The 72,089-nt window shown below is 39.5% G+C and overlaps 3 protein-coding genes across 3 annotated transcripts in view; 1 reads left to right on the top strand and 2 right to left on the bottom strand.

The window, feature by feature from the left end:
* zgc:158432 (uncharacterized protein LOC555281 homolog) overlaps window positions 1–14,522 on the bottom strand; it is a 23,487-nt gene extending 8,965 nt beyond the window's left edge. Inside the window, exons 1-4 of the mRNA XM_048605443.1 lie at window positions 14,309–14,522; window positions 13,094–13,190; window positions 10,449–10,640; window positions 7,293–7,416 (exon numbers count right to left, since the gene is read on the bottom strand). Coding sequence (XP_048461400.1) covers window positions 7,293–7,416; window positions 10,449–10,640; window positions 13,094–13,190; window positions 14,309–14,426 — 531 coding nt within the window. The 5' untranslated portion in view covers window positions 14,427–14,522. The remainder of the gene's footprint in view (window positions 1–7,292; window positions 7,417–10,448; window positions 10,641–13,093; window positions 13,191–14,308) is intronic.
* A 5,333-nt stretch (window positions 14,523–19,855) lies between these two features.
* Window positions 19,856–51,488, bottom strand: LOC109935640 (ADP-ribosylation factor-like protein 13B). Its single transcript, XM_048605391.1, has 9 exons — window positions 51,430–51,488; window positions 49,642–49,712; window positions 38,798–39,047; window positions 35,965–36,070; window positions 30,115–30,317; window positions 29,387–29,507; window positions 25,847–26,108; window positions 21,986–22,093; window positions 19,856–21,198 (listed from the first exon to the last, which is right to left on the bottom strand). The coding sequence occupies exons 1-9, from the start codon at window positions 51,486–51,488 to the stop codon at window positions 21,143–21,145; spliced, it is 1,236 nt and encodes a 411-aa protein (XP_048461348.1). The 3' UTR covers window positions 19,856–21,142.
* Window positions 51,489–67,368: 15,880 nt separating this feature from the next.
* drp2 (dystrophin related protein 2) overlaps window positions 67,369–72,089 on the top strand; it is a 316,071-nt gene continuing 311,350 nt past the window's right edge. Inside the window, exon 1 of the mRNA XM_048605194.1 lies at window positions 67,369–67,491. The gene's annotated coding sequence lies outside the window, so the exon portion shown is untranslated. The remainder of the gene's footprint in view (window positions 67,492–72,089) is intronic.

The raw sequence follows: 72,089 nt of genomic DNA, 5'->3' as shown, positions 1-72,089 counted from the left end.
AAAAAGTGTCTTCATACCCATCCTACCTAGTTCCCTCTTAATCTTATACACCTTTAGCAGGTGTCTTTCAATCTTCACTGCTCCAAGGAAAACAACCCCCATCCTTTCTAATTTTCCTTCATTGTTCAATCCAGCCCTGCCCAGGCAGCATCCTAATAAAACTCTTCTGCACCCTCTCTAGTTCAATCATATCCTTTCTATAATTTAGCAGGCATACTGCATGCAGTATCCTAGCCAGCATTTTATACAGATCTAGAATAAACTCCCTGCTCATGTATTCCATGTCTCTGCAATGCTAATAAAGGCAAATATCCTTCATGCCTTATTAACTACCTTATGTAACTGCCCCACTACCTTCAAGGATCTGTGGATATGCACACCAAGATTCCTCTGATCTCTAGTATTTTCCACAGTGCTACCATTCAAAGTGTAATTCTTTGCCATGTTAGCCACCCTGAATACATTAACCCACACTTTTCCAGGTTGAATTCCATTTCTCACTGCTCTGCCAAGCTGACCAATCCATTAATATACCCCTGCAGTTTTGTCTATCTTCCTCTACAGATGTTAAAATTTTGGACCAGTCTGTAAGCCAAACATTATCAGGAAAAATAGCAGACAAATACAAAAATAGTACTTGAAAGATCTAGTCTGCTGTTGAAACCCTGATCAGAGATAAATTTATTTTAAATCAAATAGAATAGCGACAACTTAATATGAATGCTCAGAATAACATAAGGAACAGCTGACATCAAAACAGCTTGGTAGGAAACAGATAAAATCACAAGCTGAAGGCATGGCCCCCAGTGGTGGAAGAATTAAGATTGGGAATGAGCAAAAGGTTAGAGCATTAGAGGAATGTGCTCAACATAGGTATCCTGAATAGGCAGTAGAGGAAATTACACAGATAGGGAGAGTGGAGGCCTTGGAGGGACTTGAAAAGATTATTTTTCAATAGATATGTGGCTTATAAGCCAATTTAAGTTAATAAGCACAGGGATAGCAGAGTTTCAGATAACCCTGAGTTTGTAGAGGGTGCAACATAAGCTGTTAGCCATCTGTGCATAGGAATGTCCAAGTCTTCTGGTAAAAAGCCATGGATGAAGTTATCAGCAACAGATGAGTCAGTGCAGGACTAGAGTCAGGTGCTATTACAGAGGTAAAAATAAGTCTTCGTGCTAGCATGGATCTGTGAACAGGAACTCATGACCGGGTCAGGTACGATACCACATTTGTGGAAAGTACCGTATGTTTCTGTCTCAAACAAATGGCACCTGTGAGCTTGAGACACAGTTTGTGGCCAGGACTGAAAATGATAGCTTCACTTTACAAAACACTAAACTAGAGGAAATTTCTGCTGTTCCAGTACTGTACAAGCTGTCTGACAACTGTGCAATAGTTGAAGGAAAGATACTGAGGAAGTGGGGCTGAGTACCGTTAGCATAAATGTGGAAATCTTATGCTGTTTTTGGAGGATAATGCTGTGAGGGAGAACATCAGTGAGAATATCTTTAACAATTTTGTACAGGCAAGTGGTTCAGTTCCGGGTTATGATCCTGTACATTGTGTTTAAGATATGCCCTCCAGGATCTTTCAGTCCAAGTCAATTAATTGCAAAAGGAGTTCACCTCATCCTTAGGACTTCCATCAATCAATAGCCAATGTATAGAATGGTCACTATTGTTTTGAAGGTCCAGCAGGATTCCAAAAGACAGAAAATTAGCTAAATAACCAAATAGTCTGGAAATAAATGTTAGCCAGAATAGGAGGAGAGCTCTTTTAATTTCTATTATTTGAACTAGCAGGTAGGGTCATAGGTTAACTCATTCAAAAGATGGCACATCTGAAAAGGCAATACTTCCTCCAGTGTTGCACTATAGCTCCAACTTCGATCATATGCTCGAATCTCGAAGTAGTTCAAAATTACATAAATTATCACTATGCTATTTTTCTTCCGGTGTCCACATTTAAGTTGGAGGTTCCTATTTAAATACAGAACTACTTGCAAATCTTAAAATGGCTTCAAATACTGTGCATGTCATTGGCACTTAGAGAACCAAATGGATTTGCAGTATTCTTACAGACTGATGGACGGTTTAAAATTATTTAATTATCTATTTTTGCTATATCTTCCAACTGAACCTTCACCAAGATAGGTGGAGGAATAGGTAGTGTTGCAGAAGTTGTGGGGGGGAGCTTGTAGTAGGATTTGGAGAGTGGGCAAAACAGTGGCAGATAGAATACAATGTAGGAAAGTGTGAGGTTATGCACTTTGTAGGAAGAAAACAGAGGCACAGACTATTTTCTAAATGGGGGAAGGATTTGGAAATCTGAAACACAAAGGGACTTGGGGGTCCTACTTCAGGATTCTCTTAAGGATAATATTCAGGTTCATTTGGCATGTGGAGAAGGCCAATGCAATGTTAGCATTTATTTCGAGAGGGCTAGAATACAGCAGAGATGTACCGTTGAGTTTTTATAAGGTTCTGGTCATATCATATTTGGAATATTGTGAGCAGTTTTGGGCCCTGTATCTAAGGAAGGGTATGCTGGCCTTGGAGGAGGTCCAGAGGCAGTTCGCAAGAATAATTCCGGGAAAGAAGGGTTTGTCATATGAGGAATGAGTGAAGACTCTGTGTCCGTACTCAATCAAGTTCAAAAGGATGGGGGGTGGAGGATCTCATTGAAACTTACTACGGTGGATGTGGAGAAGACTAGGAACTGAGGGCACAGCCTCAGAGTTAAGGGACAACCTTTTAGAACTGAGATGCAGAGGAATTTCTTCAGCCAATGGGTGGTTAATCTACAGAACTCATTGTCGCAGAAGGCTGTGGAGGTCAAATGATTAAGTGTCATTGAGATAGATAGATGATTAGTAAGGGTTATGGGGAGAAGGCAGGAGAATGGGGTTGAGAAGCATATTGGCTATGATTGAACAGCAGAGCAGACCCTATGAGCTGATTGGCCTAATTCCACTCCTGTGTCTTATGGTCTTAGGGCTCTGCTTCCGTGTGGTCATCTTTGTCACCCCAGATTCAGCTCCATAAATCGTGTTAAGTTTCAAGCTTCCTTTGCCCCTAGAGTTGTTTTTAATAGTATGAGCAGGGACATCTTCTTGATCGTTATCACCAGCCACACCATTCCCTCATAAATCCTACTCACCAAGCATGATTAATATCTGTATACTTGCCCACTCACACCTTTGGACTACGTATACCGAATCATTCATTAACTTTTTAAAAACAGAGCAAACTTGAGAAATAATTATAGCAATGCTAATCTTCTGTTAGCTTCTTATTTTGGCTGTATTATGGCAAGATGTTGGTCTTCATCCAAGAACATTAGAAAAGTATTCGAAGGGGAATATAACAATTAATATTACATTTTACATAAAACAAGATGCTATAGGTTACAACCTTGCCAGTTGAACACACAGACTGTGGACTCTGGTTTGCAAGAAACGTTTGTTCAGAAATTCGTACGTGGGTGCATGAATAATTTGAATATATATGAGTTGTAACATTTATGGTATGCTTGTTGCAACATCTGGATATTTATTTGTTCAACAGCAGATACATGTCAGAGTCCAACCTGCAATGATATTTTGATATGTGTATTGCTTGGATAAGTAATGTATCCAATAAGAGTCCAAAGTGTTTCTCTTAAGGGAAATCCCCTTATTTTCACCCTTTATCAACTCCACTTCTGCTGCCTGAACAGAACCTTACTCAATTCAAACTTTAATTCTGCCAACCCTCCTTCTATCAAAGTCCCTCCACAGCCTTACCCTTTCTGACCTCATCAGTCACTTCAGCTATGCCTTGTCTTATCTCCACTCTTCCAGTTTTTGTCTGCTGTGTCGGTATCCATGCATCGCCTACCCCTATTCTCAGGCCCTGTCTATGCTGTCAAGAGTGACAGAATTTTCAACAACATTGTCAAAGACCATGGAAGTCTATCTGTTAATCATCTTGTTAATGCTTTTTTTCCATCTTCAAAGTTTTCCCTGACATTACTTCCTTAAAACTCATCAACCATATTATCCAGCTCCGTTGTCGTCAGGGCCCTCAATCAGGTCTGGCCCATCTCCCGCACTTCCGCCCTCACCCCCTCTCTTCCCTCCCACAACAGCGATAGGGTTCACCTTGTGCTCACCTACCATCCCACCAGCATCCACATCCAGAAGGTCATCAGACGCCATTTCTGCCACCTCCAGCAAGATGCTACCACCAGACACATATTCCCCTCCCCTCCCTTGTCCACCTTCAGCAGGGACCGTTCCCTCCGGGTCACCCTGGTCCACACTTCCTTCACCCCCAACACCCCCCTACAGCCCTACGGCACTTTTTCCTGCAACTGGCGAAGGTGCAACACCTGCCCATGTACCTCCTCCCTCCCTAGTATCCAAGGGCCCAAACATACCTTCCAGGTGAAGCAACACTTCACCTGCACTTCCCAGAATCTAGTCTACTGCATTCGCTGCTCACTATGTGGTCTCCTCTACATTGGGGAAACGAAGCGTAGACTTGGTGATTGCTTCGCAGAACATCTACGTTCTGCTCGCAAAAAAGACCCTGAACTACCTGTAGCCTGCCACTTTAACGCACCACTCTGTTCCCTGGCCAACATCTCTGTCTCTGGCTTGCTGCAGTGTTCCAATGAAGTTCAATGCAAGCTGGAAGAACAACACTTCATTTTCCACTTGGGGACCCTGCAGCCCTCTGGAATCAATATCAAGTTCAATAATTTTAGGGCCTAAACTCTCCCATGTCCCAGCCCCCTACCCCACACACCAGGTTTTGTTACCACATAGCTTGCCTTTACACACCCCTGTTGTTAGTCACTAATAGTCCCCATTAACAACTATTCACCCTCCCAGCCTGATCATTAGCAACTCCTTTGTCCAACTGTCTTTCTCTCTCTTTAGGCCCTATCCTATCCCTACTCCACCCACCTCCCTATTTTCTGCAACTCAACTGACGTTTTCCCAGCTACCATCAGTTCTGACGAAGGGTCACCGGACCCAAAACGTTAACTCCGTTTTTTTCCTTCACAGATGCTGCCAAACCTGCTGAGTTTTTCTAGCAACTTTGTTTTAGAACCATATTACCTCTCCTTCCTAGCTTTGACATCTAACACTAACGAGGTTTATGTGTGGAGAAGATGCAAGACAAGACTGGGCCATAAGGGCTGATATCACATCTATCAGGTTACTCTACAATTGCACTCCCATTGTACATGATGGGAATTGTACCATTAAAAACATCAAACAGTGTACCAAATGGCAGATAATACATTCTGTTCAAATCATGAAAATCAAAATCTGTTCATTAAAGAGTTTTCAAATAGTTTCAACTTGGCAAAATGTCCCCTGAAACTTCATCACACAATAGTAGTGGTAATTTACCAGGAACCTGGGCTGTGTTATGTTGCAAGTGCAGGCTTTAGAGTTTTATAACCCTGACTTTGCAGTTTTTAAAAATTTAAGATTTTTGTGATCTAAGTATAATGAACAGGAATCTCCTTAGAACAGTCCAGTCTCTACAGCTTAACTCAACTAGTCATATGGTGGTCACTGTGTTCACATGTTGTAAGTAGTACCAACATTTCCTAACAATATAAGATGAAGGAGCAGGAGCAGCTCTGTGGAAGATTGGAATTTAATGCCATCAGACATGAGTTAAGGGCCATTTAAACAGGAGGATTGTGCGTGGGACCACGCTCTGTGCCTTGTTCATAGGCATTTAGTGGCTGATTGAGGGACAAGGCAATGGGAAAAATGGAGGTGAGAGACTGCTGAGAGCTATCCTCCTGTCCCTGCTGCTGTCTTGCCATAGCTTCCACTCTACCATGAACCCTACCCTGTGACCCCACCCTGCTGTAGCTTGGCCTGGGTCCCTCACTGACACTGAGCTGAGGATGGGTACATCACCAGCAAGAGCCTACCTCCTGACTGGCAGTGCTGAGCAGTGCATAGATACCAGATTCTGATTGGCCAGGCATTCTCAAGCGGCTGTGCTAATTGTTTTAAGGCATTCTTTCACAGGAAGGGGCTCAAGTCAGTCAGATGGCTGGCACTCTGTAGTCCCAGCACCGCTAGCCAGGGAGCAGTGGCCTCTGATGCTGCTAGAAACGGTCCCACCATCCTGAAAGGCCCAGATAAGTTTGTGGTTTTCACGAAGTGATTGCAGGGTTGGGGGGTGGGGTCTGAAATCTAGAAACCAGGAGGCAGGGTAAAAGACATGGATATGACCATTTTGGTGGCTGAGAGTGTGGAGAGGGGTGCTGCCTCTGATGGACTCAGCAGGCCTGCAAAGGAAGAGATCCTCCCCCTCCCACCTTACCGAATACCAACCCACATAGCTCCCATACACTTTCACTTCCCAGCCCTGGCTAAAACACCACAAAGTGGCCACCTATCCCTCTCAATAAGCCCAAAAGGTGAGGTGGTTGTTCAATACCTTCCTCCACCAGCAATAACATTGCCGACTGGTCAGAGACGTGGCCTTGGTGGCAGGTTGATATTCTGCTTGATTTTACAGTGTCCTCATTTTCAGGTCTGCCTGCCAACCTTCCTATCCATAAAATTCAAAATAACTGAGGACCTACTGCTCTCTGGAATGGAGAATTCCAAAGATTCATAAGCATTTTGACAAAAAAAAATTCTGCTCAACCCAGTCCTAAATGGCCCATTCTGAAGATGTGACTTTTTCTTCTAGATTCCCGGCTAGAGAACACATTTACTTAACATTTATCCAGTCAGTTAAACCTCTCAACAATATTTTATGATTCAGTTAAACCATCTCTTATTCTACTAATCTCTAGGGGATATAGGCCTAGACTAATATATTTCTCCTTATGGGATCCCCTCATTCCAGCAATCAGTCAGGTAAACTTTCATAATATTTCCCTCCAGGAAATGTTCTTTCTTAGGCAAGGAGACCAAACAGCACATGATGTTTCAGATGTGGCCCCACTTCAATTTCCTTATTATCCATGTTTTGTACATTTGCTGCAAATTATTTTTAAATTCTTTAAGCATTACCTACAGTTTGCCTCCCACATTGTCTTTTCAAGTAGTTTCTCAATCTACTTTAGCAAACTCACCCGCTTTCCTGCATAATTTGCTTTGTGTAGATTTAAGACCCTGCTTTTGAATTTAACTAAATCACTATCAAACTCAATGTAAAATTTGTCGTATTTTGTCCATGGCTCCCAGAGGCTTCATTCTAAGTGGCTCCAAGCACATTTGGAATATGCTTTTACCTGAAGTACTGTTATTGAAGCCTTACCGTATTTTGGTGTTTACTACTCAGGTCTTCGTCGTTGTCTTCATCATTCAGAAAACCTGCATTCTGGTGATCGCTGATTATCACGGGACACGTACGGGTGATTTTCTTTTCAATTAATTCTTTTCTGTAAGTAAAAATTCATTTTCCATTAAAAATGATATTTGATCATTAACATGGACAAAATCTAGTGAACAAAACACAACCAGATTGCACACACCTCCCAGCTATCTGAATTTAATCAAAAGCTTCCAATTTTATTACTGATTGACAAACTTGCTCAATATTTCACATTGACAATCTTTTAAAACAAAAATTGTCATTACAAGACATGATTGCAATCCCATTGGTTTTATTTGGATCACTAGAAGCTTGAGCCTCATCTCTGCAGTTACATTGCTAAATCTTGGACTTCTATTTCAAAGTTGTGTACCACTCACTAATATCCTGGAAAAATCAGAGGTGCATTATTTCTGTAGGTGCTGTGGGAATTCTTTAGGAGAGCAGAAAGTCAATTACTGCCCACCTTTGCCCATGGAACTGTTTGAAACTTGACACACTTTGACCAGTGAAGATCAATGTTGGAAATCAAGGTTCTACAAATATTAGAGGACCCTGATTTCCGTAATGAAAGGTGGATGTTGCCTGAAGCAGATTGGTGCATTGACAGCAGTAGACTCCATTCAAATTACAGCCAGCTGTTGTGCCAGTGTTTATAGTGCTGTAAGACTGTTGACCCGTTTGGAGGTCTCTACAAAAAAAGTTGTTTTCTAACCAACCTGCTCAGTGATATTATTACAGGCGGAACTAGAACCTGGGCCTCCTAGCTTAAAGGTAGAATACTAGCACTGTACCAAAAAAGCCACCTTGACAAAGCAATAAAAATCCATGCCCCCACATGAGATAATCCTTCTGACTGACACAAGCCTAAAATTCCCAATTTGGAATTTGTGTAAACTACAAGAAAAACAATTAAAATTGCATTTGTAAAATTATGAAGTATATATACATGAATAAAGTTCTTCAGCTATTTGTGTTTGTAATGTTTGTTCAATATCCCTAATACTCAGCCTTGCAGGGTATGAGATGGACAACCATTGTTAAAGCAATACATGCATTGCAGAACACAGTCAACAATTTTATTATATAAAAGTTTGTGTCATATTTTGGTTAGAAAATTCCAAGTTAAATATTCTCCAAATGTTTTGCAGCTAAGAGATTACTTTGGAGTGCAGTCATTCAAAAAGTCAGTTTGATCTGTTCCCACTTTTGATGCCTGTTTTCAGATCTTCTCACCAGAGCTGCTGGTGACTTGGGGATCAAGTATTCTTCATGATGTAGAGGGCTTCAGCAGGATGTTGAGCCTGTGCACTGACTCCTCCCCAGCTGGCCCTATACGATGATGAGGAGTCAGTGTACCTCAGAAGTGTTCCACTTTAATCATGAGTTGAAGCTGGATTTTTCCCTTCCCTCACACTTTTACTTTCAGTTGTCTTCAGCTCAATTATGTTTCCCCTGGTTTGATGGCATGAAGATTCATAAAATCCAGACAGTCTCCTGTGTGCGCATTTCTATTCCTACCACAATTGTAAGCACGGTGTCAGCACCAACTGAAGTCCTGAGTGGCACTTAATCCCCACTTAAAAGCATCAACCCACTGCTGCCAGGATTGAACTGGTAGTGGAAGAGGACCAATGCCAAGTTCCAAGCCTGGCACTTTTCCCTGACCAAATGAAGGGTGCCAATTGGAACAGCAGCCCTGCCATCCCTTGCAAGGGATTACCCCTCTAAGATTCCACAGTTGTCATGGTCTGTCAAACCTCAGGCTGAACCCAAATGCTGGGGGCCACTCAACCTGGCACCAGGAAAGACCCCTGACTCACCAGCGGGGCCAGGTCCATCATACCTCCCCTCCTCAAGCCACTGCTCCAGGAGGCCTCTGGCACAATAGAGATATTGGCTATGATTGACGGCACCTCTCTGAGGCAGTGGTTCCTGGCCCAAAATGGTGAAAGTCCCCCCACCAGACTATTAACAGCTTGTTGGAACTATATTATGTTTGCAGGCAGCAGGAGTTCTTCTTTCGGATGCTCATCATCATTGTGGATAATCTGGCACCATAAATAATTCAGCCCCCTGATTTTCCAGGGTAGGTATATCAAAGAACTTTCAAGTGAGAAGTTCTGACGAAAGGCTAAATTAAATCATTGACTTTATTTCACTCTCCACAGATGCTGCCAGACCTGTTGAGTATTTTAAGGATTTCCTGTTTTTGTTTCAAACTTCCTGGTGTGTTTGGTGTTCCTGACTTTGTGTAATTTATGACTTAGATGTAATTCAGTACTTAAAAAAACATAGAAAATAGGAGCAGGAATAAACCAATTGGCTCTTCAAGCCTGCTCTGCCATTCAGTATGATCATGGCTGATTATCTAATTCAGTGCCCTGTTCCCGCTTTCTCCCCATACCCATTGATCCCTTTAGCCCTAAGATCTATAACACCTTCTTAAAAACATTCAATGATTTAGCCTCTACTGCTTACTGTGGCAGAGAATTCCACAGGTTCACCATGCTAGGCGAAGTCATTTGCTCCTCATCTCAGTCCTAAGTGGACTAACCCCCAAAACCTTAGACTGCGACCCCTGGTTCTAGGCTGCCCAGTCTTCAGGAACATCCTAACATCCTTCCTGTCTAGTCCTGTTGGAATTTTATAGGTTTCTATGAGATCCCCCTCATTCTTTTAGACTCCAGTGAACATCATCCTAACTGATCCAATCTTTCCCATCTCAGGAATCAGTCTGGTAAAACTTCGTTACCCTCCATAGCTACAATATCCTCTCTCAGATAAGGAGACCAAAACTACAGTACTCCAGGTATGGGTATTGTACAGTTGGAGCAAGACACCACTTCTCCTGTGCTCGAATCCTCTTGCTGTGCAGGCTGACCACATTTGCCTTCTTTGCCACCTGCTGTAACTTTCAGCAACTGTTGTACACCCATGTTGCACTTCCTCCATCGTGAACATATAGAAGAAAAGGGCTATAGAAGGGAAGCTTCAAACTAAGTCATATGCTACAAACAAATTAAATTTTATTATGTGAGTCATTCCCAGTCAAGATGATACTTGATCTACATGTACCACAAATGATATATGACTCACCTTTTATTGGCTTTCTCAATGTAGTTCAGTTTCTTGCAGCTGCAGACACATTGCACACAGACAGCAAAAATAACGAGAAGACAAACTCCAGGAATTACAGCTATGAGAATCAGGTCTAGGGTATTCCATTGCTGTTCACATTTGGTTCCCAAATTCCAGTAATCCCCCAAGGGACCTTTAAAGTTTGTACACCTAGAAAACATATTTGAATATTCTGTAGTCATATAGCCTTGTTGCAGATTAGCAAAAAAAAGAACTTGCATTCATATAGTTTTTCACAACTAAAGGATGTCCCAAAGCACTTAGCATCAAATGAAGCACATTTTGAGTTTTAGACACTGTTGTAATCTTGGAAATCTAATGACCAATTTACACACAGCAAGGTTTCAGAATCAGTATGTGATAATGGTCGGATAATCTGTTTTAACGTAAATTGAGGACTAGACGAGGTCAGCTGGGCTAGGTATTGAATAGTGTTCATGGAACATGTTAACATTTAATCTCTTAGTTGAGGAAAAGCAGGAGAGTTAAAGCTGGAAGGGGAATTGCCAATTTATCTTTCCGCATTTGAATAAAAGACTAAATGAAAGAGGCTAGTTGTTAATCTGTGGGTTAAAGATTGAAGGGGCCTATCTGGGGACTGTGTAGAGAATTCAGCTTTATGGGTACCAATCAAACAATTAAACAATTAAACATTAAATTTCATAGGTTAGAGTAAGATATGGCAGTCTTGTGGATCAGCAGGATTCAGCTTCTGTGAACTATCCATAAAGTGAGGTCACAACTGATTGAAAGAGATCAGTTTGTGAGTTTTCTTTCTTTTATTCCTGTATGTTGCCATTCACCTACACATCAATGTATTATTTATATCCTTGTGATTTGAAGCAGAGTTCAGTAAAGTTAGTTGAAGAATTTTTATAATCCCATATCTTTGCTAGCACTATTATTTATTCCATTCATGCATAAACACTTGTAGCAGTTCAAGTGTGACAATTAGGGAATCATTTTAAAATGAGTCTATCAGTGCATTTATTCTATCTATAGAGTCTAATTGTTGCTCCAGTTTAAATCTCTTGTTGCTTTATCTGGGAAACCTGTAATGTTCTTATTGCTTAACCATCAGTTTATAAACCGTTTGACCAATTTTAAAACTTTATGACAAGGAATAATTTTCTTCTAGCTATCCCTTTTACTGTTGCTTTCTTTCAACTGGAAATTAGGCTGTGAGATATTATGCCCAGTGCATTTGTATCAAATCTCATTGAAGGAATGCTTATTGTTAGCAGGATCCATGGAGCTTTAATGCAAGATATTTTATATTTTTCGGATGCTTGTTGAACGAAGTATTCTCAGACGATATTAACAATTTCCTTTGGTTTTCCTCATTTTTGTTAAAATTAAAGCCATCTATGAAAAATGCACTCAGACTCTCTACAGCGAATCTGGATTTGATTTTGGACAGGTTGGGAGTTTCAAGTTTGAAATAGGGAGTTTCTGACTCCACATTTCTGTGTCCATTTTTCTGACAGGATCACTTTTTTTTAACTCCATATTCATGTGGCTTTTTTTACTGGTAAGATCAGTGTCCACAAGTCTGACCTGGGCAGAGGTGGTAGTGTCCAAGGAGACTCCAATAACTGGTGCTCCAATGGCAGGGGAAGAAGATAGCTTGGTGAGTTGGGGGAAACACTCCTGTTTCTCCTGCGATGTACAGACATTCATCTTTCACTGAAGCTGTCCGTGCCTCCCTTGAGATGCTGGATTTTTCCAAATACCAGAGAAACTCAGCTGGCCACTTTTAAACCTGTGAGATAGGTTAAACCTGAGACGTGCCATCTTGATATTATATATTAAGAACCAACCTAACTCCTAGGTGCAGGTAGGTTGATCCTTCAAAATTATAATCCTGCTTCTATTGAAGATGGCTGTGAGTTACTTGGACTGTGTTTCAGGTTGTTGAATTTATTGTCTGTTTCATCTGACCCCAATCCATCTGTTTTGGGAAATTAAAATGATCTTCTCTGTTTTTACTTCCCCTCTTTGGTAAAGGTACCAAAATGGCAAGTTTGAGGTGCAACCAGAAAAGAACATTCCAAGTGATGGAAAGTGACGGATCCTTTCTTTTTGAAATTACTACAGTATTATTTTGTGATATACATTTTGCCCCAGGGTTTCTATGATCCTCTTGCACTTGGAGTTGCAGAGCAACTATTAAGAGACAAGTCACAGAACTAAAACCAGGGCTCAATTCAATCTATTTGTCTCCTTGCCGAATGGACTTTAGTGATACTAATTGACTAAAAGTAAAGGTTTTTTTGTTATTTAAGCTGGTGAATTTTGCAGTCATATATTGTTTTCTGAATATATTCTTGAAAAGCAAACATTTGCAGTGCTATGGGGAAGAGTAGTGGAGGATTACTAATTGGATAGTTCATAAGAGAGATATCATTGGTATGTTGGACTGAATGGCCTACTTCAGACAAGGTCCAAAGTATCTCCACAGAAACACTTGGTAAAACAGGTCCATGTGATTTAACTGTTCTGAAGAAGAATCATACCAGACTCAAAACGCTAACTCTGTTTCTCTATTCACAGATGCTGTCAGACCTGCTGAGTTTTATATCTATTTAGAGATATACATTTACCGGCAGTATTCTTTCTCGTCCTTACAATAGCAAGGCATGTACTCTGGACAAGTGTTCTTCAAACATGGCTCATAGTCACGAGTATTTTTGCAATTATCTGGAAGGAAGTTATGAAAAGGTCATCAGAGAAAAATATTAATAGAGAAAATATAGTTTCCTAAAATGTTCCAAAGTATATTCTGTCTCCTACTGTTAATAACTTGAATTCTGAAGGGGAAAATTATACTTTGGTAGGTATGCAAAACTGGATTGTAACAGATTGGCCACCCACTCTTCATTCAGCCCAATCTTCCTCTCCATTATCTTCAAGAGCAGGTAAATTGGTTCTGTGCTATTTTATACTTAAGTTGAAATCAAACTTTATTCCCATTATTCTTAGGCGAGCAAATTCAATCTCTGATCTTTATAATCTCAGAACAATATTTGGCATATTGGCAATAGCGCATGAAATTACAGTGTGCTGTGCCATTGTAGAATTTGGATTGTGTCTGAATTATCCCCACAAAATGAATTTCAAATCTCAAGTTCTGCCACAAGAAAGCTCTTTTGAGGTCTAAATGTGGAATTTTATCACTGTCTGACCAGTGGAAACAAGACAGGATAACATTTAGAAATCAAATGTTTCTGTATACTGCTCCATCTGTCAGTTTAGTTCTGCTAGTTTTGAAACACCATCCCATCTTAGGTGGAAGCCCCATGAACTGTATGCTGATTGGAATCTGATACTATCTGTACGGGTCAGGCAGCATTTTAAATCAAAGCCGAAAGAATGCGGGATGCTGTAAATCAGATTCAGAAACAGAAATTGCTGGAAAAGCTCAGCAGGTCTGGCTGTGTCTGTGAAGAGAAATCAGAGTTAACATTTTGGGTCTGGTGACCTTTCCTCAGAATTGGGCCAGTTTTGAGGAAAGGTCACCGGACCTGAAACTTTAACTTTGATTTCGCTTCACAGACGCTGCCAGACCTGCTGAGCCTTTCTGCCAATTTTTGTTTAACATTTTAAATGATATAGTTAGGTACACCTGCAACAATAAACAATTTTGGGGTAAGTTGGTAGCATGGAATGTATGTTATTCTTAATGTAGAATTTTTTATACACTTCACAATTTGAGACTTGTACACATAACAGAGCTCTTCATACGATAAGAAAATAAACACTTTTCACATTAATGATGATTACTTATCTACCAATATTGCCATTCACACAGATCTCACCTGATGTTGTAGTGTTCTTGATGTCTGGGTGTGAAAGTAGAGTTTCTGAAGTCTGTTCAGTAGATGTACTAGTCAACAGTATCAAAATGACTGGAAAGGTAACACGGAGAAGCAACATAGTTGGAATTTTAGTATTAAGTCTACTCTTTAAGATAAACTTCTACCAATGTTCCAATCATAAGAAAATGATCTCTTTGCACATTGCTGAAGAACAGTTTGAAGTCCACAGAGGTTTCCACACCGTATGATCATAACGGAAGCTAATTTGAGATAAGCTTTGAGAATTATTAAACATTGCTCCACCCAGGTAAAGTCAAAAGTTTATAATATGAATAATGTGAAGTTGGAAGGTTCACCTACTGCAAAACCTTTGCTCAGCCTGTAGATTCTTAAAGGGATAGTTTTCTAGAGGAAAATATGTAGTTCTGTCTTATTTCTAAGTACTTATTTTTGAGGTACAATGGGAGTATAGGTGGTTTATAACCATACTCAACCAGCGGAAACTAGTTAGTTGGGTATTTAAAATGTTCAAAAAGTGGATAATCTGTGAAGGTCTAGCAGACTTTGGTGAACACAGCGTTTGATAATGATGTTTAGAAGATTATTATATTTTAGGATTGTGCCTTTAATTTGAGATAAAAACGAAGGGATGGGGCCATGTCACCTGTTCTGATGTCTGCCTGTCAGCAGGGTGAGGTAGCTTGATTCTTGGCAATTAAACAGGACCCACATTGTTTTGTAAGGAAAGAAGGTACATGTTTACATGTTTACATTAAGTAGCAAAATGCTAAGGGTCACCGTGCATAAATATGGGTGGGAGCTTGCCTTTACATTAGAAAGACCAAATTTAAGGGCCTGCTTAAATGAAGTTGGAAGATTTGTCTAGGTTTGGTTAAAGGGAGAAATCTCAATGCGAATTGTGAAAGGCTGTTCTGGAGTTAAACATTTCCAATTTGAGAGGGGAAAGATTGCAAGTACCCTTTGGGAGCCAATTATCATTTTGGATTGGTTCTAAGAGAATTGAGTGTGTATTTAAAGGACAGTGTATCATATACCTAATAGTGGTTTTATTTCAGTTGTGCTAAAAGTTTTCTTCTGTATTTTAAGTTAAAATTTGCCTACAAAAATAATAATCAATTGTGCTTTTAGTATCTTGAAAAGAATGTTTTAAAATGTGAAATGCCTCATCCATTCACTCTTCGCTGGAAGTTTAAATTTCTTTTTCAAAGTTGCTCAATAAATGCTGTGCTAGTAAGATATGCCTGCACAAAAGTCTGGTTTTGGCCTGCCATTTTAGGACAAATTGCTAATTGCCATCATGTGTACTTGTTAAAGACACACCTGCAAGTTTAGTGCTCAACTGCTGCTTGAAAGCTATCTTCGTGGAGTAATGTACATGTGCTCTATACACACATTCCGGTTAAGGTGTGAAATGTCCCAGCTGACACACAATGCCATGTTTCTGAATGGTGCAGGGGATGAGGGAGATGACACACAGCTTCCTGAATATGATGTTTGGAAATTCTCATGGAAGAGGTTCAGACAAAGATTGATGTTCTGTACCTGCAGTGGGGAAATAAGTCACCATACCATCCTGCCCAAAGGAGACATAAGATGCTCATGTCCAAGCACTCCTCTCTCAGACACTTCTATAATTGGTGTCCCAGAGAAAGTACTATTCTTAAATTAAATCCTCCGAGAATTTCCAAAATAAATGTTCACAGAATATTGGTAAATTCTTGACAAACTGTACAACATGGGCTTGGATTTCTGTTCTGAAATTGAGAACACAGAGCCAGAGCTTACGAGAAGTTGTGCCGGATGGTCAGATTTTTGTTCCAGGCAGGGGGAGCAGATGGTATCAGATTCAAGCCACTGACCCTGCAAACAATGTGGAGAGAGTCCCAGGAGCTGTCGAGTACAACAGCAGGCTACGTGGAAGGGCAGGCCTCGTTGTTCCAGGACTTTGCAAAAGAAACAAGCAAACAAAAATAGCCCTCCAACCCTCACCATTCACACCCCTTCAATCCCCCTCCAGACTTCCCATGTCTCATACAACATAATTTATGCCACCTCATGCCCCCACCCACTCCTTATGAAAACTTTTCCTGCCACCTTCAAAACATTGTCTACTTTTATGCCTTTCTGTTCTTGTACCCTCTTTAAAATTATGCCAATTATATCATATTGCCATTTCTCGTTCTTCCTAACAAAGTGAATCAATTTCCAGTTCTCTGGATTAAATTGGTTCACCGGTCTGTTTATGTCTTTCTTAATATTTGTCAGATTTGTAACTTCCATGTCATCTATAAACATTGAAATTATGTGTAATACATCAAATTCCAAATTTTTAATACCAACCTCTGGGAGAAACCATTGCATACTTTCCTGCTAGCTTAAACAAAAAGCATTTACATAGCAATCTGTGTTCTATGCCTAAATTCATATGCATAAGTTCTGGAAAACCAGAGCTATAATAGTGAAACATGTTATAGATGTTTCTGTAAAATGATTCAAGTATTCAGACATTTCTGAGACTCTCAATTTTCCTATGGAGTTTCAAACTTCAATAATAATAGGTGAAAACTGAAAGTAGAAGATGGAAATATAAGGATGAGAGGAAAATGAAAGACTTGGAAAGAAAACAAGCATATCAAAAGCAAGAGAAATGCAACAGAAAATGTATTTCATTACATTTACAGTTTGTTTATTCTTTGGACCATTTTGTTCTGCATTTCTGTAACTTGACAGTTAATTTTCTTCGCGTCTGTCATGTGAGTGTATATATAAGGAAGTACATGGGAAAATTAGCAAGTGCAGTCTGAAGTCGAATAAAGGATTAAGCAGTTTGACTTTGTTCGTGAAAGATCTGCTTTAATGGATCTTGCCTCATAATTTTCTTCCTCCTGTTGAGAAGGAAATGACTTGCAAAGTTTAATTTGGTTTTACAATCCTTCCCTTTACCGTAGGAAAATGTCTTCTTCATTTAAGGACAGAGACAACAACCATAAGCAATCTTTGACTAAGACAAGAGTGATAAGATTTCTCAAAAATTATAACATATCCTTGAAATGTCAAAATTTTTAAAGAATATATTAAATAATGGAACATAAAATGCATTTAGAGAGTAAAGTTCACATGTGTGATTATCCAAGCTCTCTTTGTTAAAAAAAATTGAGAAATATTAATTGCAGGGTCTGACCAGAAAGACACAATCATCCTTTAATGATTACATGGAATATTTGTTATAGTAGTTTGGCTCAGTACTGGCCCTTTCACTTATGATTCAAAATGTTGTTGATTAAAGTATCACTTTAAAGATTTGAACACATTCTAGACAGATAAGTTAAAATGATACAAGGGGTGTAGTGCACTGTCAAAATCTCATCTACCCTCTCATAAAAAGATCCCATAGGACTATTTGAAGAAAGGTAGGGAGACCTCCAAATATCAATGACAATTTTTATCTCTCAACTATCTTTACTAAATAAAATTATATGATCATTTATTTCAGTGCTTTTAGAGAACTTCAGTTTGACAAGTTTCTGCCTTATTTCCCTACAACAGTGACAACACTTTTAAAAAAAAAATCCTTGGCTGTAAAGCACTTTTAAGATTCTTGAACATTCATTTATCGGATGTGGACATGATGCTACCAAGTCTAGTATTTGTTACCTATCCATAACTGCCCTTGTGCAGGTAGTGGTGAACTGCTTCTCTGAACCTCTGCAGTTTTTGTGGTGTAGGTATACTCGCAGGGGACGGTTTCCAGGATTCTGACCCAGCCATGTAGGAACTGTAACATATTTCTAAGTCATAATGTTAAGTGATTTTGAGAAGACTTTCAGATGGCTATGCTCCTCAGCAACTCCTGTGGTAGAAGTCATGTGTTTGAAAAATGTGAACAGGCCCTGCAACTTTGCTCCAGCGTATATGGTAGATGGTACACACTGCAACCATGGTGTGTCCATGGTATTGGGAATGAATGGAGAGCAGATCAAGGTTTCCAGTTGGTGAATTAAGTTGCCATTGCACAGGGAAGCGAACATACGTCCCTTCAACGATCAGATTGAAAATCCTTGTTAAACCAGGAAGCCTGAGTTAAATGTTGAATTAATGTAAAACCATAGTCTGAGATCGAAATTAAGAGAAGAAAGATGGATTTAACAGAGACTGCTAAAGGATAAAAAAAAAACTAAAATAAAACCAGAAGTATCCATCACCCAATTAAAGTTTGAAATAATGAGACTCACACTTGTTAAAGTAAATTTTCAGTGCCAAAGAGGTTATTTGGGGATCAATTAACATTTATCACACTGTTTAAAAGAAACACTTACGATTGAATGAACAAGCTTTGTCATTTTCTGGTATGTTTTGTGCATATCTGGTGGGTAAGTTTGCAACTTCATTGCATAAATCTCCCGAATGGCATTGGAACAGTTCAAGCTGATACTAATCACAGGAAAGAAACACACTCACCTGCCAACATCTCTTTAGGCCAGCCTTTCAGTGTGAGCTGCTTTCTGGAGTCTCCATCATATAAACTGGATAGGTCTTGATGCAGCGCAGAAGATGCCAAGCCACACTCCTTTTTATGGTTGTATTTTGGTACATTAAGTTGTAATGTCCCAGAACTTCATATTGTGTTACTTTGGGTGAATCTACACTAGGACTAGCTATTTATTAGTGTAAATGGCTAGGGAGGGGTCGGGTAGCAGAGTAGGATGCTAGTTATCTCAGGTGGTGTGGTGGCAGCTGGTTAGGGTGGAAATTTGATGGCTGGGTGAGTAGGGTGGTGAAGTCAAGTCAGAAGCAGTCAGGGGTTTTGGGGGAATTGGCTCTAGAAAGGGTTTAGTTGAAGGAGTCAGTGGGGGTCTGTTGTATAGTGATCCTGTAATTGGAATTTTTTTTTAATCTGTCAAACATTTCCTGCATAACTATCAGATAAGTTAGTTGGAAATCTGTGAACTCTCTGACTGTAATTCTGAGTTAGTTGGACGCAGGGTAATTGGCATAGGAAGTTTAGAAGTCCTAGGCAATACCTGTAATTGGGTTGTGACATCCAATATGAGCCCTAGTTTGTATCTGGGGGTAAATCCAGTCTCCAATCTGTGCCTGTGTGGAGACTGGAACATCAGGGTGGACATGTTTAAATGCTGATGTTCTGAGGTCCTGGTGTAAAGGAGATTGCGGTAGTTGAAGAGACACACTGTTGGTTATCATTCCCAAATCTCTTGTAGTGACTGAAATTGTAGCTGAAAAGCCCACTCGAGATCTGTGTGTAGCTTTAAGTGTCAATCTGGCTTTAATGGATGCAAATTTGCTCTTTCGTTTTCTAAATATTTTGTTTTGCGATGTCTCAATTGAAATGTATGTGCAGAGCCTGTTTAATTCAATCTGTTATCTAAGATTAGATGCTGTTCTTTGAGCCCATTTGGAAACACTTGCTGTAGTTACAATTGTTATTCATATGCAATTTAAGATTGATTAAGGAAAAATATTTTAAGTGTTTTCAACAGCCACTTTATTCAATGTCATGGTGTAAGAGATAGCTAGATTCAATGATACAAAATCATCTTGAGTCAATTTCTTTCTAACAATATAATTGGCTATGAATTTAGAATGCTTGTAATCTCCTTGTTTATCATAGAATAGAATCATAGAATGGTTAAATGCAGAAGGAGACCAATCAGGCCATCAGATCTGTGTCAGCTCTCTTCAAGAGCTGCTCAGTTAGTCCCACACCCCCACCCAGTCCTGTGAAATGTTTTGATTCAATGTCCTTTTGAAAAATATGACTCAATTTGCATCCATCATTCTCTCAGGCTGTACATTCCAGATTGCCTTTGCTCTATAAAGTGTTTCCTCACACAGCCTTCAGTTCTTTTACCAATAGCCATAAATTTTTGTGTTCTCTGGTTCTTGGACTTTCAGCCAATTGGAAAAATTCTATCAATCTACTCCTTTAAAGTAAATATTGAACAGTTCAGACACTGTAACAAAGAAGAATCAAAAAGCCAATGGAAATGTATTAAATTAAAATCTCATTACGAGGGAACATGATGCATTCCAGAAAACAAGCACAGCTCCTCCAATTTATCCTTGTGATTGAAGTTCCTGATCCATGTAAACATTCTCATAAATTTTTCCTGCATCCTCGCTGAAGCCTTCATATTGTTCCCAAAGTATGGTGTCCAGAACTGGTTACTCAAAGATACCAATGGATATTGTTATCAAGTTTTTAATCAACTTGTTAAAACACCCCTCCTGGGTAGGTGGGATCTGAACACAGACCTTCAGGCTCAGAGCTAGGAATACAGCCACTATATCACAAGATTCTACCTCTCTTCATAACATTAAAGATTAAGCAACAAGTCAATGCCTGCCCCTTGAAGACTATTAAGCAAGAAACAAAGAATACAAAATATAACAGATGAAAAGGAAAGACATGGAATGGAAAAGATGTGTTGATTAAGCATAAAAGAGCTCTGGATTGACTCTGGATTACAATCTGATATGGGTGGCCACCAGGATTTTAGGTCTCCTGCAGCATTTGGTCAATTATAACCTGATAAATTTGCCATGATAAATGATTACTAATTTGCATGATTTGCCAATATTTTCTTGAAATCTTACAGAGAAACAGTAAAGGCATTCATTGAAATTTGTTCATCCTACCCAATCAATTCCAACAATGGACATAGTTCAAGAAAGCATGGGCTTCAAGTAAAGTATTAACTGTTCATATACTCCAGGATGAAGAGTATCCAGTAACTCAAAATCTTGCAATAATTATTTTGATATTTCTCTTTACTGTTTTATTGAATAAGCTGCTTAGTTGTTTGCTTGAGGTCTGGTCTTTAATGCAAGGAGTGCTTTTCTGTAGAGATCTAAATTGGATTAAAAAAAGGGTGGAAAATTAGATTATCTAAACTCTCTGTTCTGAAACCTTCTGTATTTTCATTTAATTAGCATCTAAAATATTGAGGGTTTTACAGTTATTTGTAAAACAAGTATACAATGAATAGTTCCTTTTCTGACAATCTTTCAGCTTTTTCCGTTAGCTACATCCCTGTCTCTGCCTCTGCTTCAGCTCATCCGCTGCTGAAATTCCTATCTGTGTCATTGCTGCTTTTAGGTTTGACTATTCTGAAGTCCTCCCAGGTGGCAAGCCATCATCTACGTTCCATAACTTTAGGTGATCCAAAGTTCTGATGCCTGTTTCCTAACTTGTACCAAATACGTTCGGATCTACAGTGGTTCAAGGTTAAGCAATGCCTTGTTTTCAAGATTGCCATGTTTGTTTTCAAGTTTCTCCATGGTGTCAGCCTTCCCTATTTCTATCTCCTCCAGCACGCGCAACCCTCCAAGATACCTTCCTCCTCTCATTCCAGCCTGTTGAGCATTCGCAATTTTAATCGCTCGACCATTCATGTCAGTGCATCCAGATACCCTAAGCTGCAAGTTCTGGGATTCCCTCCCTACACTCCTCTGCTTCTCTATATTGCTTTCTTCTTTCAAAATACTCCTTGAAGTTACATCTCCTATCTTGATGTCAGTTTTTTTTAAATGTCCCTTTGCCTTACATTATATAAATTCAGGTTGTTGGAGATTCCTGCTTGTACCTCAGTCATTTAAACCAAATTACAAAAAACTCAGCATGTGCTGCAATCTTACCCAGAGGTGCAGTTAAGTCCACATTTCTTGAAAAATTATCTTCGGTGTCAGCTGAATTGATTTTATTCTTGCTTTTCTTTAGTTTCTTCTGTTTGTTTCTCTTTTCATCTGAAGCATTTTTTTTTAGATAAAAAGAGATAAAATCGTGAAATTTGACCATGACCTTAAATCTAAACTGAAACAAATCCTGAAGTCTAAGAATTTCAAAGACCTGTTAGGTGGCATCATAACAGTTATCACATCATCTATTAGAATCTAATTTAGTTTATAACGCCATCGCCTCTCTGATGTTACCTTGACACTGGCACATAATTCGGAGACTGTATAAACAAATCTCCTTTGGCACAAATGGGTTGCAAATTTCCAGCGGAACTCTGTGTAAATTATGGGATTTATTCAAATGAACATTGAATTAACTCATGCAACTAAGTGAGAAGTATGAAGACATATAATGTCTACATAAGTTCTCATTAATTGTGCTGATCCACATCCTACACTGTAATTTAAACAGGGAACAAATGGCAAACAGGAATCTTTATTTGAAAACCACACCTTTTTCTTTATAAAGTTTTGCAACACCGAAGGTTGGTATATATATGACTTCAATAAATTTGGAAAGATGTTGTTGAATAGGGCACCCTACATGTCAGCGAGAGTAATTTCTATAACGTGCATCAGACATATACTGCTGGTTGCCTGCTTCTAGTGCTGCCAGTGCATCTGACCAATTGTCTGGTCACTTTAATGACTTGTTACTTGTAAGTAACATTTTAAAATATTGGAAATAATATTAATAAGCACATAGAACTCGACCCCATATACACTCCATTACGAAGGAAAACCGGAAGTGAGGCAATCCAGCTCAACGGACTCCAGAGTTTAAAAACCAGGCGGGAAAACACACTGACGCTTCATTGGAGGCTGCACTGAGGATGTTACCCAGCATGGTAATGAAACGTCTGCGAAACAACAAACCAACCTCAACACCCACAACCCGAGCTACAAATCTACTGCAAAACCTTAGATATTGGAAATACATTTGGAAAATGTATAATCAGTCAAATATTTGCACTGAGGCAAAGGATGAGATATTAGACAAAGTGACTAAAAGCTTGGCCAAAGAGGTCGGTTTAAGGAGAATCTGAGGAAGGGTCACTCATACCCGAAACATTAACTCTGATTTCTCTTCACCGATGCTGCCAGATCTGCTGAGCTTTTCCAGCAACTTGTGTTTTTGTTAAGGAGGATCTTGTTGAGTTAGAGAAAATTGAAGACAGTTTTAGAGTAAGAATTCTTGATCTTAGGAATTTGTCATCTTAATATATGCTGCCAATGGTGAAGTGAAGGGCTGGGCAAGGTATACAAGAGGCCAAGAGTTTGGAGAAGTGCAGAGTTCTTGGAGAGTTGCAGGGATGGACAATTTTATAAAGATAGAGACGGTCAAGATCATGGAGGGTTTTGAACTCAGGTAAGCATGTTAAAGTCAATGCATTTGTAGACCAGGACCCAATATAGATCAGAGAGCACATGGATAATAGACATGATAACAGGTAAACAATAAGCTGAACAATTTTGGATTCAGTCAAGTTTATGAAAGATGAAATGGGGAGGTCAGGCAGTAAAGCATTGGAACAGTTGAATACAGAAGTAGCAAAAGTGTGGATGAGAGTTTCAGCACAAGATTAAGTGGGGACAGAGTCGAGCAACGTTTTTAAGTGGAAGTGAGTTTCATTACAACATGTTAATTATATTTCTAAACAAAATAAAAGTGAAACTAAAGAGATTCTGTTTAGATAAGGTGATATCAAATGTGATGTCATTGTTTAAGAAAGGGGTAAAGTATAACTCAGGAAACTACAACCCTGTCAGCTTGACATCAATAGTGGGAAACCTGAGAGGCTATAATATGGGATAAGATAAATATACACGTAGACAAAAGTAAGTTAATTCTAGACCGTCAACATGGCTTTGTCAAGGGCAGGTCATGTCTGACAGATTTAATTGAGTTCTTTGACGAAGTGGCACAGGCAGTGGATGAGAGTAGAGCTGTGGATATTGCATATTTGGACCTTCAGAAAGCATTCAATATGGAGCTACATGGCAGGTTGGTTAGAAAATTAGAAATATTTAGGATTGATAGATCTTTGGCAGTATGGGATAAGATGTTGGCTAAGAGATAGGAAACCAACGGTAGTTATAGATGGGCACTTTTTAGACTGGAGACAAGTTGAAAATGGAGTTCTCCAAAGATCAGTGTAAGGATCCTTGTTTTTTCTGATTTATATAAACAACTTGGAGATCGATGTTGAGGGAAAAATCTCTAAATCTACAGATCATACCAAGCTTGGGAGAATAGTGAATTGTGAGGAAGACGCTGAGCAACTTCAGAGAGACTTTGAAAAGTTGGCCAAATGGGCAGACGTCTGACAAATGAATTTCAATGCAGCAAAATGTGAGGTAATGCATTTTGGTAGAAGAAACATGGAGAGATAATACAGGTTCAATGGTATAACTTTGAGGGGAATACTCAAACAGAGGGACTATAAGACAATAAAATACAAGTAGAATTAGGCCATTCAGCCCATTGAGTCTGCTTCATGGAATTTTGGGGTTCCTGTGATCTTACTGAATTCAAAATTATGAACAATTTCACAGGGTAATGAAGGATATTTTGTTTCCACTAGTTTGTATGTCTATAAATAAGGATTACAATTTCAAGATTGTCAGCAAGAGAGATAGGAGTGAGATGAGGAGAAACTTCTTTACTGAGAGAGTTGTTAGGACTTGGGTTGTGCTGCCTGGGTTTGTGGTGGAGGTTACAAAACAGAGTTGGATATGTACTTGAAAATGTTGAATTTAGAGGGCTCTTTCAGGAGCTGGTACAGACATGATGGGCTGAATGGCTTCCTTTTGTACAGTAAAATTCAATGATTCTAGTTGATATTAGAAATTGACACAAATGAGGACATCCTCTAACATACAGCAGCTTTGCTGAGGAGATTCATAATAAAAAAATGGGAAATCTTACAGCCTTGCTGTGGATTGAATACAGAGTCACCGTGCAAATGCCTACCTGACAATGTATTTGAAATATGTCAGCCCCAGTGGGTAGCACTTTTGTCTGATCTTCAGTGCATAATCTAGTCTGACATTCACAGCAATTCCACTGAGTACTGCATTGTTCAAGCTGTTGACCTTCAGATGGCAATTAAAACACAGTACCACTTTGGTGAGGATCAAAGATAAAAAAAATGGAATCGTTCTTTAAATAAAAAGTTAGAACATATAGAATTGAAGGCTTTGCATAAAATGCTTCCATAAATTCAAGTGTGTCAGCAGTGAGTAGAAAGAACATAGGGTCAAAGTATTAAAGATCCCATGGTTGTATTTAAAAAAATGACCAGTGAGTTACATTTGTATCAAAGGGTTGTCCCCTTAAACAACACCTGGAAAACAGATTAACTGGTTATTCATTTCACTTCTGTTTGTTGGATCTTTCTGAGTACAAAATGGCCTTGATTTCTATTTGCCTATCAAACAATCCTGTTCAAAATCGTTTTGAGAGGCACAGTCAGATTTTATATAAACATAAGTCTATCTAACTGATTGTGTTATTCCCCACTGACTTCCAACTGACGAATCTGTGATCCCTTCTGGACATTTCCAAGAGAGCAAACCATTTCTATGTCCTTTCCAATGCAAAAAAATCTCTCGGTCAAGCTTCTCCTAGTTTGATCAAACTTTACGAAATCTTAATGTAACAAATCCAGCACCATTGCATAATAGAAGGACACTCGCACTGTTTTGTAAAGGGTATTTTTTACGAGTTATCAGTTGCGCAGGAAAGTGTTATTGTCATACCTATGGTTGGTTCTGTGATTACACAGCCTGGCATCAATGTGTTCTTCTCTGCTGTTTGAGAATTGTCTAGCTGTGGGACATTTCCATCACCTCTCTCATTCCTCCTGTTATCAGATACAAGTGCACTGCTACCCATATCTGAAGGGGAATCCTTTCCATCAGGCAGCCTCCTGGTTCCAGGCAAAGTCAGATTGCCTCCACCAATCCTGAGCTTTTTCTTTCTCTTCCTAGTTACAAATACGTTTTTGATTTTTTCTTCATCCTATTATAATAAAAATGGAGAAAACTTCAAGTTACAACTTCACAGAATAATGCACATTTGTTCTGGCCCCAGCACTGCAAAATGTCTCTCTGTGTGTACAATTGAATTCTGAGAGTGGTTGGCTACACAATGTGCTGAATTGATCATTCGAGGGTTTAATTAGAAAGAAAACAACCTTAAATAAAGAAGTAGAGGAGGAATAGGAATAAAGCTGCAGCCCCAATATACTGCAGCATCTTCAGCATGATAGAGCGATTTTGCATTGGGCACAACAAGCTAGACACATCTTCATTGGCACCTGCTTCAAATAGATGTGAGTCAGGTGAGGTCATCATTCCAAGACTGTAAATTTGTTGTTGCTGGAAAGGCCAGCAGCCCCTCTTCATTCAAAAATGCAAATCGAAACTTGTTTGATTTTTTTTTCTCTTTGTTTCTCCTGTTGTTCATATACAAGTGAACTCTTTCAACTGTTTGAACAGTTTGTTTCCAACATGAAGGGTTCTAACATGGTCTTGTGTGAAGGATAGGCTGTCCCTCTAGCTTCTTTCTTGCAGATGCAGTTACCACAGCCGTCAATTAGTCAAGTGATAAAGTACAGTGACAACAGATTTACAATTGTGAGCTTGTAGTTCCAATGAAGCATAACCTGTGCCTCCTATGTTCCTTCAGAAGCTATTCCTTTTTGTTTCCCTGCCACTATGTGTACAGGGAAGAGCTGTTGCTGGCTGGCAGAGAGTAACCTTGTGCACAGTTGGGCTTTGAATATGGCACTGGCGTTGGAAATAAAGGAATGCCCCACTCCTGATGCATGCACGACAGAATGAGTGTGGTGCAACAGGGTCATGTTGCATCCATAAGAAGGTGAGCAGCAGAGAATTGACTGAGTTTACTCACCAGGGTTTCACAGAGAGAAAAACCCTCTGTCTTGGATCACAATGTTTGTCCAAGTGGGTCTTATGGATTTGGTTAAATACAATTAAGAGAAGACTTGACAACAGCAACTTGCTTAAAAATGAATGTTTGTTAAGTAATAATAATGATTATTGTGGTAATAATAAATGGAAAAGAAAAGAGAAAAAGCAACAAGTTTCACGCCCCTCTGCCCACTGGGGACCCCTCGACTGCTGGCTGGTCTGGAGGCTTAGGTTCGTTTCTGGCACTGTTCATAATTCCATTCCAGACAAAGTCCAGCGACTTGGAATGAAACTCTATCTCTCATATACGGTGTAACAAACCGCCAGCACAGAAAACAACAGATACAGCAGAGAAAACTGTTGTCTAATGTAGAAATCACAGCTACAGAAAAACAAGGTGTACATGTTGTCTTCAGCTCGTAAATGAATGTTCAAAGGACTCAGTCAAGGTCACGCAGCTTGTCAAGTATCGTCATTAAATTTCCCAGCCTACTTTCCCATCCTATACAAACTATTTTCTCATGCAGCTGTTGAATATCATCATCACCTTTTAGACTTTCGGCCCATCCTATACACCCTCCACGCTGGAATTAATTCTTAACTGATTTTTGGTAAAATTCAGCCTAAGGTTTCTTAGCCAGAGCAGTATTGCTAATTAATTCAGAATGGGAAATGTAAAGTTTTCTCTCTCTCTCTCTCTCTTTCTCTGCCTGTCTTTCTCTCGGCTGTTCAATAAACAGTTTCCAAGGATTGATAACAGGCCTTAATGAAATCTTGGGACAATAGGTGGTTTATGGACAAGTAAAACTGTATGTCTTGCTTCACTGGACCCAAAACATTAACTCTGTTTTCTCTCCACAGATGCTGCCAGACTTGCTGAGTTTTTCCAGCAATTTCTGATTTTGTTTTTGAATTCTGAAGTCACTGGATAATGCAAACAGTTTCAACAGACTTCTAGAAATACTTATTTATTTGTTAAAGACTGGGATTATTTTCTAAGAACATTCAATAAATCAATAACTGAAGGGAAACAAGAGAGAAAGAGCAAAACTAAGCAGTACCATCTCCAGGAGTCTTCAAAAATCACACTGCCACATGCTAAAACTCAATCAGATCTTTGTTGATTGACAAATTCAACATTCAACCAGTTGTTAGGCCTCAACATAGCAACAGCTCAGTGCTGGTTCATCTACATGTTCCTTAAATTAGTAATTAACTTCCATTCCCTTTCTAGGCCAGTTTCAAGCAGAGAAAAAAAATCTGTTGTTGTTCTCTTCACTTTCAAAGCAAGTTGTTGTTCACAGTTCAAATCTTAACTTCAACTCACTGTTCCAAGCCAAAAATTGAGATGAATAAAATAAAAATAGTGTAGTCTCTGGAAGAGAAAAATTTTTATTCACAGAGTGATCAGAGTCTGTAATCTTCTACCTCAAAGTAATAGTTTAAGGTAATACTATAGATGTATTCACAGAGAAATCAGACAAATATATGAGGGAGAAAGGAATACAAAACGATGCTGATAGCTGTAGTGATTGTAATGAGGTCAGCCAACTGGATCTCATAGAATATGAGCTCTGTGATTGGACCGGATTAACAGCCTCAATCAAGGATCTCATTCTGTAATGTCCAACTGACTGATGTCATTACAATCACTACAATAGCATTAGAGGATGAAGAGTAGGAAGAGGCTTCTATGAAGCCTCAGTGATAATGTAGACTATAAATATGTTTGTGCCATGTTGTAAGTCTGTTTTCTCTCTTCCTCTACACACTTGAGGCAAATGTCATCAAAGGTTCTCTTTGCCCTAGATCCAAAATCACACCTTTTTCTTGTTCTCTTTTATCTCTATACATGTCCTTTCTAAGTTCAAGCTGACTATAACAGCCATTTCCTAATCTCTCAACTCTACTCCCATAGAACCACTGTTCACCAGAGCTCTCTCCTTGGCTCGCATGTTAGCTCACATTGTTAATGGTTTCCTCCCTTGCTACTGCTCCCCTCTCCTTCAATACAGGCATCACAACTCCTCCTCAGAGAAGCAACCCTTGAATTACCTCGAAACTTGAGAGCAAATAATTCACCACAGTTTTTTTTCCCATCACACAGCTTGGCCAATCAGCACTATTTTCAGCTGTGACTGATTGTTGAGATTGCGTTTGACCTGATGGATACAAAATTGAGGGTTCTGCAATATCTGTTCTGTACTACCAGATGGTTGTTTCTGTGCTTAGATTCGTGCAAACTGGATAATGATTACATTAAAATAACACAAAGTAATTGTACATAAACATATTAAATAACATGCCACATGAAAAACTTCATCTTGCAGTACAGGTTGTTAAGCTTTTTTTTAATCTTCATACCTGAGCATTGATGCCAATATTTGTACGGTTCAAAGGGTTGATCTTTGTATGAGGTGTGACGTCAAAGTTTTTCAAATGCTGTCGCTTCTGCTTCTCCAATCTAACTCTGGTCTGTCTTTTCCTGTCAAATAGAAGAGGCAGTGCTTGTTGGATATTCTGCAGAATGCTCTTCAAAGTTAGCAGCATAACCCATGCTGACAAGTTTCCTGAATTAGATATTTGGCTAAAGTGTCATGAATTAGAATTCAATGTTACTGTGTTTTGAATTCAACGCTATATTAAGGTGGCCTGAATTAGAGGTCATGTAGAGATGTCCTGAATTACACCACGTTAAGGTCTAATGCAAAATTTCAATGTAAAATTAAACCGACGGCCGCAGGATAAAATCACACAATGGGCAGTCACTTCTTCTGTTTTTATGTCAAAGGCAGATCATTTAAATTCTGTTTATGTCTCACTTGACAGATTAAAAGATGACCAAGACACCGGGAAAACCCATTGGCAATTTTTTTTTGGGCCAATGTTCCAGAGTGATTTAAACCTATCTATTTAATGTTTTACCCAAAGGACCACACCCCTGACAGCGGAGCATTCCCTCAATACTACATTGATATATTAGTCTAGATGACGTGCTCAAACTTTTGGAATAAGCACTGAACCAACAACTTTCTGACCCATAGGTGTGGAAACTACAGCACTGGGGCTGCAGGCTACACAAACAGTGATACCTTTCTCCTTGTATCCTGCGTATGGACTGTGCTCCTGCTGGTTGTTCCTGTTGTTTAGCTTTTGCTGCTGTACTATCATGGATTGATCGTGCACACAGATTGGTGTAGTCCTTGGCAATTGCACACAGCAACCATCTCAACCCCTTGAAAATGGTCTTGTCTAGTTTCTTTTCAGCATAGTCCAAAGTAGCTGAGCATGGTTCCTTGAGAAAAGGGTTTGAATTACTACCAGTTCATATTTCTGTGGTTTATCACAGTAGTTTGAAGTTGGGTGAGAGCTAACTCATCGAACACCAAGCGGTTGCTGTTTTACTTTATTAAATCACAATTGAAAGATCCCTGCAGGACATGAAGGTTACTCTGGTTTTGAACTTCTTCTTGAGATTTACTGGGCTTTGATTTTGGTTTTCAGGGGCTCCTTTTCTCATTTTCCCCAATTTATTAATCGTAAAGCAGTTACATAGGGCTGTATGAAATTGGCTAAGTGTTAATTATGGCTAATTTCATGAAGAGTTTCTCTCCAGGAACCGACTGAGGTTTCCCACACTATCTTCCCCAACTCACCTCATTACCTCTGCAGCATGTCCTTATGGCTCCCCACACATCATACCTTCCCTTTTGTCAGAAGTATTGGCCACTGCCAGGACATCCCAGGATTCCTGGTGCTGGTCAAACATTGTCAGCCTGGAGCTGGCCTTCACAGAATCAAATTTCCCAGATATGTCAGACAGAGGGAAATTGGCACCCCAATTTGCTGACAGGAATTTGGAGGTCTGGCAGACAAAGGGTATATGGTTGCTACCAATAGAGCATGCCTGAAGATTTTAGAGTCTAGAGTCCAAGATGGAGGCCCAGAGGAGCAAGAAGTGAACTGAAGTCACCAGGTTACCATTCTGACTTTCATGTCAGGATTGTTGCTGTCCAGTTTCTATCTGAAGGGTGGGATAACGGGAAACTGCATATCAATGAGATGTGACTGATGATAACATCCTAATACATACAAGTAGGCTTCTCACTACTCGTTATTGCAAATATTGCCTCAACATTCAACATTTTGTTGGAAAATGGAACTTTTTGCTCTCAACATCAGGAATCTGCTAACTGCCAATCTCACATGATTCTCCCAACTTTCTTACAAATGCCCACTTTGTTCAATGGCTGGGGTCATGCAGTCTATGGTATTAACACTTCTTGTAGGTGTGTTGCTATATGGACTATTTGGACTCACCCAGAAGATGAATTCAAAGAATTTTTCCTTATCCACACTATTGTCACCCATCCATTAAGTCTAATTCTACAACACACATGAAAGGCATTAATTTCCTAAATGCTTCAGTATTTAAATTTGCATTAAACAGCTGACTTTCTTTTTTCAAAATATCTGGCACACATTTCCACATACAAAGGGTCATCACCCTCAACATGCCTTCTGCAGACTGGTGAGGTCACAGCTAATGCATTTCCATCACATACACACAAAGTTGACAGAAGTATACAAAATTATTCAGAAGAATAACCATCCCAAACAGCAATTTCCAAAAGATGTAATTGTCCAAATTCACAATAAAGGTGAAGGTGGCTTGAAAATAAGGCTGAGGAAAGTTTGGAGTATCCGACCAGGATGATTATTAGCCTCCCCCTCCCTTATCCTGACTCCCTTTGCAACATCTCTTTCTCCTCACTGTACTCGCAGCTTCCTTCCACCCATCCTTGTTGCATTTTCCTACTCGCCCCTCCTCTCCACTAGCTGCCTCCTCACCCATTCTTGATTGTAGCTTCCATCCTTCCCACAGCTCTCTATTGCAGTCTTCTCCCCTCCCCAAATCCAATCCTACCCCTCCGCTTCAGCCTCATTTTCCCCCCTTCCTCCTCCTGTGCCCCTCTCTTGTAACCTTCTTCTCCCGCCAACATCTTGCTTAACCCTATACCTTCTTTCCATCCCGAAGCTGTTGCCTAGTCCTGGCAGATGCCGTTCTCCCTACTCTACAACTCCTACCTTAGACCTAGCAGGTGGCACTTAGCCTATGGTCTCAGTCCCTGGCCTAAGCCCCAATCCCCAGAGAAAGTTCTGCCCCTGCAGAAGCTCCAGTCCCCTAGCAAATATGCCAGACCTGGGTAAAAGACCCAGACTAGCAAGGACTTCTCCAGGTTTTCCATCATTTCCCTCATTGCTACCATTTGCTTTCCTCTAGACACTTGTTCTTTCTGTCCTACCAGGACCAAATGCACAAAGAGAACCAGCTTATGGCTGAAGGAACAGCTCCTCACAAATTCACTATTATTAGGACGAAATTCCTCTCATTCATTGCCCAGTGATTGATTGTTCCCAGGTTTTTTGGGGATTTCGGTGAGATCACCTTCTGCTCTTGATTCCCTGACAGTTAAATTGGAGCTTTTGCCTGCTAAAAAAATCCTATTCTCTATCTATTTAGTTTTAAGTTATGCCTTACATTACCTCACCTCTTTACATCATTGTTATATTGGATAGAATTCCTTCCCTCGGGACATTGTGTATCAACATACAATACATATACTGCAATGGTTCAAGAATTCAGCTCACCACCACTTTCTCAAAAGCAACTAGGGATGGACAATTGATGCTGACCAGGCAGCGATGCCCATATCTCATGAGTGAATAATAAAAGAAATTTCCTCAGATCCTTACAATGCCTCACTGAAGCCAGTAATGAACAAGAATAGCCTTTCGTGATATTCCACTGTCAGGGTTCCCAGGTGCTATAACATATGAAAACCCCACAAGATGTCCTGGTTCATAGCCTCATGCCTTCAAGCATAGATGCCACTTGTACATTTGAAACTTGGCTTAAGTCTAGATTAATACTAAATTCTCTCCATCTGCCATGTGGCTGTAATAAGAAGATTGTGAACCAAATCTAACGAGGAGCTGAATAAATAGATTTACAAGGAAAGAAAGTAAGAAAATTCTGAGTTATCCTGGAAGTTGTATAGCAAATAAATCATGTTAATGCAGAAATGTAAAGTACACTGTAAATAATTTATTTCATGCTATTCACAATGAATTTATTTTCTGCCTTGATGATTGAAGTTGTACAGTACTAACTGTGTCAAAACAGCAGGAACATCATTTTAATATTGAAGATTTATTATGTTGACATTGAAAGAGATGCAATTTTAAGATCAACTTATGAAGTTAAAAGTCATCTTCAAGTTATTTGTTATCAGTAATGTTATTACTTGTTGCATTCCCAGTTTCCTATGGTGTATAGAGAACAGAGAATGATGAGATACTTTAGTTAATTTGATAAATGGTTAGCAATAATCATTCTTGAATGGGTATTCAGTTGTTACCACACCTTAGGCAATGAAGACAATGAAAATGCAATTTGTAATTTTAAATTGAATGAAATTGTTGTGAACAATATGAAGTGGTTATCTGTTGAAACAGTTAGCATGTATGTAAAAATCTAAAACGATATTCTACTAGTTTTGCTAATTATCCAATCTAGTCCCTAACAAAAGATAACAACAGCATTATACAGCTGAACTTTTGCTGTACCCTGTACTTGATCAGATTGAAACCCACCTGGATTGGTGGGTTTTTGTCATTTGTATAGTTCTGATGTGTTCCGTGTTTAGGATAGCACTTTGAATGGTGCAGAACCTGGAGACAGGGAACGAAACAGCAACAAAAATGGCCCCCAAAAGCAGCTCAAGAAAGCCAGCACTTGCTCAGTGCCAATGAGAAAAGTGGGGGTTTCTTCTGTTTACTGCTAGTCCCACTCCAAATTTCCAATCAGAGACAGACAGGCCAAAAGCCCTAAGTCCCATGTATCGGCAGTTCCTCAACCTAAACTCCCTGCTGATAATAGAAAATGAAAATAGTGCAAGATTAATGGCAGTCCCATTGCAGCTTCAAGTATTCCAATTCCTTGCTCCCCTCCTCAGGGGATGCTATGACAATTCCATTGCAACTTGTAAGAATCCTCATCTCTTTTCCCATGTTGCGTCAGGAATAGGTCCAGATGCATTCACAACAAAATTGTGGCTTAACAATCTTGGACAACTATCCTGTGTTAAAAAAATCACCAAGTACACCACAACTTTGCAGAGTTCTGGGTAACAGCATTCTCTGCATCATTGGACATAATACTGTTGTAAAAATAAATGCTGTATAAATTTGAGTAAGGGTTGAGCTTATGTAAAAGAAGCTGCTGATTTTAACTAAATATGGAATGTCTTTCTACTTACCACCTGCTTGCTGCTGTAGTCAAACTCACCTGGTGTAAGTCTATTAATTCTTAGAATCATAAGATAGCATGCCTCTGAAAGTGGCTCCTTGTGCTTACACAAGTCAATATTTACTGTCAAGGCTACCATCTTGCTAGTGTGCACCGCATTCCTTGCCTTCTAATGTGGCCACATGGTACCAAGAAAGAGCAGCAAATGCAAAGGCCAGTAATGAGACTGCAGAGCAAACAAATAATTGTGCAGCAGCTAGGGAATTTAAGATATGGGAGAAGAATGCTAGAGATTGGAGAAAGCTCTCTAACAACTTAGGCCAATGCTGAAGAAGAATAAATGCAAACAGACAAAACGTATCACATAGCTGCAGTTGGAAAACTAATTTACAAAATACCTCAATGAAATTGCCAAAATGAACTCTCAGCTTCTTATGGCATAATCAAAATGTCATGCTTAGACAAGCTAGAAAATTTAGGACTGCAGATTTCAAAGCCATGCCAGGTTGTTGTACCAGAGAAGAGAGTTTGGATCACAACAGAAGACCAAGATTTCTCAACATCTCACAACACCAGGTGTATTACATTTCAGTGGTTAGTAATCAAATTTTGACAAAAGGATAAGTAAAAATTAGCCTGTATATGAAACATGCATGAGAATTCCATGAATTCAGCCAAATGGTGAATACAGTTAGAGAAAATAACATTGTTAGCAAGGACAACTGCAATAAGATTCACTATTGAACTGTAGTGTATGTCCAATTGGACAAATGATGTGGACACCACCATCACACGTGGGAACACCACCACCAAGTGCACGGCAGATACTCGTGTGACTCGGCCAATGTTGTCTATCTCATACGCAGCAGCAAGGATGCCCCGGGGCATGGTAAATTGGCAAAACCATGCAGACGCTATGACAACGGATGAATGGACACCAAGCAACAATCGCCATACAGGGATGTTCCCTCCCAGTGAGCGAACACTTCATTGGTCAAGGACATTCGGCCTTGGATCTTTGGGTAAACATCCTCCAAGGCGGACTTTGGGATACACAACACACAGAGTCGCCGAACAGAGGCTGATAGCCAAGTTCAGCACCCATGAGGACGGTCTCAACCGGGATCTTGTGTTCATGTTGCACTTACAGGTGACCCCACCACACTATACACTCTCACACGCACATACACATGCACACACACACACACACACACACACACACACACAGTCCCTCTCTCCCTCACACACATATAGAATAGTGATGCTTCAGTGATTCTCTAAAATGTCTTGTTCAACAAAGTGATGTGTCTCTAAACAAACCTTTAAGTAATGCATGGGAATAAAGTGGAGTGACTGAACAATTGGAGAAGAGAAGCATAAGCCAGTCTTGGACCAGACGAATCTATAACAGCAAGATAATGGTAGATGGTAGATTTCAATCTCTACAGTTAAAAGTTGATCCCTCACTCTTGCTGAAGAATTTAGCCTCAGAATTTGGACTTTTACATGTATCCGATGGGAGGTACAAATTAAAATGTGCTCTGACCTTTTTGAAGAAGACATATAAGTGGTCCAAATGGATAGTAGTGTGTATAGCATTAAAGCAACACAGAAATTCTATGAAACTTACAATATGGCAGATGGATTTATTTTCATTAGCCAGTTTCCCCAAGGATAGCTGCTCAATAATATCGAACTCTGGTAGTGCCTCAGTTTTATCCTGCTTGTTCGCTAAGCTAAATAAAAAGTAAATGATGAAACACAAAATATTGAAACTTACATACATAAATCCGTAATAAAGACAGCTGATATATTCCAACTCCTACTACGAGATAAGCTTGAGTACATGCAGATAAGAAGCTGCTTAACCTGCACACTCACAGTACAAAAGATCAATTGGCAATAGGGTATAATGTTTTTGACAATATCAGGGCTATCAGCAGTTCTAACTCCAACTATTGAATGATGGTGGACTATCCAATTTGTTGGAAGATTGTTGGTCCAAATTGCTATTCTGTTAGAATCAGTGACCAGTTGAAAGTATACCTCAATCTGCATTATTCTCTATCTCAGCTTAGTCTTTAACCCTATACCAAAATTGAACAGGGAAAATTTGTAACTTTGAATACGTCGTTAGTATTATTCTGTACACTTCCTTTTAACTAGATTTCAACAACTAGAATACTTAATTTTCTATAATGTTCTCCACATATATAGTGGCATATTAGGCATCTAATGATGCAAAGCAGAAAGAAAATGTGAGTAAGTATGCAACAGCTAGTAAGGGAAGGGATATAGAACTGTTGAAATGAAGGATTTCAAAAAATTTTTGAGGACAAGGACAGAATTGACAACAACAAAAACAGAAGTTGCTGTAAAAGCTCAGTAGGTCTGGCAGCATCTGTAAAGAAAAAAATCAGAGTTAACGTTTTGGGTCCGGTGACCCTTCCTCAGAACTGGCAGGATAGATCAGAGAGGGAGTTGTCAAGTGTTAGAAGCAAATACTAATGCTACAGCAGAGTAACCCAAATATGGGAGATGTGAAGGGTGCACGTGTTATAGTATAGACAGAAAAAGATCAGTGAAGCAGAGTGAGACAAGTCCACAGAGTGATTTGAATGTAAGGACAAAGAAGGTGCAGTCACTGTGCTGGGCTACAGAAAGCCAGTAGAGTTTGTAAAAGATAGGGACAGTATAGGATTTTATGCTAATGAAGACTCAGATTTTCACATTTTGAATAGTTGCAATTTGTACCTGATGGAAGCAGGGAGGCCAGCAAGGAATACCTGACAGACACTGATCACCTGAAATGGGGTTTCAGCAACAGTGAAGAACGACAGATAGTGTTGAAGAAGAGCAGGGTAGAGGAATCTTAGCTTATAGTTGAGCATGATGCCAGGATTTCACATCAATTTGTGATGTAATTGGGAAGGTTGATAGAATGTATGTGAAGAGAACTCAAACAGAATGAGGTAAATTTGGGTCATCCAGGCACACTGTCAGAAAAGCTGCTAAGGATACATTAACTCTTTGGGTAATGGAGGAGACAGAGGTAGGATTGGATGTTTTTTTATTAATGTTACCAAAGTTTAGCATGGAAATGAGGAAGAGGGAGGGACCACAAATAGAATTCTATGAGGGTGATCGTGCAGAGAAGCCACTGGAAATACTGTGAAAATACTATAACTACTGATACTAGAATACTAAAAATGATGATGTTATTGACAATACAGGGATTGGCAAAATCAGGTTATATGATACATACAGAGCAAAAATGTTACAGAAGCATGGAATGATCTACGATATTGAAGACATCCAAAAGGTCAAAGAGTATAAAGAAAAACAGGAAGTTACGGCCACGAAAGAAAAATAGTATCTTTATTGAATTGAATTGGTGGCTTTGTTCATTCTATTCTCAATGGTGCTGACATTGTGTGAGCTGAATTGAGGGGTCTTGAATAGGGAGAATTCAGAAAGTTGAGGGTATTGTTCCTAGATAACACATTCCAACACTCTAGAAGCATGGGAACACTGGAAGTACTATGGCAAGCAGGCTGCAGCAGCATTAATAGGCTGGGGTCTGCACTTCCACCCCTCACTCAAGTGGAAGCTCCACCTCAGAGAGCTGCCGGCCAATCTGATTGACTGGAAACTCAGTGGCTGCAGCAGCACAAGTGGCCAGCACTGGGATTGCATCAGATTGTAATTCCTGGAGGGGAGTCCCTGAGTGATGCATTCTCCTTTCCTGCCTGGGAATGAGCAGGATGCCCAGCTGAGCTTCCCCAATGCCTCTGAACGCAACCTGCCAGCCCCAAGAAAATAAAACACCCCTCAGTCAAATGGTCAATACTTGACTACCTAAGGTACTAAATGGAGGAGAACATGGATGAACTGCCCCCAAGCATTGCTAACCTCCTGGAAAATTGCGGACAGGTCAGGGGCAGGTAGGAGGTGTGGTGGGAAATTCACTTAGGGAGTTTCTTGTGAGCCCTGCAGCAGAGCCATTGGTTGAGGACTGTAAAACTCTGCCCCAAGGGATTTTTCATGGTAGGGATTGGTATTAGACATTCTGAAAGAGGTAGAATCAACACCAGAGAATAAAAAAAACTGTACCAATTAGCATGGGCTGATGAGCAAGGAGACTTGGGAGGAGTGTGCAATAGTAAGGAGGTTATGTTGATAGGGAGCCAAAGGAAGAGCTGGTGAGGCTAGTTAACATGAGCCACAAGCTGGTAGAGAGATGGAGGAGAAAATAGGTCAGAAAAACTGCCCTCTATTTACATTTTAATGCTGTCACAAGGAAATGATGCAATGGATTTGCAATTTAATACCTTTACTTAGCTAACTCAAATATAAACAAACCAACAGAACATTTTCTTCAACTCATTATCAATCTTGCCCTCTTTTAAATATCAAATTACATTTACTATCAAATTCATTCTTCTATAGTTTTCAGAACTTACACAAGGACAGGCTTCCCAGACATCTTTTGATCGCTTAGTACTTCAGACAGAACATTTCCAGCTTCCCCCATCCGCTTCATGTCCGTAGAGTCAACAACGAAAATAAAACCATGGGCTTCAGGATAATAATTCTTCCAAGTACTTCGGATTTTCTCCTCTCCTCCAAGGTCAAATATTGTCACATTAAACCGATCTACCATGAGATCAGTCCTGGAAAATCCACCACTTGGACGAATTAAGAAAGGAGATTCTGGATGGCAATAATGATAAGAAAACACACAATATTAATGTTATTTTTCGAACTGGAACTCTTTTTTTTCCACTTTGTACGTGACAGATCTATTAAAACAGTATTAGATATCAGTAAATTACTGCTCGACATTGCCACAGCAAAGTGCAAAGTGCACTTCAAATCACAGTACAAACTGAGAGAAACTGTTCATGCTTTTCTTCCTCATTGTGATAAAAGTAAACCATATGTAATGCAAGAAATACAGAAATATTTAGTTTTAAGGATTACAGCACAGGGATTGGGGACCAGCTAGCTCAGTTGGTGAGATGGCTGATGTATAATTCAGAATAACAGTAATAGCATGGGATTCAATCCCTGTTCTGACTGAGCTAGACTTGGGGTCTGCCTCCTCACCCTGTCCTCATATAAATTCACTGCATATGCTGATGATTCAGCAGCACTTAAACAATCCAGGATGCTGCCTAGAGAAGAAGGAGCCCACTGATTGCAGCCTTAGCAAAAGTGAAATTGTACAAATAACTGTAAGATAATTGCCAAATGACAGTGATTTAGTATATACAAAATAACAAGAATTCCATGCATAACTACAGAAAATGAATTAATGATGGTAATCTCATCAATTGAATCTATCATGTGATACACGTATTTTAGAACTATCCAAATTGGACATGGAATTATACATTTGAAAGTATTCTCATTTATTTGCTTTGCTTGAGATAATCCAAAGAAATGGAGAACCACACTAGGAATTCCCTTGTGGGTTCTCCTGAAGGTTCAGTGTTAAAGCCATTGTAGCATGTACCTGGAGTTTCTACCAATATTCCATGGAAATTATGGTGGCCGCTTGATCAGACACCACGGGAACATTCCAGCACAGGAATTTAACAGAAACGGGAGACTGCAGAAATCAAGCTATGCAATCATCATTTGATTCTAGCAAATTGTATCATTTACATAATGTACATTGTTTCAAAGAATATATTCCATTTCATCACAGTATAATTGATAAAATTTTATAGTCAGTGGCAAAGCAAAGATGCTTGCAACATTGACATCGATGAAAGATGCACTGAATGTTTCCATAATTTGTGTGGGGATAGATTTATCTCTCTCTTCCTGTCCAGTTAAATTTAGTTTAATTGGAAGTCCTAATGATCAATCCTCAATGAAATCATTAGGTATTCCAAGCAACCAATCACACTAAAGTATTCTCACTGACAACTTACAAGGAAATAAAAAGCACTGACAAACAAATCATTTATTACAAGTTTTACAATGAGTGGTGTAAAGATAGCGATGTGCACACACGTGAAACTGAAAGTAGAATATGAAACCAAATTTTATGTATTAGATATTTTGATTGTTCATTCATGGGGTATAGGCATCATTGGCTGGGCCAGCATTTATTGCCCAGTCCTGACTGCCCTTGAGAAGATGGTGGTGAGCTGCCTTCTCGATTCACTGCTGTCCATTTGCTGTAGTTACAACTACAGTGCCATAAGACCACAAAACCATGAGAAATAAGAACAGGCATAGGCTATTTGACAACTCAAGCCTGCTCCACCATTCAAGAGAATCATGACTGATCTGACATTCCTCATATCCACTTTCCTGTATTTTCCCCATCATCCTTGAACCCTGGATCAAGAATCTATCTATCTCAGCCTTAAATAAATACAAAGACTCTGCACCCACAGCTCTCTGTGGTAAGGAGTTCCAAAGACTCACAAGCCTTTGAGAGAAGAAATTCCTCCTTATCTCAGTTTTACATTGGCACCCCTTTATTCTGAGATTGTGCCCTGTTTTGCTATAGCCTACCATGAGATGAAACATCCTCTCAGCGTTTATCCTGTCAAGCCCCTTAAGGATCCTACGTGCTTCAATGACACCACCTCTCATTCTGCTAAACGCCAGTGAGTAAAGCATATTGTGGAGTCACTTAGCCCTGTCTATCACTTGCTGTTTATGCTATTTAGCTCAAAAAGAGTTCTGTATTGTAGCTTCACTAGGTTGACACATCATTTTTAGATATGCCTGGTGCAGCTCCTGGCATGCCTTCCTGCAATCTTTGTTGAACCAGGTTGATCCTCTGGTTTAATAATAAGAGCAGAGTAGGGTATATTTTGGATCACAAAGTTGCAAAATTTTGCCGTATAATTCTGCTGCTTTGGTGATGGCTGACAGCATCTAACGGATGGATTTGCATGATCTCTTTGAATTCTATCCCATTTAGCATGGTGATAGTACCACACAACATGATGGAGGTATCCTCAATGAGAAGATGAGATTGATCTCCCCAAGGACTGAGTGGTGGTTATTCTTACCGGCTGATACTGTTACAATTGAAATTAATTATTATTGATAACTTTTCATGTAGTTTTCAGGACCAGTTCTGCTGTTCAGTGGTAGTCAAAAATTCAACTAAACCTCACTGAATGAATCTTAATTTTTCACATTTACACCATTGACGTGAGGATAGGAGCAAGGAAGCATTTTCCAAGTCAATAGATTTTGTTTGTGGCTATATCTTGGATGGGGACAATGCCACAGTGCAGCCTGTGGATGAGTGACAGGCCATAACTTAATGATCCATGTTTATCTGTGTTTGCACTAGGCACTGACGTTTTGGACAGATTCAGGGTATAATGGTAGCAACACTGACAGTTGTCATTGATTGAACTATGTTCCTTAGGAATAATTTCACCATGCAATATGTGCAAAATCAGAAATACATTATTTATAGTCATAATACTGAGGCTTTTGACCACTGCATGTTTAGTTCTTGTCCTGAGTAAATGTTCTTAGATTAAAACAGAAAGAACTGCAAATCAGAGTAAACATATGATAACATTTAGTCCAAAATTTTGAACATTAACAGCAGAGAGCATCATAGAATTATATCTATTGTACATTAAAATCTTAGGTTTTGGCGCATTTCCTGCCAATTATTTCCTTTATAAATTACAATGTGCATTTGTATAAGCAGGTCCCATCACAAATGTATCACACTGCAATTATATCCCTTCTGCCTGTGGAAGTGTGAAGTACAAATCTGTCTGTACTGTATGAAAAAAACCCCACACCTACACACAGCACCCGTCAACCTTCTGCATTAAACATTTCACAACCACCTAAAATGGAAATGCCCTACACAACATTATCACACTCTAGTTATATCTCTCCTATTTTGGTGCATTGCAGCTTTTAAAATGAATTATATCTGCACACCTAAACTGAATTAACAACTCAGCCTTTAACCATACCTCATCTCAAAACTGTACCTAATTTTGACTTCTCATGCACATTGTCAAAGGCATTCCATTAAAATGCCGATTGTTCTCCAGCATCCCTCCCTGATATAAATAAGTTGATAAATAGAAAAATGATATGTCATCCTGCTATACACTGTACCAACCTTTTTCCAATTATTCATGGGATAGGGTAACACTGGTAAGGTCAGTATTTACTGACCATCTATGTTTACCCTCAAGAAGGCATTAACACTCCAGTTTGTGCTGAAATGTTTTTCCACAGGGCTGTTATGGAGGAGGTCTCAGGATTTTACCTGAGTTTAGTAAATAATTGGCAATATATTTTAAGATCAGGATTGTGACTCTTAAGACCATGAGACTATACGATCTAGAAGCATTCAGGCCATTAAGTCTGCTCTGGCATTCAATATAGATCATAGCTGATGTGATAATCCTCAACTCCACTTTCCTACCTTTTCCCAATACTGATTCTCTTACTGATTAAAAATCTGTCTATCTCAGCCTTGAATATCCCAGCCTTGACAGCACTATGTGGTAAAGAATTCCACAGAATCTGAGAGAAAAAAAATCCTCCTCATCTCCATCCTAAACGAGCAACACCTTATTCTAACTTTATGCCCTGTGATCATAAACTGTCCCAATTGGGAAAACAACCCCTCCACATCTACCCTGTCAAGCCCCCTAAGAAACTTACATGTTTCAATAAGGTTAAAAACTGTATTTTGGCTTAGCGCCTAACTGTGTTTTGTCTTATAGAGGAACTTGGTGATGTTCCCATTCTTCTGCTGGCCTTTATTGTTCTAAATAAAAGAAATCTGCCTTTGTATTGTGATGGCAAGTTTCTACAATGAATTGTGTGGATGTCAGACATTGCTGACATGTGCCAATCAAATGAATTGCTCACCTCTAGATGGTAGTGAGCTTCTTCAGTATTGTCAGGGTGGAAATCAACCAGGCAGGTGGAGAATGTTCCATCACCCTCCCAATTTGTGTTTGGTGAACAGTGGACAGACATTGGGAGTCAGGAGGTGAATTACTCACCACAAAATAATTGGCTTCTAACCTGCTTTTGTAGGCATAGCATTCATATGGTTGGTCAGTTAAGTTGCCTTGATGTCACAGTCAATCACTCTCACTTCAGTTCTGGACCAAAGCAGTAAAATAGTCTGGAGCAGAGTGGTCCTGGCAGAACCCAAAATGAACATCAGTGACCCAGTTCTTGCTGAATAAGTGCCATGTTATAACATCTTCAATAAAACCTTACATCATTTTGTTGCTGATTATGAATGTGATTGCAAGTGGGTTGATGGGATAGTAGCTGGTTCAATCGGATTTGCCCTGCCTTTGGTGTATAGATCATAGCTGAACAATTTTCCATTTTTTTTTGGCAAGATATCATGGTTGCAACTGTACCAGAACGGCTTAGCTTGAGGCATGACTAATTTGTGAGCTGAAACATTCAGTACAACTATGTATTAACAATTGCATGCTGTACAGGACTTAAACATGGTTAAAAAGAGACAAAAATCAAAGCTGTTTGTCTCACACTCGTCAGGACTGTGATACAAAAAAAGGGGAGGCAATGGTCCAGTGGTATTATCACTGGGCTGTTAATCCCGAGTCCCAGATAATGTTCTGGGGACCTGAGTTCGAATCCTGCCATGGTGGAATCCAGATGGTGGAATTTGAATTCAACAAATTTCTGAAATTAAGAGTTTAGTGATGACTCTGAATCCATTGTTGGTAAAACCCATCTGGTTCACTAATGTCCTTTAGGGAAGGAAATTGCTATCCTTACCTAGTCTGGCCTACATGTGACTCCAGACCCACAGCAATGCAATTGATTCTTAACTGCTCAATGGGCAATAAATGCTGCCAAGCCAGTGACACCCTCATCATAAGAATGAATAAAGAAAACAAAATTTATAAATTATATACCAACTCGTACTGCATGAGATGAGCATGCTCATTGGTTGGCACAGAAATCCAGAATTATTAACTGTACGTCTTAATTAGCTGAAAAAAACTCAGACCAGGCATTGGTCAGGGCTTTGCATGGGAAATGGAGCAGGTATTGACATTAGCTATGACCTTTTTTCAATTAAAAATGTGCAATACAAAGATCAATTTCTTTTGCCTAAAAGGCAAAGTCCTGTCTATTAAAATATTCAACTTCTTCCACACGAATGAATCACAGCAGAGCCCAACAAATAATTTCAAAGTGGTTTCCAGTATAATTCGTAGAACAGTTGGAATTAGTTAATAAGTCTTGTCCAATAGCAGAGCTATATCTAAAATTGGGCATGATCTTCAGCGGTTTACAAGCCTGAGCTGGTTGAGCTGAGTTTGGACTCCTTTATCATCAGCTTTCTCACCACAAACCAGCATCCCATTAGGACGCTGGGGCCCTGAAAACATATCTAATAGATCTAGGACATGCCAGTTGCAGATCACCCATGAGCTGACAAATTTTCATATGTAAGGCAAATGTTTAATCGTATTGGGCACGCTCAAGACAAATCCCAATACACATAATTGTAAATCTGACAAAGGTACTGGTGTAGTCATACTCAACAAACATGACTAACGAAATGTACATGGGTTCAATGATTTTTCCATATTTACATCTATAGGATCTGCCACTACAATTGACTGCACAGCTATACTCAATGGCAAGTTACAGTTGCAATATTGGACTTACGAAAGGGTGGTAGCCTGCTTGATGATGTTTATGATAGAATTCGCCCTCATGCCTTACTGTGCCCATGTATGTGAGTTTCCCAAAACATACAACAGCAATGTTCCCTTATGCCCTATTTTAACTATGACTGGCTCTCCACGGCATGAATTTGCTAAATGGTTAAATGAACAGCCACAATCAGTATTAACTGTGTTTTCCACATGTATTTTGAAAGATTCCTTCACTTTTTTGAAGACAATACAAGACTTAAGTATCAGATGTAATATAATGCCTATGTGCTCTTTTGGCATTGTTATTTTATTCTCTAAAGTACCAGTTAAGCAAACCATTGACATTTGCTGTAGATCACTATATCACGGCAATCTAGATAAGGCACTGGAGTCTGAAAATGTATTCATTGAACTTAGCATCTCACACAGTTGAGTTCAGTTTCAATACCACCATGTAAGCCCAAATAGATGGTGTTGCCATGGCATCCCTTTTGGGCACAGCACTTGCTAGCATCTTTATTGGTTACCACAAGAAATGTATCACTGATGGAAGGAAAGCTAACCTCCAATCCCTTGTACAATTTCAAAGCATAAATGACAAGTTTGCAATATTTGGATGTGCAGGTGCAAAGAATTTCTTTACACAGCACAATAACTTTATCCTGTGTTCAAAGTCACCACTGAAATGGAGCAATAAAATTAGTTTTTGGTATGTTTATTGAGAAGTCTGAAATGGGTTCTGTATTACAATCTATTGCAAGCTAGTCAATATACTTTGGGATTTACCACACACTACAAGATCAATCTTATTGACAGTCTAGTGAATACAGCCATTTGCTGACATGTAGGTTTGATACTGAGGTAGGGCATATCAATCAGCCCGATTAATAAGGGCAACGCTGATCAAATCATCACTCACTGCATAATGTACAAACTCACAAAAGGGACTGTGCCACCCTTTAAGCCCTGAAAGGTTCCCAATCTATCCTCAGATTACTCTGAAAGGGGAAAGTGTCTCAAAAATTTGAAAGGTGAAGGTACCCGACTTAAGAAATTACTTTGCGTGAATACACGAGCGGTTTTCTCCACAAACAGGATGCTGCCATCAGGCCAAAAAAATGTCATTTTCCGTACAATACAAATCAGCATGGTGGTATAAAATTCAGTGCTGATGTGATGCGCAGTATGTGAGCCAAATATCCCAACAATTGCTGGACCATATCAAATAACACATCCCTTTGGCCATTTGTGGCATGTAACATGGCTGTCATGTACAATCAACCCATACTTGCAAAGACCAGAACCCCACACCAACATTAGATGTGATTCTAATACTGAACAACATTTCATTACTAATTCTGATTGTGTTAAGAATTCTACCAGAAACCAATATAAGATTAACAGTTGGGCTCTCAGCATGATTCATTGGTATGTACTAGAAGCTACATATAAATAACACATAGGGCCCTGTCCTTTGTAGGCAAAAGCCATGTCATCTATATGTTCTAACTTTATTATTGATGAAAGGGTCACAGAGACTTCCAATCCCTGCTACATTTGCATGGCAGGGTCCAGGCCAATATCAAACCACCTGCCTGATCTGAGTTTTTTTTTCAGATTACTAAGGCTGACAGTTAACAGTTCTTGCTGCGTCTTCATGGTCTAATTATTCACTACCGTTTTCTCATTCTGCATAAATTGCTGTTTCCTTTCAAAGCCCGGTTTCTTACATTAAACCATAACGTTTTGGAGCAGAATTGGGCTATTCCACCCATTGAGTCTGCTCCACCATTCAATCATGGCTGATATGTTTCTCAACCCCAATCTCCTGCTTTCTCCCCGTAACTCTTGATCCCCCTTACCATCTCTGTCTTAAAGACACCCAAGTGACTTGGCTTCCACTGTCCTCTGTGGCAATGAGTTTCACAAACGCACCACCCTCTGTCTGAAGAAAGTCTTCCTCTCAATTCTGAAATGTTGTCCGTTCACTCTGAGACAGTGCTTTCAGGTCCTAATCTCTCCCATTTGTGGGAACATCTTCTCCACATCCAGTGTAACCAGGCCTCTCTGTTTGGTAAGTTTCAATGAAATCCCCCTGCATCCTTCTAAACTCTATTGAATACAGACGCAGACTGCTCAACGGTCCCTCGTACATTTTTTCAAGATGGTGAAGGAATGGGTACGGATACCGACTGTCCCCATCAGCTTTCCTTCTCTTTTATTTCTTCTTTTTAGTTTTACCCTTTTTCAAGTTTTTTCCTTTATTTACTTTTGAGCCTGGAAAGTGGTGAGAGAAGGAGGACGACACTGGTGGCAGGAGCAATAGCAACGCCAGAACGAGCCAGACGTGGCTCCACCCAGCCCGGGGTCTCCCAGGAAGCAAGGAACAGGATCCAGGCTGACTCCCCCGGCCCGGACTCGCATGCTAGGCCGAGGCTCCAGGTCCACAGCTAGGGCTGGGTGCCTGGAGGAGGAGAAAGACGGTCTTGCCCCAGCGCGGCAGTCTCCCAGCTTGCTTGGTGATCTTGTCCAGGTGTGGCTGTCTTGTCCCATCATGGAGCTTTCATCGCCATTGGAGGTCTTCTTCATCTTCGGCATCCAGGTATTCTAGCGGTCTGGCAGGTGGTCTCATCCAGGAGTGGTGGTCTCGGCCTGTTATGACGATCTTCATCGGCAGAGGCTTCTGGCCTAGCATCCAATGGCCTAGCGTGGCAGTATCATCCTAGCTGCATCTTCAAGGTATTCGATCAATCCCAAATTGGCTTTCCCCGAGCCGAGGAGCCATTAACTGAAATGTGATGAACTTTGTCTTAATTTTATTTTTGTTTTGTAATTACGTATGACTTCTATCATTGATGTAGGCACTGTGGTGGGATGACTTTTATACCTTTTCACTGTATTTTTCATGTAAAAGTACATGACAATAAATTCCTACTCTTTTTCTATTCTATTACAAGCCCTTCATTTTCAGGATCATTATTATGATGCTCCTCTGGACCCCCTCCATTGCTAGCACATCCTTAGATACAGGACCCTAAACTGCTAACAATATTCCAGATGCGGTCTGACCAGAGCCTTATACAGCCTCAGCAGTACATCCTGCTCATGTATTCTAGCCCTTTCAAAATGTATGCCATCATTACACTTGCCTTCCTAACTGCCAACTGAAACTGCATGTTAAACTTAGGAGTACTAGTTCAAGATTCTCCTAAGTCCTTTATGCTTCAAATTTTCAAAACTTTTCCCCATTTAAAAAATAGTCTCCACCTCTATTCTTTACCACTTTCCCACATTGTATTCCATCTGCCACTTCTTTGTCCGCTCTCCTAGCCCATCTGTGTCCTTCTGCAGCTTCTCCACCTCATCGACACTATCGGTCCCTCCACCTGCCTTTGTGTCATCGACAAACTTAGCAACAATGCCCCCAGTTCTTTCATCCAGATTGTTAATGAATGACATGAATAGTTGTGGTTCCAACACAGACGCCCCCACGCAACTCCACTAGTCAGCAGCTGCCATTCTGAAAAAGACCCTTTTATCCCCACCCTCTGCCTTCCGCCAGGCAGCCAATCCTCTCTCCATGCCACTACCTTGCCCCTAACACCACAGACTCATCTTATTTAGCAGCCTCCTGTGCAGCACCTTGTCAAAGGCCTTCCAGAAATCCAAATTCCAGTCCCGATGAGTGCAAGATGAATAGCTTTGACGTTGTGTTTATTTTTAGCATTGATAATTATGTATTAATATGAATTTTACTTGTATTCATGGAGCAGGCTGCCATTGTGGATGTTGAGTTGGAAGTACATCTGCAAAATATGTGCTTGTAAGTAGATTGTACATCTGCAAAATATGTGCTTGAGCCTGATTAAATCCTGTTCTATGCATCAACACCCAGCTACTTAAACTCTAACATCATCATCATCATCATCATCATAGAATCCCTACCATGTGGAAACAGGCCATAGGGCTCAAAAAAATCCACACCAACTCTCCAAAGAACATCCCATCCAAATTCACCCCCACCTTTACCCTATTCCTGCATTTCCCACAGCTAATCCACCTAACCTACACATCCCTGGACACTATGGGGCAATTTAGCATGGCCAATCCACCTAACCTGCACAGCTTTGTACTGTGGGAGGATCCCAGAGCAAACCAACACAGACACGGGGAGAATATGCAAACTCCACACAGTCACCCAAGGTTGGAATTGAACACAGGCCCCTGGCGCTGTGAGGCAGCAGCGCTAACCACCAAGTCACCCAACATTTGGCAACACATTACTTTTGCTGTGACCTATGCAAATTCAAAAATTTCTTTATTCCATTGGGAGCGAATGAGCTTGTCCGAAGACTGGTTTTATGGTAGTGGGATTCTCATGAAGAGGTCAAAATGGACCTTCTTAGCAGTTCTGGCTGAGGATTGGTTGAAAACACTTCAGACTTTAGCTTTACATTCACTGGTTGCTGCCATCATTGAAGGTGACAATATTTATTGAGATTCTTTCTATGAATTGCTAAGTTGTCCACATCCATTTACCATTCTTTAATTACGTCTGCTTGTTCCGTCAGAAAAATTAAAAAGCAATTTGCTCTTTATCAGGTCTGAGGGTAGCTGTTTTTTTTTACCTTTTTGTATTCCTTTCACTATTGCCGTTTTCCCTGTGTGGCTCAGTCCAAGGATCAGCAGAGTAACATTTCTGAAAGGGGGAAAAGTGCATTGATAATCAATAGTTTGTTCAAATTGGGCCAACAATCATTGTCAGATAATCAATATAATGCCTATGATAGCAATATTGTACGTTGGCTCTATAAGTAACCGGTTACTGTGTCTAATCAAAGTTGACATTTATCTCAAAATTAATTTCTCAAAACTATTCTCCCTCCAACAAAGGCATATTCTTTTAGCTGTAGTTATACCCTACTCTAATTACAGGTCACATGATTCTGTGGCCTGCTTCCAACTTCTGCAAATTTGCATTACTGCTGGGAGAACCACGATTGCTGTCTGCAGCATTTAATGTTCATTCCTTTTTGCAAGGCCAAGTGCACTTGAAGCAGATTGAGTATGTGTCTTCACATTTTTGATGCTACCTGCTGTACCAGTGTGCAGTGTCTGTGCCATTCTGCTCCTTAATTTCACATTAATGAACATAAGGTGCAGAAAAGTTTCCTGCCTTAGAATTGGACAAGCACAGCCTGAAATTGTATAATCCATCTTTTTGACATTGAATTTAGTTTGACTAACACTTGATTTATGCACAAATCCTCATTCACTGTTGTTTCTGGTTCCCGATTAACACACTGTCACAACTCAGGTGGCATAGGACAAAAGTTTTCAGGATTCTAGCAAACCTCAGCAATCAGTTTTGATGAAGAAGAAAAATAAACAACAGTGCTGAAAAGAATACTGTCCCTTCCTCCAACCCCATGCATCACCCCACTTCCCATCTTCCATTCACCCCAATAAATTTCCCCAACATCTTTGGAGCAAAATAAAACTGAGTCGCTCATTCTCTGCTTTAGAGGTTATCACAAAATTCCAACAAAAAGTGAATTGTGTTTCGTGTAAAGCATTGTGTACTTAAAGTTAGAGTGTGGATACTCAGGAATGGAAAATGCTCCTATTTATTTTTCCCAACTGGAGTCAAGATCAAGCCACAGAAATAGCACAGATGCAATGCAGAAAAGTTATTCCCAGGTCACATGTGACACCCAGCATTTGACTACCCCAATGTAGCTTAGTCCCAATCTCTGGTTGGTTTAATCCACTGTATTAAAGACCATAAAACCAAAATAAATAGGAACAGAAGTAGGCCATTCAGCCTTTTTGGATACTAAGGATCATCCTCGTGAACCTTCTCTGAACTGCGTCTGATGACATGATATCCTTCTTTAAATAATGGGAGCAAAACTGTGGTCTCACTAGCATCTTGTACAATCCCTGGTACAAACCATTCTGAAAAGGAGCAGGCAAAGACAGGGTGGCACAGTGGCTCAGTGGTTAGCATTGCTGCCTCAAAGCACCAGGGACCCCGGTTAGATTCCATCCTTGGTGACTGTGTGGAGTTTGTACATTCTCCCTGGATAGTCTGGTTTCCTCCCACAGTCCAAAGATGTGCAGGTTACATGGATTGGCCATGCTAAATTTCCCATAGTGTCCATGGATGTACAAACGCTGGGTTATAGGGTATGAGGGTGGGTCTGGGTTGGATGCTCTTTGGAGGATCTGTGTGGACTTAATGGGCTGAATGGCCTGGTTCCACACTCTAGGGATTCTATGATTTCTTTGCTCAATGGGCTGTCAAAGATGCTGCTGCATAAATATAAAATTTTGTCTCACCATTTCCTCCTCCAAGTAGTAGCACTTCTTGTAAGATATTTCCCTTTACATCAACAAGACAGAAAGACACTAACCTTATTGGTTCCTGAACTTTCCGAGCCCAGATGCAACAATTTGTAATGAGACTGAACATGACGTGGACGCAATGGTTAGCCAGAGAATGTAGACTCATTAACCGATGAATTGATAGACACACAGCCACTAGATTAGAGGGAAAAAAGGCATCACGATAATGAGTAAAATTATGATTTGAGCAATGCTTTTGGCATTCTTTCCCCAACTATTGTCAAAGCATTATTTTCTTCCCACATATTTTGTTTCTGGTCTCCTTGTAACGTACAATAATTGATATTGATATGCCTCTCTTCATGCAAACCCTCAGCAATATTACTTCTGGGTAGGCTCGGAGGAGACCTACAGGCACAATCCAATTATCTTCCCTGTGAAAGATGTTGGTCTCAATTCAGCATTGCTTACAACAGGGCATCTCTGACAGATAATCCACCCTGTGGAGAATGTGCTTTTAAACTCCCTGTTAAAATATCCGTGAAACTTTTAGGGCAAAATTCTAAAGCAAAACAATCCTCAAACGTTTCAGTCGAATTTCAAACGTACGTCCCTCAAATTCTAGACAATGAATAACAAGATGGTTAAAAATAAATGTTTCTCAGGTATACAGAATTGGAAGATTAATCCCTTCCTATCATAAAGTTATCAGGTAGCAGGCAAGACCAGATGAAATAGGAACAGGAGTAGGCCATTCAGCCCATTGACCCTGCTCCACCATTCAATAGGATCATGGCTGATCTGACATTCCTCACATCTACTTCCTTGTGGTTTTCCTTAAACCTTCCCCTACTGATCAAGAATCTATCTGTCTTAGCCTTAAAGTTGCACAAGAACTCTACCCTCACAGTTCTCGTGCCAAGGTCTACCAAAGACTGTCAACTGTCTGAGAGAAGAAACTACTCCTCATCTCAGTCTAAAATTAGTGCCCCTTTATTCTGAAACTATGCTCTCTGGTCCGAAACTCTCTCGAGGGGGAACATCCTCTCAGCATTTACCCTGTCAAGTCCCTTTCTGAATCCTATGCTTTAATAAAATTCATCATCTCTCATTCTTCTAAACGTCAGTGAATAGATTCCCAACTCGGGGTTAAGCCTTTGCTCAGAAGACAATCCCTCCATACAAGGGTTATCCTAATGAACCTTCTCTGAACTGCTTTCAATGAAATGATATCTTTCCTTAAATAAGGGGACATAATCTGCTCACAATCCTCCAGAAGTGGTCTCACCAGCTCCTTTCACAGTTGCAGTAAGGCTCCCTACTCTTATACTCCAACCCCTTGAAAAAAGGGCCAACATACCATTGGCCTTTCTCATTAGCTGCTGCACCAAAGTGCGAGCTTTCTGTGTTCATGTATAAGTAACCCCTAGTCTCTTTGTGTTGCAGATCCCTGCAGTTTTTCTCTATTTAAATAATATTCTTCTTTGTTCTCCCTTCCAAAATAACAACTTCACCGGAGGCAGGCATGAGAATTCAAAGCACCTTAACAACTGCGGAATACCTCTACTCTTTTATCAATAATGCATTTCAGTTACCAATCTCAGGAAAGCCCCTACAAAGCATCACCACAGAACAGTCCTACCATGAAGGGTTTTGTAGCAGAGTGGTAGTGTTCCTGTTTCTGAGCCAGAAATCTCACCTGTCCCGGAGTCATGTTCAAATAAGTTGATTTAATTCCCTGTGTACTGTCTGAAGCTAAAACAAATCTGTGCTGCAGCTAATATATTTCAGCAGTTAAAAGCTAAGAGTTAAAACTTAAGTCATACAGTCATTCAGCATGGAAACAGACCTTATGGTCCAACTCGTCTGCACTGACCAGATATCCCAATCTGACCTAATCCTATTTGGCCCATATCCCTCTAAACCCTTCCTACTCATGTACCCATCCAGATGCCTTTTAAATGTTGTAATTGTACCTGCCTTCACCACTTCCTCCAGCAGCTCGTTCCGTACATTCACCACCCTCTGTGTGAAAAAAGTTTCCCCTCAGGTCCTTTTTAAATCTTTCCCCTCTCGTCTTAAACCTATGCTCTCCCCACCCCAGGAAAAAGACTTTGGTTATGCCTCTCATGATTTTATAAACCTCTAAAAGGTCACTCCTCAGCCTCTGATGCTCCAGGGGAAAAGGCTCCAGCCTATTCAGCCTCTCCCCATATCTCAAACGCTTGAGTTCCATGCAACATCCTTGTAAATCTTTTCTGCACACCGTTGAGTTTAACAACATACTTCCCATTGAAGGGTGACCAGAATTGTACATAGTATTCTAAAATTGGCCTCACCAATGTGCTGTACAGCCACAACATGACGTGTCAACTCATATAACGCCTGTCTACCTGTGACTCCACTTTTAAGGAATTGTGCACCTGCACCCCTAGGTCTCTCTGTTTGGCGACACTCCCCAGGGCTCTACCATTAACTGTCCTAGCTTGCCTTACCAAAATGCAACAACTCACATTTATCTAAATTAAACTCCATCTGCCATTCCCCAGTCCACTGGCCCATTTGATCAAGGTCCTGTTGTAGTCTGAGTTAATCTTTTTCACTGTCATTTACACCACCTATTTTGGAGCCATCTGCAAAGTTCCTAACCATACCTTCTACATTCACATCCAAATCATTTATATAAATGATGAAAAGAGGTGGATTCAGCATCGATCCTAGTGGCACACCGCTGGTCACAGGCCTCGAGTCCAAAAAGCAACCCTCTACCACTACCCTCTGTCTCCTACCTTCAAGCCCATTTTGTATCCAATTGGCTAGCTCTGCGTGGATCCCACATGCTCTAACCTTGTTAACCAGCCTACCATGCAGAACCTTGTTGAACACTTTGCTGAATCAGCTTTCGAGCCAGATGAGTGCTGTTAATTAACAAAATATTGCCCCTCATCAAGAAGATTTAGAGCATTTCCAATCCTTTGAAGATAATAATATTGTACAAATCTCTTTCTGTGACAGTTAAAGAACAATTACATTTTCTTTTTATGTAATTGTAATTGTAATTGCTCAGCATTCATGAAGATTGTTGCTTCAATCTCTCCTTCTCTGAATTTTGTCATTGCTACACCACTGACTCATAAAATGATGGAGTTGATCCAGTGAGGCAGAAATGAATCTGTGTCTATTGCAGTCTTGACATTTTGACCTCTATTTCAGCTATTTTGCTTCAGAGTTGAAAACAATAACATTCCTGACAACTAACGCTGCTTCACATGCTTAATTCATTGCTTATTGTATGATGATGCTCTGCACCAAATAACATCAGATTTACCAAAAGCAATATGCATTGTATTTCAAAGTAATTAATGATCTGAACACAAGAACAAGGCATTGCGTATTGTGGCATAAGGGTAATATCCCTACTCCTGGACCAGCAAGTCCAGGTTCTAGTCCCACCTGCGGTAGAAGTGTGACTAAACGGGTTGATTAAAATTAAGGAAAAATATTACATAAGAAACGGCTGCTTGAGCCTGCTTTGTCATTCAAAGGAATGACTGCATTTGTATTCCCGTCGTACACAAATATCAAGACCCAAGTTCACATACCTTGAATTATTTTAAAGTGAAAATGATTATTGCTTGGTAAATGTGGCAAGCTTTCCTGAAGAACACCATCCCACTAACAATATTAAATGATCAAATCGATTTTTGTCTCAATGTGCTAAAGAAACTCCGCAGGCTTGGCTGCATCTGTAGAGTGAAAAGCAGTTAATGTTTCGAGTCCAGTGACCCTTTATTTCCCACTGGAGTAATAATTATTGAAGCAAAATCAAGTCTGAAGAGTAGAATCATCTTTTTGTAAGGGAGGAGGGAAAGTTGAATATGATAAATGAGTTGCCCATCCTCCTTGCAGTGAAATCATTTGAGCAATGCCATACACTGAATTATCTGGCAAATCACTTGTTGATTAATTATCCCCTCCCCCAGAGAATCATGTTCATTCAGCGATGTTCAAGATAAAAAATAATTATAATTCTGCCATACAATATAAAACAATCTGAAATTCAAATGTATACTTGAAGCATTAAACTTGCAGCTTATTTTTAAATTCGATGAATGCAATTCTAGTGTTACATCACGTTAACTCACCTAATGCATAAACTGCTACTGTTCTGTCAGACACACTGAAAACAGGCTCATTGTCAGGGCTCAATTTAAACGAGATGATCAACTTAAACCTGAGTACGTTCAAACAGATTAGATTCATTCATTATTTGGGATCCATGGAAATACTGCAGAAAAAAAGCCTGTTGTCTGTCAGTTCTGAAACATGTCTCAGTCATTTCTTGCTGTGCCGACTATAATCCGGATTTAAATAATTCCCATCTTAATTCCAGTGGGGGAGGGCAAGAAGGAAATTGCGCACAAACAGACATGCACTCTGGAGCGTCTATTCTTTTTATGTTTTATTTTCTTTGCTGCTACTGAATTAAGAAACGTTTTTCACATTTGTTGTTGACTGCATTGAAACCAGTTCATAAAGTGGAAGAATCACTCACATGGCTGTTTCTTAACCATTTAATGACCTTTACTGGCATTAGTTTACTGCAGAGATTTTGCAGTGTGAGTGGCAGAGAAGTGCATGGCCAATTGGTTAGATCACATCACTTTCAATAGTTTCTCATCCTTGTCAAATCCAAATTAAATGGAGGTAGGACATCATGCCAGTGCAGGAGCTGGAATCTGGCTCATGTTCCACATTTCTGAGCTCCTTAGAGAAATTAATGGAAACATTAATTCAACAATAATACTTGCACAGACTTTAATTTTAAGCCTCAGCCTTTTATGGGTGTTTTGTTAGGGAGTTTGTTTTATTAGTGTATAAATTATTCCATAAATTAATGTGTTAATATAATTTTTTGATTTTCATATGAATTACACATTCAATAAGAATGATTGTGACCAATATCTACAATATCTAAACCTAAACATTAATAATTATTATTTTATAAACAAGCACATGCATTTCAATCACATTTCCTGTAAAAGGTACTGAGGATTTCACCACATGATGGTTTTCAGGCTGTAATAGATAACGGCTGGCAAACCTTGTTGAAATCTAAAGTATTATTCTAATACTTTTTGTATTGATTTCCCCTGTGGTGCAGATTCATATGTTTTGAAAGGATTCATTCATCCCATTATTCATGTAATGAATTTCACTTTGTGAGAAGGCCTACTATACATATTATCTAAGCTTTATCTTGACTGAGCTTTCAGTCAGATTGCTGACCAGGGTAAAGTTACAGAGGCTCTGTACATGAGTTAACATACAGCTAAGTTCCCCAAAAGTGTTCCCAGAGGAATGGACCAAACTCACTCTTGAACAGATGGAACCATTAGCTAGCGAACCACCTCACAGTTCATGTGTTTTGGTATAGGTTTGTCTTTTCACATTAGCTCTGGCAGATCTCAAGGTATGCATTCAATCAGTATTTATATGCACTGTACACATGATAGAGTGAACTTCTCTCTCCTAAGCTACTCTAGGTACAACCATGCAGTACAATCTCTCTCACATGACTACTGAGGTCTCTGATACATCTGGCATATCTCAGAAACTTGGCAGCACATTTCTTAAATCCTGTTCTATACAATAGACGTGATGCCACTATCTAGGAAAGATGTTTATGACTTTTTTGAAATCTTACCAACTAAAACATTATCCTTGCTTCTCAATTTCAGTGAACTTAAATTGACATTGTCCACCTTCCAACCTAAAGCCACATCAGGGAGTAGGCAGAAATCGATACAAACTAAATCAAAATTAACCAGTTCTCACATTTCTCTAACTGTAGAGCTCAATTCAGAACGGGGGTGGTGAACGGCCAGCCTGTAGGTGTAAGATTGAGTAATATGGCATATGCTCAAGATTCAATGACTATATTGTATCAGTTTCTGCCAGGTTTTAAAGGTACCTATTTTGCCACTGGTAAAATAATCTGGTAACTTTTGAATGCATATAGAAAGAGAAATTAAAATGAATGTTCAAAATACATATTTTTTCTCATGACCCTCCATTCAATTATCTATATTTTTCTGTATGAAAACTAATTAATAAACCATAATGTGCTATGAAAGTTTCCCACTAGAGGGTGCCCTAAGGCTGAGAAACAAAATTTGTCCGCTGTTAGAAAGGCACTTCTCCTTGGAGAGTTCTTAGGTAGAAATTGCCTCATGAACTGTTTGTTCTTAAGATTATTTACAACACCGATATTAATTGATCGGACAGTCAACACCACAGGGCATGCAAGATTTTCTTGATCACAAATATTGACACATGATTTTCACGAGGACAATTTATATTAATTTCAAAAATAATCTGTAAGGCAATGTATCATCACGTCACCACCCACGCGCACCCCACCCCCCCAACCCCCAACCAACCCCGAATACGGGCATGTAAATGCCCTACTTATTCTAAGAGATAAGCCATGTCAGGTATACAACAAAAATCCTTTAATAATATATCATTAAGGACTTCCAGTCGTATCAATTACGATAAATGTCAGCGTTGTTCTCCATTTGCACGAAACTATGAAGTGTTCTCACTTTTATAAAAAAGCACAAAGACAAACTCAATGCCTCCAGGGGTCAGATGTTGAAACTTTAAGGAATACCAGTAATGAAGAATCATGTCTTGATTCTTGACTGTGACACTATCCCAGGAAATAGCTAGCACTTGATGAGCCAGATTTATTTAATTGTGAACCAGTTTTTGAAAGATTTATGGAGACAAAAAACCTGCAGATGTTGGAATCCGGGTAGACAAACAGGACAGTTCTGAAGAAGGGTAATACCTGAAACATTGACTGCCTCTTTCCTCCAGATGCTGCCTGGCTTGCTGTGTCTTTCCAGCCTCCTGTTTGTCTACCTTTGAAAGATTTATAACTAGTGGTGTCTCAATACAACTCACCATGCCTTTCTATACTCTAAGCTCCAAGGAGGTCATATTTATTAGGTGTACCTGATTTTGTGTCTTTACACAATCTGATCGACAGGGATCATAGTCATGCATTTATCACTAAAGTATCTGGAATTTGTTGACCTATATTTTGAGATGGTAATGACGGCAAACCATCAGTGTTTGCGGTCATTATCACTCTATGCTGATATCAATTTCAGGAATTCATAGAAGCTAAATTTGAAATCCAAAAGTTGCAGCCGATGGTTTTATACTTCTCCAATCAGCACATTGTTGAGGTCACCTCAGAATACAATGAAACCATTCACACCTCCTCAGATTCTGGAACAGTCAGTACGTGAATGCAGCATAACCCAGATATCAGGCTTGGACTGATGTGACAATTACTATTGATTTGAGCCACACCAAAATGATAATCTCCAACAAGAGAGAATCTAACAATCCCCACTTGACATTCAACAGCTTGTCATCAATGCAGCTCCATCATCAACATCCTGGGGGCTTAATAATGACTAGATATTCAACTGGACCAGCCACGTAAGTACTATGGGTGCAAGAATAGATCAGAGGCTGGGAAGTCTGGCGAGTAACTCACCTCCTGACTCCTCGAATCTTGTTGGCCATTCTACCATACAAGGCAAAAGTCAGAATTGTGATAGAATACTCTCCATCTGTCTGAATGAATCAGCTTCAACAACACTCAAGAAGCACAAACCATCAACTTGATGTAGAGACAGATTCGAACTGATGTTGCGAAAAGGAAAGTTCAGGCCACATAGATTACTAGACGTTTGTGAACAGTTTTCATCAAGGTCGGCAAGATACCATTACTTTGAGTCTGACCATGAATTCTGAGTCAATATTTTTTACACTCACTGATACCTGGTCTCCAGTCAACAGAGGAGCTGTGCTTTCATATATGAAAGATTATTCAGTATCAAATATTAACATTAAGTAATATTCATATGCACCATGGAATGCATTAACCTTGATATAATTTAAATGGTTTAAAATTCTCTTTTGGCTTACCCATAATAAATCCTATAAAATCTATTTTTGTTGGTGGTGGGATCCACTATTCCTTTGAGGAAATTACCTTCTATTAAAAATATTTGCCTGTTACCTAGCAATGTCATTCCAATCTAACTATTCAAAGGTATTCAGTAATAACTTGGTAGGTTATTAACATTTTTTGAGCCCATTGAACAGAGGAGATCTATGGTTTGTTCCAGTTTTGGGGTGGGGCTTTCACTTACAAGATAAAAGACAGTCATACGAAGGAAGGGACTTTTTTGTTTTCCATTTCTGACGCCAAGTACCAAGTGAAGAACACTCATGTCAGTCACCACATGGATTAGGAATAAAGTTCTATGTACTCTGCTCCAGATCAGGTGTAATTATGGCATGAAAACTCAAGGATATTCTCCTAATATCATAATCATATTGGTAAGCCACTCCAGCTATATGCTACATTGACCATTTCTGTGGCTCCAGTGTTTGTTTGGTTCCATTCTGTTAAAACAGAAAAAGCAGTAGTGAGGCCTCAAAATAGATATACTATATTCACTAAACAAAAATGGTGCTTGAGAATCAGAAAGATGTAATTTTCATTTATTTAAGGACTAATAACTTGTTTTGACTTCAACAAACCCCCACCATATGTAGGATTTTGACAATACATAAGTGCACAATTCATCACAATTGGAAAATGCTCGATACATTGCCCTGTTGTCCTTTAGAAAGGTTTCTCTTGTCAGATTGCTAACGCTATTTGGACATTTTCTTAAATTTTTTTCATTTGATTGTCAACTGGTCTGCCCCAGACCCTGGCCATTGGTCACCTGGTATGCCAATCCTCATGGCCACCAGATTTTTGCACCAATTGGAAAGTGAAGGGCTTCTTCATTATCCAAGAACAAACTGCCAAAAATCTTTCTTCCCATCTTCAATCTCTAAAATTCTTATAACTAATAAAGAGCAATTCAGAGTTTTCTTTTGTAAAAAAAAATTCAATACCCCAACAATTTTTCTTCCAGTCCAGAAATTGCAGGTGAATCACTACAAGCAACTTGAAAAATACCACTGCCAAATTATTCTATTGAAATTCTTCCAAATGGAAGGTTTTAAACCAATAAGCCAAAGGTTACCTCATCTGTGAAGTGCTAGCCCAAGAACACAAAATTAATCCATTTCCTTTTGATACACATTGGAAAATGATATGGATTCCCACCATGTTCTTTCCAACAACTGACAAATTTCATGCTGGAAGGACACAAAATTCAGCCTGAAAACTATATATTCTTTAATGAGCAGAAATATTAAACTAAAAGCAAGAACAATATAAAGGCTGTACCTTTTTTGCTTTTGATTGTGGACTGAGCTTGGAAAAGGACTGTTTTACAAGCCAAGGATTTTTGAAGGATTGCTGCACCTTTTAAAAGAAGGTAGCTTGCTACTCATTGTAAATACTGTGTATGTAGCTACTGTTCAAGCAGCAGTGGAAGCCTGGTTTGCAGACAAATTGAAGGCAAAGAGTTATGTGTAAAAGTTGTTTCAGCTGCCAACAAGTGGTTGATCGGTCTGTTGACTAGTGATCAGTTCTCAGTGACAAAGGCCCTCTGTTTACCAACAACTGTATGACTGGCTCCCAAGTAGTTGAACACATTGGGTGAATATTCTGGCAGAAATCATTGGACCCCTGGTGGAGAAGGAGCTGTTTCTTCTCTGCAGTCAACACCTTAAGCCTGAAGAAGGCCAGTTTATGTTTCCCTCAGCAGTTGCTTTATGATTTGGCTCTTAACCAATTGGCAAGAGACTTTATAAGTGTGATCCAATCATCCTGTACATTCTACATGCAAGTCAAAGTATCTGGAAAAAGAGAAACAAGCAGCGTGTCCTGACAAACCAAAATAACTATTTCAATGGACCCTATGTATAGGGACCATTGGACTGACTTCTCAGTGTTTCTCTTTACTCATCACACCCATTTTTTCACTGTGTGTGTGTGTGTGTGTGTGTGTGTGTGTGTAGAAGAGGCATTTATAAGTGGGTTGGAGTTCTAACCAGTACAGTTATATGTCCATGGCTGGCAATTGTTTATTTTTAGTTAAAATCTATTTATTTGTGTTAAATATAGTGTTAAGTACAGAAATCTGATCTGTGCTTTCTATCAATTTAGGTCTAAACGACAGGTAAACTGAATTATACATAATTCCTAAAAACTTTAACTTTTGTGATGCCTCCGGGATTAACAGGCTTGATTTTCAGTGTGTTACCCCAAAGAGCTGTAACAACATTTGGGGGCTTACCTGGGATTGATTTAAAACAAAGGCAACCGGATTTGGGTGTGGTGTTAATGAATAATGCAGATGAAAGAAAACAACAAATTCTGAACTGCATTTAAGACATGACACTGGTGTAATATTATTGACTTCGGAACTTTAATAACTGTTCATGGGCTGAATGTATCAATAACAAATAAACTATTACACACAGGAATGACTGTCTGAAGTAAATTGTTAAGGAACAAAGACAAGCTGTTACACAGAGACTCAAGTAATTAGCAATGTCTACGTTGGATTATATAAACAAAACTGTTTTGACACCTGCTTTATAAACTGGATGCTTAATTGCCACAAGGACAACTGATTGCCCTGCAGAAGAATTTAAGGAGTTAAATACATGAAAACTGTGTTTTCAAACAGACAGTTAAGGCCAAATATAACAAGAAACAAAGAAATTACTTTCCATAACAAGGTAAAAGCTGCAGACTTGCAGTAATTTGGATGAAGGGACTTTTAAAAAATCATTCATGTATCACCTCAGAGACTGAAGGGTGAAAACCTGTATCAGAATCGAATGCCAGAACAATTCAACAGTAGAACTTCAAAGAACAATACTGCACAAGGATCAAACCCAAGAGACTCCCCCAAGCAACAGTCCACTGCTAGTTGAAGTCCTGGCCAGATTTCACCATTAATGGATTAGTAGCTAAGTTAGGTTGCAGGTTTATACTTGTTTCCATGAGGGGTTATATATTTGGTTGCTTCATGCGATAAAATTTGATTTATTGTCTGTGAGGTTTCTTAATAAGTAGCCAAACTAAAGGTAAAGGTAACTTATGATGAGTTACCCAGATCACTGGATTTGGCAAAGGAGTTTCTGCAGATGGAAGAGTTGTACCGTGCAGTCCTAATGGTACCTCCAAAGACCAGATTGGAAATTGGTGGGTAAACTGATATAGCATTGCCTGGAAGAGTTCCAAAGGCAGAGATAATTCATGTTCTAGCTTGGCAGTAGGAGTTAAAACAAAGAAATACAAAAGAGGCCAGGTGCAGAGCAGTGAAATATTACAATCAGGTAAATTCAGATATATGAAAACAGCTTGAGCATGAGGAGATAATTAATAAATTTGAAGATGGAATTCCAAAAGGAAAAAAAAGGAAAGAAAATGAAATTGAAATTGAAAAGAATGGAAATGAGAAACCAGATATGAATTGGAAAGAGAAGAGAAAGTAAAGGAATATGAATATCACTGTAAAATGACGCATTTAAAACAGGAGATGTCAAATACTGAAGCAGGCAGCTACATGGACAGCTCACACTGAAGTTGAGGCAGAGGGCGTTCCAAAGTGTTATTGTATTGAAAGTGAAGTTCTGATGAGGAAGTGGAGACATCTCAACAAACCTGTGGGTGAACACGAACAGGATGTAGTTTATTGCATGATAGTAATCAGGTGCAATTTACTTTAGTAAGAACAACATTGTTATTAAGATAATTAGGATAATAGGTTTATTCCCTTCAAGATCCTAAGACATTCTACCTTTCCCTAACTGATTAGACTGGATGGAGTTTAATGCAGTCTGCAGCTGTAACTCTTTCAGAACCATTACCTTATACAAAATGGCCAACCTAGATAATTTTGCATCACTTCTGATTATTTATTACTGTCTAGTTAATCACTTTCTTTTAATGTTCATTTATGTCTTTATTTTGGGTTAAGTGAGACAGTTGGTAGTGATTAGTCATCTGTAAACAAATAATAGGGAATAGGTTTGTTTCCCAGCCAATGCATGACAAACCTTAAGGGACTGTTCTGGTGCAGAGGTAGTGGCCTTACCTCTGAGTCAGAAGATCTGGATTCAAGTCCCACCTTCTATGTAGATATGAGGTCGAACAGGTTGAATTTTATTTATATTTGAAAAGGATGATTAAAAATATTTCTAAGTAAGAAATAGCTGTGACATTGGATCTGGGAATGAAAGGAATAAGAGAGAATAAGTCATTTACCTGTCTCTACAAAAGATGTGTCTACCAGCCTTAATCATGCCAATTAGCTTGTGTTCTACTAATATGATGTTAGTTAATGGATTCTTCTCAATAATCAGCTACAAATTCTTTAATATTAATTTTACCTTGCTGCAGTATGCAATCCAAAAGTGAAATACTGAGATCTTTCTTAGTGCAATTCTACTCTCTTACCTCTCTCAGGAGCTACACATCAGATCATTGAATGTACTCTCTTGGCAGAAATAGATGCGCCTGTTCTAACTTTAATCTTGCTTTGCAAAACCATTGCATCACCTGTACAACTACCCACAACTCTCCGCAAGACCTTTTTGAAATTTGGAACATTCTTACAAGATTTATGATTTTGAACTACTGTTGTTTAAAGAGAATAATTGAACAGAATACATAACAATATTAAGTATGCATACTTGTTATATCTCTGATTTCATTGAGCAAATATTTACACTGATATAGCTGGTTCTTGAACATATATTTCGCAGTTGTTACCAGTGGGTTTGACCTGTTTCCCAGCTCATCTGAGGGCACAAGATTGTTTCCTATTGGAAAGAATATAGACCTTTGCAGGCAATTACCTCCCAAAATGAGAAGAATTGCACAACTGTCTCAAATAAGATTCAGATGTTTATCTTAAAAGTTAAGTACTGACTATACAGTATAAACCTCTACAGGATTTTGCTTAACATTGATCGTCAGAAGAGTTACTTTATTGCTGGTGATCAGATTCAGCAGATTTAATATGCAGACATATGGACACTATAAGTTAACTGATAGCATCCCAACATGACAATTTGTTGGTAATTGAATTTCTAATCACTTTAATGTGTCTCCCTTGCATGATCATTGTCAGCATAACTGCCCTGATAGTTTTGTTGATTTTACCCACTAATCTAAATGAGGAAACAGAGTCATATAGACCAGAAAGTGCTAGGTTCAATCTGGCAACTTGTACAAAATTAGCTGATCTCAGCTATAGAGTAGTGAAGGCCCTTCAATTTGAATCAGTGCCATTGAGCTAGACAAGAGAGGGAAATAGTGTTCATGAAAGATTCGCATTTCTGATCAATTAGTCCTGGTTACAAAGGTATGTGTGTGTGCAGAAGGTGAGGATAGGGTTTAGCTCAGCTGTGATTTCTCTCTATCACTCAGTTGCAAGGCCACCAACAATCACTGTTTTAGCTCACAGTGAGGAGTTGCCATTTGGGCCTGTAGGTGATAGGTATGAAATTACAGGTCAACAATGCACATCTCCAGAAAAGAGAAATGGGCTGACAAATAGAAAAACACACTGCGCTAATGACTGTATCTGACTTCGACTTGTTTTTACATAAATTGTATTTTCAGGCATTATCGTGGAACTAAACACTTTTACTTTCAGGCACCTAGTGCCAGCTTCAAGCAGTAAAGCTCATTCCACGCTGGCCTAGCATTGTGCTTTCAAATATAAAACAGCTTCTCTTATTGAATCCATTTAATAAATAGAACAATTTTCCATTTCCCACATCAGCCATTCTGTGGCGCCTCTGACTAAGGTTGCTAATGAAGCCAATTATTAGAGTATTCTGATGTTGGCCTAAACACACTGGAAACTGGATGGAGATTGTTCAAGCTTATTTTATAAAGGATCTTCTATGCCCAGATTCACAGAATCGTTACAGTGCAGAAGACCCTTTGGCCCACTGTGTCTCTGCTGATTCTTCAAATGAGCTTCTTGTTTGGTGAAATTAGTAAGTATCTAAAGTGCATTACCCTGCGCCATAAACTGATTCAAACAGCTTCATTGGACCCGAGCTTTAATTCAGAGCCCAGAATTGAAAGCACAGTGTTTACCCAATGCACTTGTAAAATTGTGATTGAGAAGGAATGTAAGCTGCTCCAAGGGTATACACACGACAAGTTTGTAAGGATATGAAGTTTTGGGACTTTATCTTTAAATTCAGGGTAATTGAAAGTGGTCATGTAACCTGTTTTGCATTCTATCTGACAATAAACCTGGATATTTTAATTGTTAGGGAAAGGAAAGCTTAGGTTGTTTTACTGAGAAGAGGGTGCAAAGTATTTGAACTTTGAGACAATATAAAGGACTTTGAGTTTACCATGAATACTTGAATTTCCCAAATTCCCAAAAATGTATTCTTACAATCAGTTTGTTAACAATTGTGTGGCAGACTTTCCAGTTTCTTTCAAGGATGAACAGGAATTTGAATCAAAGGTAGCTAATTAGAATTTTTACCTTGATGTGCTTCATGTTACCCTGGGAAAAAGCCACTTTTGAGAACAGGTTACAGGCTTCTCTATAAAAGAATGAATATCACAGACAGTATTGTGATTTGAAGTCTTAGAGCAAGAGATAAAGGTAATCAGTCTTCTACCTGAACCGGAGAAAATGCTGATTCTATATTCACCATGCAGAATGTGTTTGGGAACTTGTGCTCAGGTTAAAGAGGCTGAGTATGTGGGGATTTAAAGGTGCATGGAAGATTCATTCAGTTTGGGCTAGAAAGAAGGGATTTCCACTTTAACCCTCACAGAGAAAGTCAGTCCTCACATTAGAAGTTACCAAACTGGAGAAGTAAAAAGTAACCCATGTGAAGCCTGAAGAACGCTGGACTGTTTGCTAAAAGAACTGTAATTCATAGGGAGTGTGAGGTATGATAATTATTAAAGAGGCATGCTCTTTTCTGTAATTTATCATATAATTTGCCTACAAAAAGAAAATATTTTTGTATATTTTAATCGGTTGTTCCAATAAATTTTAAAACATGAAATTTTGACAAATCATCCTTTTAGCTAAAAGCTTGAACTTCTTTTTAAACGTTATTGATCTCTACGTGGACAACACAGTCCATTAGGATTATTGCAATACTGTTAATTCAGCGCTTCATTGTGATGAGTTCAGTAACTTCTTCAAAGCAACACATTGGTAGAGATATAATCATTAGTACAATTAATTCAGCTATCTCAAGTAATCGGGCTCAATAAAGATGCTTTTAGTGTACTTAAATAGAGATGGCCCCAGATACAAGGATATTACGTAAATATAGACTAACTGGTTTCCAGATCAATGCCAACAGCAAAGGGATGTACCAATTTGTGAATCTCCTTACTTGCCAGTAGAATTCCTTCCTTCACTTCTGAAATAAGCTGCCACAGTTTTATGGAGCCACATGCATCTATCGTTGCCTGGGTTTCCCTCTACTATCATGTTTTTGTTCTCCTAAACAGGCTTGATAGGCATCCATTGAGATTCAGCACACACACAGTACAGGTAAACGGGCAACACAGAACTGAAAGTAGAAATAAGAGATTTGTTTAGCCAGGATCATTTTAATTCTGCTCAGCTTGTGCTACTGGTGGAATGCTGTGCAGGTTCAGGTCCATCACATGATGATAACTTAACATTTCCTTTGAAACACCTTCTTCAAAAACATAAGAATTATACCTGAAATATTAAAGTTGGTCAAAATTCTTTTATTTCTAACTGTTCTGATGACTGCTCCATCCTTATCATCAGGATAGAAGAGTTTAGTTTATCTTGACTGGAAGCTTTATAGTTTCTCATACCATCCACTGGCACAAATGAAGAAAAATCCAGTCCTGTTGAGAAATTCCATTGCTGGTTTTCCACAGCAAAGCTGGGCTCAGTGTGTATGAATCAGGCTGGCAGAGCTGCAGAGAGCTCCTCAGTAATTCTGTTTGACAGTGATGTAGATGTACAGGTACAAATGTTTGTGAGCGAACCATCTGCTGCTACTGCTGTTTCTCAACGGAAGCCGCACTGAATTTTCTTGGTCATGCTTCAGGAGAGAACGTATCACCTTAACTGACCAAAATTAAAAAGGTAAGGGGGCTTTTATACCATGACTAAGGAATGCCGAGCTATTTCCTTGTGTTTGTAAATATACTGTGATTGTGAGAAATCTATTGAAATTTGTCTGGGAAGCTATTGCACATAAATACTTACCTGGTAATTTGTTTGAATTAATTTGAGTCTTTTAGTTTAAAATCTGAAAGATCTACATTTACTTAGGTTAAAGAGTCATACCAGTAATAAGATACTTCCCTAGTCAGTTCCTTCTTGTACATATGACATGGGTTATTGTAAATTTTTATTCCTTTTGTCAGACAAATAAGCTGCATGAATTTACAGTAACCTCCCAAAGACGGCAACAGCTCCTTAGTATAAGGCAAATAAAAATCTTTCACGTGTTGCAATTAGGGCATTGTCCTGAGCTTGTTGACTCTTAGGACTGGCTGAATACCACATTTGCTTAGTCGGTGTGGTCAGGAATTGGTGTTCCACCTATTTAGTGGGAACTGAACTCAGAGGAGGAAGAAGTGGGAGGATAGGGAGTGGGTGGTAGTAGGAAAAAGGCAGGTGCCAGTGACCTTTTAAAGACAAGGTTGATCTCATGTATATTGAGTCCAGTACCACATTACACAGCACACTGAACCTTTTCAATTTCCACTTCACATAGTGAAAAAGCTTTGACGGCCGTAATAAGTGTGCCACTGTCACATGCCAGTTTTAACAGAAACTCCTGATCTTGGTCTACATCAGTCTCCTTCCCTGGAACAAAGAGCAGCTTTTGACTGGTCAGAATTAGAAAAATTAGTGGAATTATTGTAGATGATTCTGGACTAAATTTTTTGAAGCCAACAAACAGAACCTAGTAGCATGATTTAGACAGAAACATTAGAATGTCTAAATAGTTACTATAGCAACAGCATCGGATTGTTCAAGATGGTGGAGTTGTGGACATTGCTGCCCTCTTTATTGCAAAGTTGACCTCTGATTCAGAAAAAAGGATCATTATTTGGAAAGTAGTGTCTGAAGATCATGAATTTCCATAACATGGAGAGATAACAAAGTGTAAATATAGAATTTGACTCCCCTTTAGAAATGAGAAAGATCAGTGTGAAGATGAAGAACAAATTGGAATTTTCTGAACTCTGTGCTGAGGGAGGAGAGTCCATCAGAGAACTCCAAACAAAACCTTCTGTCTAACTTTTCCTCATTAGCAATTTGTTGATATGCTATAAGTTTTTCCTTTCTCTTACAAGCTGTAAGCCGAATTCTTCCAATACAAGATCAGGAGCTATGGAAAAATATTAAAAATTGAATCGCTGAATGTATTTCCATCTGTTCTTCATACTAGTGAAGTATTGTCAATTGTCAAAACTATTTTCAATGATTGGCAAAATGGGATGGGCCATGAATTGTAATTATGTAAGTCACATGTCCACCAGGACATTTAAGACCAGGGTAGAGCTTAAATTGATGCAATTTTTGTTGCTGCAAGTACTGTATTCCCAGTATAGGTATGGGTCACGACTAACTTTTGGACAAGTTGTAAAAGTTTCTGAAGGTCTCTTAAAAATTGTCTTAAATAATTGCTTGTCAGCACAGAACTTAAGCATTGCTAAAAGGAGGCAAAAAGGTTAAAGCCTTTCATTTTGCACTCAGTCAGAAATATGAGTCAAGAAACAGACTTGAACAGAAGGGCACCATTTTATACAGTATGAGAAGAGTATGCTGATTGGCTGGGCCATCATTGGCATGGAGATGAGGAAGAACAGTTAACTGTCAGTCTTAATTCTCAGAACAAGCAAGTAGATTCTGGTTGGTCAGGGTGTTGTCATGGGGTGCAGCAAAGTTTAGCTGACTCTATGACCCCTTCAAATGAAAATGGTGCAATGTAATAAAAGTTCCTTTTGCCCACATAAGACAGGGTCCTATATATTTATGTATGTAACTTCTGGCATGTATAAATGCATCACACTGGAACTCTGATGATCTTGAATTGTTTTCTGATGTAATTCTTAGCACCATTTGGATTATTTAATAAATGATTTTCAACGTCAGAATCGTGTCCAATAGTGAATATACTTTCCCCATGTGTATATTGATCAGTGAACAGAGGCTTTCAGTAGAGAGTATTTTGTTTGTGCAGAATTCTTCAAACTTTAGTTTTGAAGTCAAAAGTTTCACTTCACAGGAATTCTCATCCAACTACAAGGCAAGTGTAGGGTGGGGGTAATGGGGGGAGGTTGGGGAGAGGCGTGCAGTTGGCAAATTAGAAGAATATATCTGTGTGGCCCCATCAGCATTATCTAATCCTTGCTTTGGGCAGATAAATAAGATACAGGACAGACTACTACACACTCTTTCATCCCGTAACGGTAGCAAAGGAAGCAAGTGGGAGAAAGGTGGGCATGGCGCTATCTCACACACTGGCAACAGGGGAGTAGCAGCAGTAGCTGCAGCCAGTGGCATGGTATCTGACCAGGAGTTGACAGATCCATCACAGAGGCAGGTGACAGAAAAGCAAGAGAGATCTCACAACAAATGTTTGTGAACTACCACTGCATGCCTAGACCATGAACATTAGCACCACAATTCTTCCTGGAGAGATCCACCCCAAGAAGACAGATTATTATTAGCAAGGCTGAATCTAGCGCTGTCACCATTTCGAGTTCACCATTGTCCACAGATTAACCTTGATGTCCTTTAAAATCTGGGCCTACATATTTGTGAGAACTGACAAATAACCAGAGTAGACTCACCTTCTGCCTATCAAAAGCCTTCTCACAATGTTCAAGTGACCATATGATATGAACTGAAACAATATGCATTGAAACTCAGAACCTGTTCTTGAATTTCTATTGGCTCATGAAATCTTAATAATTGGCAGGTCTAAGCTACATATGTGCTGGCCATACATAGGGACCACCATCGCCACGCCATGACAATAGTGTGACATCGACAACATGGAGTGCGGCAATTCAGAGTGTCCTTATCAACCCACGTTCTCCACCTCAAAAGCTTCTGTCACTTGGGAGATCTCAACATTCAAAGTGTCTTCCTCAAAGACACTTAACATTTTGACATGCAGAGCAGCCACTATGCCGTTGCTGTAGAACACTCGCGTACCTGACCGCCTTACACACAGCACTCAGTGAAACAACACCAGGTAGACTACATCTTCTCAAGAAGTCAGATCATCATGACTCTGCCTCATGCACCAATTGTCGGAATATTGTTAAGAGCTTTGAAGAGCTAGAGACATACAGGGGCACAAGGCTAGTGTTAACTGTTTATACTTATAGTGATGAACATAAACATGGCAGAGCAGGACTTTGTTGGTACCTTCTTTCATCAGGTCTGTGTGCCATGTGATCTGGCATCATGATGACATGCACATACACAGTAGTTATTACAGTATTGGTCCAATTAATTGCTACACTGTGTCTATGGGTCAACAACACATGCTGGAATGACTTTGTACATCTATATATCTTGGTTGACTGGTATCTTTTATCTGAACATCGGGATAAATACTCAGCCTTCCACCGGCAGCTATTCATTCGCACACACTTTGCATGTATTCAATCACTACGAGGTGGACTTCTGGTTCCAGTCTCCATTGTCTCTGCTAAGAACATGCTGCTTTCTGGTTACATAGTAATGGAAGCTATTCATGATCCATTGAAGAAAGTGCATGTATTTACAAGGTGCATGAATCTAACTACCAACATAATGATTGTAAATGACAGCACTTTGAACACATCAATGACTGAGTTGCCTTGGTGCCCCATACCAGCAAATATTCATCTCAGTGTTGCCTTAAATGAGGTGGAGGCATATTACTCCCTTCTCCTATTGAAGTCGGGTACAATTACAAAATTAAAAGGCATTTGGATGGGTGTATGAATAGGAAGGGTTGAGAGAGATATGGACCAAGTACTGATAAATGGGACTAGGTCAGATTTGGGATGTCTGTTTGGCATGGACAAGTTGGACTGAAGGGTCTGTGTCCATGCTGTATGACTCTATATACCTTGACTTGTCATGCAGGAATTTGTTGGGGCCCTACATGACCATTTGTACAGGAGCAGCTGTTGTCATTGGAGATTTACCTCAGTGGAGTGCTCTGCTGTTTTGGAATTTTCTTCTTCACCCACCTCCAGAGCGGGGGTGGCTTTCAGGCAAGTTTGATGGGGATGGCAGCAATCGTCCCTCCCAGCCAGCAGCAAGAATGTCCTGTTGTATGTGTACAGTTCTTTGCATACTTCTTGGCTCTGAGACAATGAACAGCCTGCTGCAAGCCTCTGATGAAGCTTGAACCCTTTGCGTGGATTCTGTGGGAAAGTGAATGTGTCTCTCTATAAGATTGGCATTCTGTCATGTTTGGAATTCATGCAGTCAAGTCTGCTGGAATGGTTCAATTCATCCAGCAATAGACCCCTCCACATGAAGTGCATGAGTTCACTTGCCTCAGGGAGCTCTGCCCATTGCCTGGTATTCTGCTGCTGTGCCCCACGAGGTACCTCCTGAGGCCAGAGAGCAATGTCGATGGTGCAGCATTGTGCTTGTCTTCCCTCCTTTCATGGAGGATTATATATGGCTGCATACCACTAACTTTACACATGCTACAT

This window comes from Rhincodon typus, chromosome 14 (assembly GCF_021869965.1).
Source record: "Rhincodon typus isolate 14 chromosome 14, sRhiTyp1.1, whole genome shotgun sequence".
Lineage (NCBI taxonomy): Eukaryota > Metazoa > Chordata > Chondrichthyes > Orectolobiformes > Rhincodontidae > Rhincodon > Rhincodon typus.
Note: the sequence above shows the minus strand (reverse complement) of the source record. Positions and strands in the feature narration are given on the sequence as shown.

Excerpts from the sequence above, each read along its gene's own strand:
- LOC109935640 (XM_048605391.1), bottom strand. The coding sequence starts at position 51,488 with ATGTTCAGTCTCATTACAAATTGTTGCATCTGGGCTCGGAAAGTTCAG. Across the intron at positions 36,071-38,797 it reads TCTGGGAAGCCTGTCCTTGT|CTTAGCGAACAAGCAGGATA; the intron begins GTAAGTTCTGAA and ends CTTTTTATTTAG. Across the intron at positions 22,094-25,846 it reads AATCACAGAACCAACCATAG|ATGAAAAGAGAAACAAACAG; the intron begins GTATGACAATAA and ends AAAATGCTTCAG.